This window comes from Ascaphus truei, chromosome 2, assembly GCF_040206685.1.
Source record: "Ascaphus truei isolate aAscTru1 chromosome 2, aAscTru1.hap1, whole genome shotgun sequence".
Taxonomy (NCBI): domain Eukaryota; kingdom Metazoa; phylum Chordata; class Amphibia; order Anura; family Ascaphidae; genus Ascaphus; species Ascaphus truei.
The window spans coordinates 146,586,524-146,658,612 of record NC_134484.1 but is presented as its reverse complement, the minus strand read 5'-3'; the positions used below and the strand labels follow the sequence as shown (position 1 = coordinate 146,658,612).

General features: G+C 42.8%; 1 protein-coding gene across 3 annotated transcripts; it reads right to left on the bottom strand.

Moving 5' to 3' along the window:
* Nucleotides 1-18,273: 18,273 nt before the first annotated feature.
* PRELID3A (PRELI domain containing 3A) lies at nucleotides 18,274-67,244 on the bottom strand. 3 transcript variants are annotated; one of them, XM_075585394.1, is made up of 7 exons: nucleotides 66,755-67,244; nucleotides 44,807-44,975; nucleotides 30,880-30,969; nucleotides 29,961-30,031; nucleotides 28,137-28,239; nucleotides 26,839-26,926; nucleotides 18,274-24,171 (listed from the first exon to the last, which is right to left on the bottom strand). In XM_075585394.1, exons 1-6 carry the CDS (start codon nucleotides 66,784-66,786, stop codon nucleotides 26,873-26,875), a joined length of 519 nt encoding a protein of 172 aa, XP_075441509.1. In that variant the 5' UTR covers nucleotides 66,787-67,244; the 3' UTR covers nucleotides 18,274-24,171; nucleotides 26,839-26,872. The 3 variants fall into 3 exon arrangements, with proteins under 3 accessions (XP_075441509.1, XP_075441510.1, XP_075441508.1); XM_075585395.1 differs by lacking the exon at nucleotides 26,839-26,926; XM_075585393.1 differs by lacking the exons at nucleotides 18,274-24,171; nucleotides 26,839-26,926 and adding an exon at nucleotides 27,359-27,709.
* Between the last annotated feature and the right edge of the window lie 4,845 nt (nucleotides 67,245-72,089).

Sequence of the window (72,089 nt, the reverse complement as noted above, 5' to 3'; positions counted from 1 at the left end):
ACATTCCTCCATTGGCTTTAGTCTGAATGTGGTTGTAAATACCGTTTAGCATTCAAAGCTGCAGGGTGTGTGTCACTACACCCTTCTACTAGGGGAAATAACAGAGGACGGACAGGAGGGAAGGGGTAGGTATTCCCTAAGTGGACAGGTAGGGAGGGAAGGGTGAGCCCTGATTATATCCCTACATCTGTTGCTCTCTGCTACTGCACAGGGAGCGCCATAGCGAAACATACATCTTGAAGTGGGTAGTGGGCTGACTGTATCGTCGATGCAAACACAGCCTTGCAACAGCCTGCACAGAGCACAGCTCAGTCTCCGGGACTCCCGTGTCCGGCGCTCCCTGTGCAGTAGCAGAGAGCAACAAATGTAAGGCTATAATCAAGGCTCACCCCTCCCTCCCTACCTGTCCGCTCATGGTTATCCTTTAACTATAATATCAAAATAGTATTGAACTGTGGCTACGCTGCTCCAGACTGAGACAGTGCCAGCAGTGTAATAATTAGGGAATACCTACCCCTCCCCTCCTGTCTGTCCACTGTTTTCCCCTAGCAGCAGAGTGAAATTACACACACCCTGCAGCTTTTTCACAGCCTAAAGCCAAGGGACCAATGCTATTGCCCACCAGTAGGGTTAACCCATGAGTACCCTGAAGTCCTCTACCGCAGGCTCACTGAGCTATTGCTACTCGCCTTAATTAACATTTTGCAGCATGTAAAACTTTTTGTACTACATCTTGCTGTATATGCTACAGATAACTCCACGTTAATGTACATTTTTAGATCACAGAGACGGGGGATTTTTTTCTATTTTAATGACGATCGAAATAATGTTCATTTCTGTTTTCATAGCCATGTATGTTTCCGTGTGCTCCACCTAGTAGTAAGCAGACACTCTTCTTTACAACACTTGAAGAACCTGAAAAGTATTTGGAAATGGATTAATAGGGCAAAACACGGATACTTTAATATCTGACTCAAATTCAGATTGTACAAGTTGGCACTTGTCTGTATTACTTTCCACCCTTTTTATCTTCTTAAATACACCAATATTTTCTCAGACATGTATGAAGTTAATAGATAATCTATTAAGACACACTTCGGGCGGTAATAAGCTATTTTTTGTATATAACTCTTTATTTATTATTCCTTAAAGGTTTTCCGTTTGTACAGTTTTATAGTATTCATATATAACAATAAATAACTTTTGACGTATAATAATAATAATATTGGTAAACAATATGGTTTCAAATGGAAACATTAAAATGAAGAAAGAAAAGAAAAAAAAGAGGGGGGTGTCACCACATTTTGCAAATAGATCAATTTTTATACACTACTTAAAAAAGTATTTCCTATTGTATTAAAATCACATACTTTGTGTTTAATATTCAGTTGGAACAATATATCTACCAATCCTCACGACTTTTGTCCTTATTCATAGTGAAATATATACAGTGTTCGACAAACCTATACATTTGTCGCCCCGGGCGAGTGGATTTAACCCCCAGGCGAGTAAATATTGGCCCAAGCAGCACACGTTTGGTACTAGGTGGCGAGTAGATTTTTTTTGTGTGGCGAGTAGATTTTTTGGCGATTTGTCAACCACTGTATATATATATATATATATATATATATATATATATATATATATATATATATATATATTTATACTAAAAGAGGATCCCAAATTTCCCGGAATCTAGTCATAGTATTATCAACATAGCTTGTTAGATTTTTCCATAAGCATAGCATGGGATATTTGTTCCCTTACCTTTCTATATGTGGGAGAGTTGGTCTGTCTCCAACATCTTCACCAGACATCTGGTAGCATTGAGCATATGTATAAATAATTTGGATTCACTTTTATTCAAACCTTCTAATGGTTTGTTTAGGAGTAGGAACCATGGATCTCTCTGTACCTTAACCCCAGTGGTATCAAGAATAAACTTAAATATCTTCTCCCACATGGGCTGAATGTTAGGGCAGTCCAGCCATACTGTATATGGGACAAGGATCCTCTCTGTCCACATTCTCTCCAGCATAATGGGGAAATATTTGGGTCAAATAAATTTAATTTTGTCTGTGTTTTGTATCATCTACAGAGCAGTTTATAAGAATTCATCTTTATTAAAATACACGTGGAGCCTTTGGCCACAGCTTTCCAGATGTCCTGCCAATCCTCCCACTCAAGTTCCTCATCCAACTCCGTCTCCCAGGCCAACATATCTTTTTCTTCTAGGCGGCCCAATGTAGCAAGATAATAATATAGCGATGATGTAATTTAGTTGTTTTTTTTTTTTTTTCAGAAGCTTGTCTACACATCCTCTCCTAGTGTGTGAGATCTGGAATATCGTCCCGGACAAATTTCTCCTCTACATAATGCCTGACTTGTAAATAACGATAAAAATCAGAGTTTGGTAAATCGTATTGTTCTTGCAAATTTTGAAAAGGATGTGTACCAAAGGAGGCACACTGAAGAATCCCCTTGTAGGCGCACCGCAGACCTTTATAGTATAGACGGTCAGGGGTGGATGTAGTGAGTAGTGTAAACTTTATTAAACAACTGTGTAAATGTGTAATAAAAAAGTGTATAGTGCAATACCATACACTAAGCTAAAAGATAGACAGTGGCGTCTATACAACTCCGCCAAGCCCCTCGCTGAGCTCTAGCGAGGGGCTTGGCGGAGTTGTATAGACGCCACTGTCTATCTTTTAGCTTAGTGTATGGTATTGCACTATACACTTTTTTATTACACATTTACACAGTTGTTTAATAAAGTTTACACTACTCACTACATCCACCCCTGACCGTCTATACTATAAAGGTCTGCGGTGCGCCTACAAGGGGATTCTTCAGTGTGCCTCCTTTGGTACACATCCTTTTCTATTTTCTACATCCCTAGGCAGCACGCTTTTACCAACCAGGGGTTAGAGCGAGGTCTTTCTCCACTATATCCTCTTGCAAATTTTGGAAAGATTTCAATTTGGATTGCGAGAATAAATCTATAACCTTTGTGATACCCCCGTTTCTCCAATTGTCTAGATAAGTTTCATGATATCCTGGGGGAAATGTATGATTATTCGCAAACGGGGCCATCAGAGATCTCTTCTCTGTAAGTTTCAATTTTGTCTTGGATGAGTCCCAGATGTCACAGGAATGTCTCAGAATTAGATTGTCTGCTCCTATCTTTGGCCAGTCTTTCTTATTTAGCAATATTAGATCTGCCAGCGGCAGTGGGGACGTTATCGTAGGTTATAATTCCACCCATCTTTTAGATGTTGGAGGGACATGCCATTGCGTCATCTGTCCCAATTGAGCAGCCTTCTAATAGTTGCGAAGTTTTGGCATAGCTAGACCTCCAAGTTTTTTTTGGATGGTACACTATATCTTTTTTTTATTCAGGTTTTTTTTTTTTATGCCATACAAACATGAAAGGTGGTTTACTCCTGGGGTGGGACCCGGACCAGAAGAGTGTGGAACAAATACAGAAAACGCGGCAATACATTAATTTTAATTGCCCAGATTCGGCCCAGCCACGACATTGGATACGTAAACAATTTGCGATTTCTCTCTCCACCTTTTTGACGAGAGGCGTATAATTGGCTTTATATAGTAAATTGATATCTTTCAGGAATTGGATACCCAGATGTTTAAATGCTTTTGGGTCCCATTTAAAATGGAAATTAAACTGCAGTAATTTAGTCATTTGATGGGAGAGATTGATACTATAGACCTCTGATTTTAAGTTGTTAATTTTAAATCCTGAGTAAATACCAAATTCAGACAATATACTGAAGAGATTGGGAAGGGACGTCGGGGGCTTGGAGATTGTTAATGATATCCTCGCCGAACAATGCTATTTAAATTTCCTCTTTTGCTATTTTGAACCCGAATATATCTATAGAGTTTCGACTGAAACAACTAAGTGGCTCTAAAGAAAGCGCAAAAAACAGGGGTGAAAGGGGGCAGCCCTGTCTGGTTCCGTTTTGTTATTGGGAATCGGTTTGAGAGTTGCCCATTAATTGCTACAGCTGCTGTCGGGGATTCATAGAGGGCCTTTACCCCTTTAGTAAAAACTGAACCAAATCCAAAGACCTCTAGTGTTTTGAAAATAAATTCCCAATCTAGCCTATCAAAGGTCTTTTTTGCATCTAGGCTTAAAACAACCAGTTGCGACTTTAGCTAATATTATGCATGTAGCCCAATCAACAATCTCCTGATATTATCAGATACTTGCCTACCCGTAATAAAGCCCACTTGGTCAGAATGAATTATTGTAGGCATGATTAATTTTAACCTATTGGCTAAGACCTTAGCATAAATATTTATATCTGAGTTGAGCAGAGAAATAGGGCGGTAGATATCACAATTTAAGGGATCTCTCCTTTCTTTGTGTATTACTACTATGCTAGCTTGGGACATTTCTTTTGAGGGGCTTGCTCCTTTTAGAAATGTGTTGAATCATTTTGTTAAGTGAGGAGCTAGAATTGTGCAAATTCTTTTATAATATTTATTTGTAAAGTCATCTGGCCCGGCTGTTTTCCCATTTTTCAGTGGGTTTTTTTCTAACTTCCACAACTTCCAGTCTTGTAATTGGGGGTTTGAGTTTGTTTTTATCTGCGATAGATAACCTTGGTGAAGCGCATCCTTGCAGAAAAGAAGAGAACAGAAAAGAAGAGATTTATTTATTTATTTTTAGCTTTTATATTCCTTTTTGGCAAATTATATCATTTTCCATAGTATTATTTAAACACAATTCTTATCTGAATTGGGCCATAACTTTCTTGTCCATTTTTATTACAAATTGAGAATATTTTGAATCTTTTATTTTCTGATTTAGTTTATTTGCTAAGAGACGGTCCACCTTGTTTCCGTTTTGATAATATTTTTGTTGTGTCCATCGCATTGGCTGTTTCTACTTTATCTAATGGTAAAAAATGTCGTTGTTCCTTAATTCGGGTCACATGCTTAAAATGTACATCAGAGGGATTTAGTTTATGGGAACTCTCTGCCTTTTCCAGTTCTTGGGTTAATCTAATTATATCTCTAGGTTTTTCCTTCTTTTTCCATGCTCCGAGCGCGATCTACTTGCCCCTAAAAACCGCCTTATGGGCGTCCCACGGTGTCATCTGAGATACTGACTCCGTATCATTGATTTCAAAGTAGACTTTAAGTGCTCCTATAACTTCCGCTACGGTCTCCTGGCTGCAGAGAAGGAATTCATTTAACCTCCAACTCATGTGTTTGTGTGTGGGGCCCCAGTTTTTATAGGTTTCTAAAATTGAGCTGTGATCCGACCAGGCAGTGAGGCATATTTTTGTGGCTGCTCGGCGACTACAAAGTGAGGAGTCAACCATAATATAGTCTATTCTGGAGAAGGACCAATGGACTTTAGAAAAGAAGGAATAATCCTTCACCACTGGATTGAGGGTTCTCCAAGAGTCCAGAAGAGCACAGTCTCTAAATAGATTCTTATTTGTTGAGTGTTATTTGGGCCTGTTTTGTCTATTTTAGGATTAAGAGATACGTTAAAGTTTTCTCCTATTATTAATTTGACTTTTGTTTTTAGTTTGTCTAATTTGCTCATTACGTCTTTGAAAAACATAAATTGGTCTGTGTTAGGGGCGTAAACATTCACTAAAGTGACCTGTACATGGTCAAGGAGGCCTATTACTATTACAAAACAACCCTCTCTGTCTGCTTGAATCGTGTACAGTTGGAAATTGATCTTTTTATGGAGTAGTATTGCCACCCCACATTTTTTTTGAGTTAGTGTTTCCTGTAACATAACCACCCCAACATCCATTCTCATCATTTCAGCTAGCACAAGTCTACGTTTTTGTGGGATATTTAATCCCCTAACATTTTGAAAAATTACTTTCAGCCCCATTTGATAGGGTAGGTCGGATGTATTAATGTGGTGTATAGTTTTTTTAGGAAATGAGAGGTAATGCAAAGGGTGACAAAAATATAAGGGGATTGGTAGGGGAGGACCCGCAGTTAAATAAATAAATAAATAATCATGGGGTAGTAGCCTCGTGAAGGGAATGGGAAAAGAGACTAAAATTAGGGGACATGAATTCAGCTGCAATGGACAGGGCAGCCTCATCATTCTACTCCCCACCATGTGTCTGGAGACCTTGGCTTCTGCGCAGACCCAGATCTGTCTCCGGCCACGGCCTTCCGGACAGAATTATTAGTGATCTGGATAAGCTCATTTTTCTTTTTCGGCGCACCATACCTGGGCATTAGAGCAGCAACAGAGGCCTTTTTTGGTCCATAGGGCCTATACTCAGTACTCAATACCTGCAGCTCATCCAGCAGCTGTGATAGGGAACACATCAAACACATTATTGTTATTTTAAGAAATATTTGAACAATTTAACTTTTTAACAATCAAACTTTCAAACATTTTAACCGTCCAGGAGTCCAAGACCCCTAAACTCAAAAAATAAAACTTAATCATTTGGCAGCCGATGGCATGTGGGGAGACCCCCACATGGAATATTATTAGACCACTGTAAATAAGTACGGATAGTCTCAAGGCATTCTACTCGGTTCTGGAGGTATCAAATTTGCTTGATTGAACTTCCGTTTATCTGTAGCCACTGTGGACCAGTCTGCCGGTGGGGGTCTAGTCTGCTCCGTTTTTTTGGGCGACGTCTACCTGCTTGATTCCGGGCTTTGTATTACCCAGGTGGAGCAGTAGAGCTCTACCTTCTTCACTAGTTGCTGCAGATTTAGTTTGTTCATTTTGTGTGATAATCACCCTACAAGGGAAACCCCATCTATATCTTATTTGGTATCTACGTAAGATAGAGGTAGTTTTCTGGAGGGTGGCTGGTGCTAAATCAGCAAAGATTTGTAGGATGTCATCCTGCATAGTCACTGGCGAGGACTCTTGCAGCTTTTAAGATGGCTTCTTTTAGTTTTGTATTAATGGAGTCTGACCACTACGTCTCTTGATTTGGATGGGTCGGCGTATCTTGACTGTAACGCCCTGTGTGCCCTGTTCATAGCCAAATGGTCTTTGTCCAAGTCTGATAAGAGCATCTGGAATAGGCTGGTTAACTATGGCTCTAATTTAACTGCATCAATTTCCTCCGAGATAGTTTGAATGCATAGATTATTGCGTCAGGATCTGTTTTCACTATCCTCAGCCTTTTCAAATAAAGTGTCTACTTGTCTACACAACAGCAGTATTTCTTGCTCAGCCTCTGTCTGGAATTGGTGTATTCCCTCTAGACTGCGTTCCACTGTATCAGTCCTTTCCCCCAGGGCTGTCCGCTCTGTTTTAAATTTGTCCATGGACCTATGCAGTTCAGTGTGAAAAGTCTCTCTTAATTCTGTCTATACGAGAAAGCATATCTTGCCTTGTCAGGGGTGTCTGCTGACCTTCTCTCCTGTCTGTCCCAGGATCTAGTTGGCCTCGTGGGGAGCCGCCATCTTGGGATGCGGACGTCACTACCAGCGTCTGCTTCTTAAAGAAGCTGGAGGCGTCCTGGGTGGCCGTGCGGCGCTCTTTCGAGGCCATCGCTCGAGCAGGAGATTTAGCAGCTGCCAGCCTGCCTTATTTTTTCTTTCAGGGAGGATTCATTGTGACCCCGGGCTCTGGTATGCGTGATCGCCGGCGGAGCTCCTCTAGACTGCTGCCATCTTGCTCGCGCTTCACCACGCCCCCTCCTCCCCGTAATAAGCTATTTATATGAGTCCCAATTTATAAAATGTCTTCAGCAATATTCTAAGCACTTGTTTCTAAAATAAAAGTAAGATTTTTAGATTTATCTGCATTCCTTTTTCAAGTTCAATGCAAGAAATGTTTTGCACCTATGAATCTAGATGGATGCGGGGTATTCATATCTTTCCATTTTTCCTTATACTACTTTTATGGATTTTGAGCACACTTTGTTGCCACGTCTATACAAGAAGATGGTAACAAACTCTCCTTTTGCCCAATAAGTCAAGATGGTCACGTTTTATGGCCCATGTAGCCCTGAAAGCACATTCACAAAAACATGTATGATTAATGTTTAATTTGGTTCGGCAAAAAATGAGCTTGGTTTGCAGAGGATGTAGTTACGGTAGTAACAGAAAAATGTATCATGTAAAATATCCTGTAATTAATCACTGGAAACATGTTGGGAGATCCTAAATAATTCTGTGATCCACATGTAGTGAAGCGTTGGCATGTAATCTGTGATTACACAGATTACATGTGGTTTGTGACTGGTGGTACTGAGGCATTGCAAGTGTTTTGGAAATGTTCTAAAGGTGCCCTATGGTTATTTGTTATAAAGATCGTATCCATAGCCAATGAGAAATGTGCACTACAAAAACAAATGCTAACAATTCAGTGCCAGAATATGGTGGTGGTAACAGGGTTTGAGGTCTAAAGTACGTGGACATCCTCTCTCATCTTACTTTGTAATAGGTCAAGTGAGCATTCCATTGGAAAAGAAAGTGCTGAGGGTTCATAGTCAATCAATATAGCACAAGATAAACTGTAAGAGGGGTAAGGTACACTGCAACTGGGTCTGTCAACAATATTATGATTGTTTATTTGTAAAGCGCCAACATATGTTGCAGTGGGGGAGCAGAGATTTGATCATTACATAAGCAGTTGCCTACAAATAAGGACAAACGGATGCAAAGAGGTAATTCGGGCTCTGTTCATGAGGTTACAATCTAGAGGGAATGAGGGACAGTGTTGAAACAAAAAGGTGAAGTGGTTGATCATTATGGGATAGAGTATAGATCAGGTTTGAGTATGGACAGCTGATCCCATTAATGTTTGAGAGTAGGGATAGTGTGGAAATAGGTCCAGCTGCACAGTTTGTCCCAATGGGGTTGGATGTTGGATGAACACCAGAAAGGCTTCCTTGAAAAGGGGAGTTTTCAGGGAGTTTTTAAACATCTGAAAGGTGGGGAGAGTCTGATGGTACGTGGTAGGGAATTCCCAAGAGGAGGCAACCCGGGAGGAAGTCTTATAGGCAGTAGTGGGAGGAGGTGATAAGACAGGAGGAAAGGTGGATGTTGTTGGCAGAACGTAGGCCGCATTTAGTTATATGGGGATGAGAGCTGAAATGTAAGTGGGGCAGCTGAGAACTTTAAGCTAGGGCTAGGGTTTTAAATTTAATTCTAGAGGATATGGGAAGCCAATGTAGGGATTTCCGTAGTGGAGCAGTGAGTGAGGTAGATGAGTCTGGCAGCAGCATTTTGGATGGATTCCAATTTGGTTGAACGGACAAGGGGAATGCCAACTATGAGACGGTTGCAGTTCTCAAGGTGGGACAAGATGAGTGAATTAGTCTTTTAGTTGCGTCATGCGTGAGGAAAGGGCATATCTTGGCAATATTTATATAAGTGGAGATGGCAGGAATTAAGGGACTGAATGTGAGGAATGAAGGACAGATCAGAATCAAAGATGACCCCTAGACAGTGGGCTTGAGGTGTTTTACAATAAAGGAGAGTTTGGGAGTAGGGGTGACAGGAGTAAGGGAATTCGTGCTGTTTTGAACATGTTAAGCTTCAGGTAATGGTAGGTCATCTGAAGGTGATTGCCGATAAATAGTTGGTGACACAGAACGGGAGAAAGGAGGGGAGGTCAGCAGAGGAGAGGTAGATCTGGGTATAATAAGCATAGAGAAAATACTTAAAGACAAAATATTGTATTCATTCACGAAGAGAAGAAGTGTAGAGTGAGAAGAGCGGAGGGCCAAGGGCAGAGCCTTGTGGGGCCCAAACAGAGAGAGGGAGTGAAGATGAGCTATCAGAGAAGGAAACACTGAAGGAGCAGTTGGATAGATAGGACATGAACCAGGAGAAGGCTGCGTTACGGAGACCAATGGAATGGAGTGTGTTCAGGAAAAGGGCGTGATCAACAGTGTTGAAGGCAGCAGAGATCCAGGAGAATTAGTAAGGAGAAGTGACCCTTAGACTTAGCTGTGAGTAGGTCATTGGCCACTTTCGTTAGTGCTGTCTTGGTGGAATATAAAGGGCAGAGACCCGATTGCAAAGAGTCAAGCACGGAGTTGGAGGAGAGAAAGGGAGTGAGGTGGTAGAATACAAGTTGCTCATGTAGCTTTAAGTTAGAGGAGATGAGAGGGAGGCTGGGTCGAGAGAGGGTTTCGTTAGACTGGGCGTGACGAGTGTGTCTTTAAAAGAAGATGGGAATGTGCCGGATGTGAGAGAGGTTAAAAAGATGGGTTAGAGGGGGCCTTAGTATGACAGAGAGGGAGCAGAGGAGATGTGAGGGAATTGGATCAAGGGGCCAGGTTGTAGGGCGAGATGATGATGAGCCCGGATATTTCTTAATACAGGGATCAAGTATATACACATTGCAAAATATATCATTATCTGTTGTCCGCATTTCGGTAAGCAGCATCTTGAGAAAGGTCCAGCAGCAGAGAGATTGGCAAAACCTTTCTCGCAAGTTGGCAAACGTGGCAAATGTTCGAATTTGTAGATCAAAATGCTGCCAAAAACATGTATCCATTTTCAATGTGTGACTGTTTACTGCTTGGCTACAAACTTTGTGAAAATATCTGTGCAACATTTTGTTTCTGAAACTCTTCATTTCAGATGAGTATATGGCTGTGTGAAGATGCTATACACACATGGACATTTACTAGTAAGACCTGAATGGGTAAACTAATTATTACCGGTCATCACTAACAGCTAGGAAACTATTTCATGTAATAAACTAGACATGGATCATAATATGTGTACAAAAGTGTATATAACACCATATAATTTAATGTAGGGCTTTTTATTTGGCATTTTTTTTAACCATTTGTTAACATCTTGTGTCCTTGAATGTCCCATTACGATGCCCCCAACAGAATAAATGGAAGTGAATCATGTTTTTCCTTTGTGATGTCTCCATGCATGTACATTATGTGGTGTATGATATTCCATGACTGTAATTTATATCTCAGAAAGGCTATTAAGTCTTCCTGCTTGTTTTCATAGTATGTGGTAATAAAATGCATTTTCTTGGCATTTAATTAATTAAATAAAATGTTGGGGGGGAAAAAATTTCTCTGTGCTTTTATTTTGAAATGCAAACAACACAGATGCACAAAATGCATTGTATCACATACTGATACAGCGGCCATTATTCAAACACATCTCGGCGCCAATTTTGAGTTCTCTGCTGTTCCCCACGCGGCATGAACGCGGCCAATCGCCCCAGGCACCCGCGCTTATCGCAGATGTTTTGTTTGAATTTCATGGATTCTGTTTCTTCGTTTGCAATAAAATGGATGAATTGTAATGTGCACAGTACTGTGCTACTGTGTCAATTTCATGTTTTTAATAGCCAGAACACTAAAATTCGTTTTTCTGCACTCGCCACGCTCGCATCTTAGTGCGGGGAGGCTGGAATTCATCCCGCGGTTTCAAATCGGGATTCCGATGTACATGGCGCGTGAAGTGTTCGAATAATGGCCGCTACATCAGTAAAACTATTTTCACAACCGTATTATGTGTAAAAGTGATAGTCACTATTGTACGGAAACTCCTATTGAGGACAAAGGAAGTTTTACATCTGATAGTGCCCTGATCAGCACAGTCTCGTCCTAATGAATAAGCCACATAAAGGTAATCATCACACCCATTTCTTCATATGGTTGAAGCTTCCTTGCTTTAACCCAAGTGCTTCCTTGACTGTTCTGTGCTTGCGGGGAAAAGTCTGCATTGACTACATGATAGCGATCGATAGTTGGTGCAAAGTTCTAGCAATCCTTTATTACAGCATACCATTTGATTTAACAAGTCAGCACAGTGTTCTATAGGTATATATTGGTACACACACAAAATGTTAATCAACTATATATCCTTTATGTATATATGCATCCAATGTTTTCAATAGAAGTTTACACGGACCTCATGGGAGTGCTACTTGAATGTAATGGTACTCCCCTGATTTTAGTTGGAGCTTTTAATGTAGATAATCTTCTGCTTGATAGAGGGTGAAAAGAGCTTCCTCAGCTTTAAACTCCTACAACTATTGGCTGGATCAAAAAGTATCTAAATGTAACAGATTCATGGCGAATCACACATGCTGATGCACATAACTTTACATGCATCTCCCAGGCGCACTGCTCTCGTCTAGAAGAGATTTATTTGTATTCTCCAATGTACTAATTCAGAAAACTGATAAACTGGTAAGTCCCTGAATGTTGCAAGTTTCCTCTTCAGATCAGCAATCTGTGACGCCAAAGAGACCACTTGGTCACTCTTCCGACAGCGGTATGATCCCTGGAACAGCTGTTCCAAGTGCCCATATATGTGGCAACATTTACACTGAGTGGCATTCTCAATCCTGCTCATTGTTGCAATGATGGAGTATAAAGTGCTAACAATTTACTGTACTGTATATCTTCTTTAACACCTTCCTTGTTTCAACTCCTTGTTCTAACTCCACACTTATGCCAAACTGCACTTAACCACACTGCTCAATATACGCCTAAAAAAGTTTCTTTTGAAAAGGTGTGCTATTGTGTTTTACACCAGGAAACGTAAATGACACATTTATCAGGTACTAAGTGGCACTCTGGGAAATTTGGTTAAAACGTTCCAGCATCTTAATTCCAGAGTTTATGGAAAATAATGGAGCTAGTAAATCATTCTCAAATTAAGAAATAACAACTAGTATTAACAATTGAATGATCGCGTGATATAGTCACAAGAGCATTCACAGAAGTACATTTGGGGTGCACATCACAATAAACATTTTTAATTTTCTAACATTGCTATAGTGAAAAACCAAGGTGAAAAAATAAAAATATTCATTTCATTCAATTGTTAATACTATTAACTTCTGTAAATAGGTAGCACTCATTTAGTGTTATTTAACACTTGTTATTCATAACTATTTTTGTGTATTCAATAGTGAGCGGTGTGCAATACTTTGTGTTCTTCAAGAAATAACAACTCCATCATCCTTTGCTGCTGTGTGTGTCAGACTCCAGTCAGGGATGTTAATTATCTCATGTCTGCTCTTCTAGGGCACGTTTGGCATACAGAATGCAGAGCACATACATAGCGCAATAGCAAATGCAAGATAAGATCAAGCAGATTTATATATAGACAAAGTAATAATGAAAGGCACACAGCTCATGAGACTGAGACAAAGAGAAGGGAACCCAAAAATGATACACAGAGCACAGGCCGTGCGGTCTGTACAAGTGTATTATCTAATATCAAGCAGTCTGTGATTGTAGCCAGATATAACACATTTCCTCTTGTGACAGACACAGTGGTGCATTGCACTACCAAGGTTTTGTTGTGCAGTATCTTGTAGTTTCAGGAACATATCTCATTCTGATCATTTCAATCATTTCAACCTGTAACGTCCAGTAAATCAGGACCAGTGCAACCACTAGGCGGCACATTTTGGGGGGTGGCGGAGGCAGCGTGAGGGAGGCCAGGGGCAGAGCTGACTGCTTACCTCCCATGCTGCTGTCTCACAGGGGGGTGATGGAGAGGGGGGTTTGATAGAGAGGTGGGTCAGAGAGAGATAGAAGGTGGTGAGAGAGAGAAGGGATGAGAGAGGGGTAAAAGAGGGAGATGGGGGAGAGAGGCAGGAGGTGACATGGGAGATAGACGGGTGAGAGGGGGGTGATGGAGAGGGGGGGTTTAATAGAGAGGTGGGTCATGGAGAGGGGGGGTTTAATAGAGAGAGGTGGGTCATAGAGAGAAGGTGGCGAGAGAGAGAAGGTGAGAGGGGTAAAAGAGGGAGGTGGGAGAAAGGGGTGATAGAGAGGGGAGTTTGATAGAGAGAGGGGATGAGATAAAGGGTGAGAGAGAGAGGAGGTGAGAGAGTGAGGTGAAAGGGGTGGGGAGGAGTGAGAGAGAGAGAGGTAGGGGTAGTGAAGAGAGCTGGAGAGGGAAGCATGTGGGGGAGAAGATGGAGAGACTGTGTCAGGCCGGGGTAAGTCCAAACAACATACAAAAGATGAAGGTTCGCCTAGCGTGTGAATACCCTTGTACCCGCCAATAATAGTACTGCAGGGAGCATACACATTTATAAAAACAAATTAAACTTTTCTTATTTTTTATTTCATAGACTCATATAAGTACAGCATTTCAAAATGTCATTTTCGACATCTTTTACATTTTGCAATAAAATTAATCAACACTAACCATCTATTGCTCAACTTGTCATGGCATGGCTGTTTGTGACCGAGCAATATCATTCTTTTCTTCTATTTCTTACTTGTTGTTAATCTCTTTTTTAGTTATTATTACAGCCAAAGGAGTCAAACAAAGATGTATAAATGAACATCATTAAACAATAAAACATATGTACAAACAAACAAACTGTCTGGGGCAAAGCGTGTATTATTTCTACCAAACCAGCAGGCCCAGCCACTGCCGTCTTAGACTGGATTCTTTGACTCAGGTGGTGAATTTAAAGGGTTTGATTATCTCTACCTGAACTGACAAAGGGAGCTAAGGAGTATAAGACGACCATTTATTTTAGAAACCTTTCTTTCCGTAACTAAAAGCCAGCATGAAAGGAGCAGCTCGATGAGTAAAGACACTGACTCTGGGAAGCAGAGGAGTCATAGACTGTAAGGTGTAGATACTCGTGCATGCAAAAATTCTATGGCGAGTGCAGCAAATACTGTCATTGCTATATAAGGAAAAACATTAGTAACACTGCTATCTGATCTCTCGCATGGCAGCATCGTAAAGAGAAATGTCATGATATTCACGGCCCTCCTATTTCATTAAGTCATAATTGCATGCCTTGCCACGATAGCTGGTAGGCAGTTTGAATTGTCAGATCAAATTGATGTATTATCGAAAGGCAATGCCTTTCAATCTAGCTGTATGAATACGTTATAACATTTTATACAAAAAAAGATTAATTTTGGGACAAAATTAGCAGTTTAGGAGATTCTGCATACTTCCATTTAGGGTACGCTAAAGAGACCAATCAATATCCTACGTGGTTTTTTTTGTTTTTTTTAATAAATCAGTTCTGTACTATGAGAAAATACATGCAGCATTTATTTCTTAAACAACTCTGAATTACATTTCTAATGTATTATAATGTAACAAGCCTTTTTTGTTTCCATAGCAACCATTTGCAAACTCACAGATCCTAAATCAATAATACTCCTCTGCAGTCATTTAGTGCACCCCAAGCCGAATCTTCGCCAATTGACACAGAATGGATCAATCGGCAATTTAGCTAATTACTTATCATTGTGTGGATTGTATTGATGCACATATTAAAGGGGATTTTTTTTCAATATATTTTTTTAAATGGCAGCTTGGCCTGCTACTTTAAATTGAGTCTCTCTGAATGTGGACCAAATTGTCATTATTTTTTCCTGATTAAAACCTGAGATTAGTTTCTCTATTTCCTCAATATTAGAGAAATCTCTCTTCCATGCCTCTGGAACTGTTTTATAAATGTTTTCATTTCCAACACTTTTACTTGTGTAAAAAATATTTGTGTGGATAATTTGGGAGCTTTTGCTAATGAATCAACAGGGGAGCGTTTCCAGAAAAAGTCATACTACTTTTTTATTTTAGACAATTTGCATTGTCTTACTTGAAAATATGCAAATACTGTAGATTATAATTGGGTATACTGAATGTATCTTTTATTTATTGAAAGGACATTATACTTTCACCACATGAGTCTCTTAGCCCTTTTAATCCCCCTTAATTGGTCAATTAGCCACCGAAAACCTGGAATGTTTCTTAACGGTAACTGGTATGATATGGTCGGTGATATAGACCTATTATATCATATACCAGAACACTGGCCCTTATGCTTTTTGGAATTCCAGTAAAAAACAGGGGGGCTCAACCCCCCCCCCCCCCCCCACGATCCCCAAAGGTCAGGTTTTCAGGATATCCCAGCTTCAGCACAGGTGGTTCAATCAGTCCCTGCTTCAGCACAGGTGGCTCAGAGGCTCAATCTTTGATTGAAACACCTGTGCTGAAGTAGGGATATCCTGAAAACCTGACCTGTTGGGGGGGGGGGGGGGGGGCTTGAGGACTGGAGTTGAGCACCCTTAGTGTAAGATATGGTTAAAACCGTTAAGTGAATGTGGCAATATCCGATCGCTTTCTCAAGTTGTGTGAAGCTCATGAAGTAGGGAAGAGAGACGTAGAGGCAGATCCACAGAGCTCCATTACATCTGGGCTACTGAAGTGATGTTACCTACATACTGTATGTGCTGTTCGTTAGTGTTCCTCAGTTTAACGGGTATCCACAAAGCTAATGTTATGCAAACTAGCATCGTTACGTTCGCTGTATTAACGGGGATTTTCATTTCACAGAGACTCAGTAACTAATACACTGCGCATGCGCATTGGTAAATCTGTAACACCTGTTCGAATTACAGCGTGTGTTACAGACGCGTTACCCAGGGGGCCGAGGGAGCCTGGCAGTTCTGCCACAAAGAGAGGGGATGATTTTCTGTAATCATTGTTCTTGTTATTTGACCTGCACATTTTCTCTCTCTTTATTGTTCTCGCTCAGTGAAGTAACTGTGTGGGAACAAAAGCTTTGTGTTCACTGCTTCTGCCTCTCGGTAATTATTGTCATAATAGGTAGACACATTATTGTACACCCCTCATTAATAGTCAATATTATATATTATATTAGGTCAGACAAACAGTTGATAGCTGATCACATGAACTTCATGACCCTTTATCAGATGGATCTCTTGATGTGTTTCAGACATTTTATATCATAAATAATATATATCTTTGTATGACGTGTAACTCTCTTTAATTAGTCCTATACTTGGTACAATCACTTGGGTAGCACTATAGACTTGCCCTTTTTGCTTGTACGCTATTCCCAGATATAACGCCATGATAACCATGGTCTGGATGTGACGCCAGGCTTTGGTGTGACCGAATTATCGTAACGTTATTTCCATAACATGAATGGAGGTTTTTTTAATGCAAATAGCTCATTAGCATAGGATTTGCCTATGAGTCAGCCAGACGTCCGTTACACGTTAGCGATCCGATATATAACGCGAGGGCATCACAACACTGTTCACCTTTGTGAATATGTGTTCCGACTATCGATACATTAAATGGGGATAACGTTACAATAAAACATTTAACGGACTTCTTAGGATCTACCCCCGAGTTGGTTTAATCAAAGTGAGAGTGAATAGGGAGACAGTGGAACCGTGTGTGGGAAGACTTTTATAGAAATAATGGTGCCATGTATCATAGGTTGCAAACCGGCATGATGATGATGATGATGATGATATGAATTTGGTGCTAGTTACACAGAACACATGGGCATTTACCTTTATAATTAACATACTTCTGTGTTTCTAAACCTAGAATTAGACGGCAGATGGTCTGCCCATTTTGCTGTTTGATTTAAAACCTCAGACCCCATGAGATCCTTTTATTTATTTCCTATTTAGGAAAGCCTTAAATGTATCCCAAGTAGTGTTGTACTGAGTCCTGAAAATTGCCGGGCACCGGCCAAAAAATAGAAATGTTACCGTACTGGGTACCCGGCCATGTAGCATAGACTTACCTGCAGCTGGCGGCGGAGGGTGAGGAAGTCTCCAGGGGAGGGTGATGAGGACCACGGCGACATCGTGGGAGCATCGGCAGACATTCTGGTGGTGCCAGCAGAGGACGTCCTTTTTGAGCAGAGGCGGAAGCTGCGGAAAACACATTACAGCTGATGCCGGTGGGAGCCGGGAAACATGTGACTGGAGCAGGAGCGTTACTATTGGACAGCCAGCTCCTCCCCGGCTGTCCAATAGTAACACTCCTGCTCCGGTCACATGGTTACCCGGCTCCCACCGGCATCAGCTGTGCTGTGTTCCGCTGCTCACACAGACTCAACAATGACGTCCTCTGCTGCTGCCACCGCCACCGGGATGTCTGCCACTGCTCCCACGATGTCGCCGTGGTCCTCATCACCCTCCGCAACCAACTGCAGGTAAGAGGGAGCAGAACGGAAATTACCCGGCGCCGGATCTGGATATCTGAAAAAGTGCCGGGTAAGCCGGGTAATTACCCGGTACTCGTTATATCACTAATCCCAAGCATTTTTTCTTTCCCTTACTAGATTAGCTTTTACCACCTCTGTTGGGAGGCTGTTCCATGACTCTACCAAACTTTCTGGGAAGATACATTACTGGATACACTATCCAATAAAGGAATGTGTGTGTCATTCTACTCCGCTTCCAGACATACTGAGAAACATAAAACACACAAACAGACCCACACCCACTAACTTGTATTTTTCATGTTTACCTTGCATTAAAAACAGAGACACACGCCCGAGAAAGATTGACTTTATTTTAAAATAAAGGATTTGTACGGTTTCTCAAATAGGGCCCCTTATAGTAAAATACAAGGGGCCGACAACAGATTAGTAACATTACAAAAATGTACTAGAAAATAGCATTTGCATACAGCTGAGGTAATTATCCACGCACCCCACAGCCAGAGAGGCTCGCAAAGCATTAGATCATTATTGCCACATATACAATTTGCTAGTTAGTCTAAACCGGACATGCACAATGCTGGAATTGTTAAGTGGCCTTTAGCAATGACCTACATACTGTACTGCAGGCAATGTTAAAAACCACGTACATGTCTGTTACTGATGTGCATATGTCAACATCAAATAATTGTAAAATACTGTCATTTTTGTGTTCAAATTCATAATGCCACATATGGCTTTAGAGAGTACTTTCTTATTAACAAGGGTATGTTAAAAATACATTAGCATAGAAAGGTTAAAAAAAAACATGCACTAATCTTTTAGAAATGTAGCAATTCTGATGCATTTTTCAATGGTTTAAAAAAAAAAAAATACAGAATGCTAAGCATTTATTTTAAGTCATTTCTTACCAAGCACATATTCCCAAACAGCCTTTCACTGTTTATTTCTACACTACGCCTCATTACAAGAACACTGAATTATATGCAAACCATACATAAACCAGGACCCACAATGGGATTAAACCAAAGACTGGTATATGTAGGAGGCCACTCCCCTATGTTATCACATAACAAAGCACTAAGGTACACTGTACGTAATCAAAGTATAGTATCAATAGAAATATAAAACAAAACGTATCTGTACCTATGTTTCGGACCACAGTCTGGGCCGTTGTCAGGGGCTGGAGTTTGAAACCTTGGAAGAGAAAGTGTCCGTAATTCACTCCTATCGATGATATACTTTGAATTTAATGATGTACAGAGCGCAGAAGTTTTGTTTGGTGATTATGTAAGTAAAAGCGAAACCAAATATCACAAAATCGAGTCTTGGTTCATTGAATTGCTTAAAGATGTATCTGTTTTTTTGTCCTTATCTGTGTTTGGAAAGTTCTGACATCACTGAGGCTCCTAGAAAGCCGCTGTCAGAAAACCCCCAATGGGAAGGCTTCCATTTCTTGGCGTTGCTTCCTTCATTAGCAGTCCCCACGTTTCTGCCCCTTGCCTCCCAATAAACAGGAAACTGGCAGGAGATGTAAAACAGCCCAATGTCTTTTTTGTTTTTTAAATTATTGAGCAGCCTTCTTATAGCTTCGGTGTAAAATACACACTTCTCTTAAAATACTCCCATGGCATTTTTGTTATTCTAAGCAAGGTATTGCCCATCATTACAGCTGTTTGCATGTCAGCCCCCCGTAACAGTGGAGTCTCACTTTGCAATGTGTACTAGAGTTGCAATGAAGCAAATGCAATGAGCCTTAAGTCCCCTTATCTACTGTACCTCGCCCAACGGCTGCTAACTAAAAATACGCTTTTGCTTTTAAGATTCAGTTCTGAAAAACACTGTATAAAAATAAATCCCAGAACATGCAAAACGCCACTGACTTCAGTGCGAGTTTTCCTGCGATAGCGTCCCAAACGGATTCATGAATAATCCCCATGGTCTCCTAAACCGAACAGTGCTCTATTGCAGGGGTGCTCAACCCCAGCCCTCAAGATCCCAGAGCAGGACAGGTGGCTCAAGCAGAGGCTCTAATTGAGCCACCTGTGCTGAAGCTGGGATATCCTTAAAACCTGACCTGTTGGGGGAGGGGACTGCAGTTGAACAACACTGCTCTAGGTGAGAAAATTATCTACATTTTCTGGCACACTGTCAAAAATGTTTATGGAGACCACACTAAGTTGCAGTGACGTTTCTCTCCCTGCTTCAGTTATTATGCTAACCACTATACAATGGATCTTCACCACTTCCCTAACTATTATTATCTCTGCTTCCCTACTTTTAAAGTTAAGGAAACGCATGTGCCGCTCACTATCAGTACAACAGTACTACGCGTTCAACTTGGAAAACGTTTATTCATTAGGTCAAAAAAGTATTATTATCCAGAGGATATTTTTTTAATTGTGCCTAATAAAAAAAATAAAACTCATCTCCAAAGTGTGTAAAAGTAAAAATTGGTAGCGCAGCACCACAAAAACGGGTGGCGAGGTGTGAGATAGAGGTGATTACATACAGCGGCAGGCAAAAAGAGTCCCTAACGCGTTTCACACTGAAAGTGCTTTGTATCCTTAGGCCGTGCCTATAGTGCCGTCGATGGCGACACGGCGGGTGACGTCACCCGCCGCCACCTGCAAAAGTTATGTTTCACCGGGCGGCGGGGTTGCGGGATTCTGGCAATTTGATTTGTTCAAGGGCCGTCACGTGACGCGACAGCCCTTGAAAAGTCTCATTTTGCCGGCTTCCAGTTGCTGCGACATCGCTCCGTCGCTGTCGCGCGCACCATAAGCGCACGCGGCGGCGGCAATGTATTTGTTTTCGGGCGACATCACGTCGCCGGCACTATAAGCGCGGCCTTACTCTGAACAGCAATAAAAAAAAAGTTTGGTTTAAGTCAACAAAAACAAGTTTTTGTTTTGAAATATGGGGTCCTGGAATGCTGAGTTCTGTGTCATTTTTTTGAAAGTACAAACAGAACTGTGCAACTTGTAATTTCTAATAACATGCGTGTAAAGTCAGAGGCACAAGCAAAGCACTGAAGATGTGTAAACATTACTTTCTGTGCCATGCTATACCAGTCTCATTTACTGGAATAAAACTCTACCCTGAGACTGTTACAAAATGTTACTTGAACAAGGAGTGCTACACAGGCAGCTGAGACGTGTTACATGTGTGATTCCCTTGCTTGATAACTGCAGCGTATATTTCATATAACCTGAGTGGATTGCCAACTACGGATGTCTCAGGCTCACCCCAAGGTTACTCAATGGGAAAGCACATTAGGATTTGATTTTAGTCTATTACTGGTGTAAGATTTTGTATTACATTTAAAATGCAAGAATTTGCAATTACATTGACCGTGTCATTCTGAAACAGTGACCGTAGATTTAATTGTAAATGCACATTTTTGTATTAATTCAACATGTCGTGTTGTAACCATTTTATATAAGATGTATTAGATTAACTACTGAGTGATTGATGAGTGACTGTGCAACAGCATGATCTAAATAGAGAATCATTGTGGAGGGGGGGAGAAAGCAGTTAAGAAACACTGGTTTATGCATCGATTTACAGTACAGCTCCTCTAAACAAAAACATGCAGTGAATATTAAAATGTCACATGTACAAAAATATAATATTTTATGCATTTGTACTGTACAATAAGAAAACGTTGTACCTGCAGGTGTGATCATGGAAGAAAGCAGTGCTGTAGTTAGTGCAACAATTGCAGAATTATTTTCTTAACTACTGAAATTCAATGGTAGCTTCTCTGCATACAACTGGAGCAGGGGCGGCCAACTCCAGTCCTCAATGGCCACCAACAGGCCAGGTATTAGGGATATCCCTGCTTCAGCACAGATGGCTCAACCAGAGGCTCATTCATTCTGATTGAGCTACCAGTGCTGAAGCAGGGATGTCCTCAAAACAGGACATTAAGGACTGGAGTTGGCCATCCCTGAACTCTCCCCCCAATTCCTATAAATTATATTTTTCTCTGTGCAGTTAAAACACCCCCAAAATGTTATTCTGTGATATTATTTTTTACCCATGTGTATTTGATTACTTCTACTACTGTTAAGGGCTGCATTGAGCCTATGTCCACTTGGTCAAAACATTTTCTGCCAAAATAATACAAAAAACAAAAATGCCAGACACCACTAAACTAGATATCAATTAAGTCCCAATCATCGGCAGCTATACTGATTTCTCAATAGAGAATAACTCCCCTTCCAGCAATACAGAAAAGTAAATATCTTGGCAAGCGGGGCTGAATTCCTTCCCAGTTTGCATAAAAAGAGTGGATAGGAATGCTGCATTTAATGGTACCGGTTTCTAGCAGAACATTTTTGTTTTTTTAAAGCCATGCACAGGACTTCAGCAACATTTAAGGTTCTGCAGCTGTTGGGTTAAGATAAATCATTCAGAACCAGCTACTTTATAGCAGCATGAGGCACCCTAATGCTACAGGGCTTCTAGCTTCCTCTATGGCACACAGTAATAAAACAAAACAAACTGAACCCCAATCCAGGCTCACCAAGTGCAGTGTGTGGCATTCAACAATAACATGAGGTAAATCGAAAATGCTATATTGTCTTGTAAACATATTTGTAAAAAAAAAAAAAGCCATTTCAATATCAGATATTTTAATTGCAGTGCAATGAAGTGAATAAAATATCAATCTATATGTCCTGGAAGCATTCAAAAGATTTCATAGTAGGACTTCAGTAATGGTTGGTTCCATAAAACCATCGAAAAGACACCATATATTAATGCATTCACTGAGTCTTAGTCGGAGCACATCAGTAATCCGCTGCTACTCTAAAAAGAACGTACCTTAAACCTTGTGTTGATACACTTCACGGAAACAGTGAAGCTAATCTTTGTGACCAACCAAAACCACATGTTTCTATTGTGTAAAGATGTAACAGAGCTGCTCTTTAACTAACGTAGTAAAAACCCGCATCTTTTTTTATCACTCCGGTCTGGAGTTGAATAAACACATTACGGCACACCTGGGCTTAGAATAAATGGTGCTACGTCTGTATACAACCTATAGGTCGTTCTTAGCTTTCAGTACAATTCCACTCCCCACTCACTTTCCATCCAGCTGCCACGTGTGGATTTTGGTTCTTTCTTTTGATATGTTAAGGCTGAAAGCTGCATATTTTGTTACTCTCTCTAGCCTACATAAATAAAATGATAAAACCTTTTTTTTAAATATCAAGGACATGACTGTTTTCTGCACATTGTGAAATCTACAGGTCTTGTTTTTGTGGGAAACATGACTATTTCTGAAAATGCAACCAATTACGCAAAAAGCAGTTATGGGACAAAAAATCTTTGTTCTCGAACTTTTTAAAGCAGATTTTCTCAAACTCTTCCTTCTTCTAGACACTTCAAAATGAATAACTATGTGGAGGATTCCCATAGAGGAGTACATCAACTGTGTTAATAAATACACGTTTTAGTTATCAAAATGAATGGCCCAGGGTCTGAAAAACAGCATGTCATAAATAAACCCTCAGCACTAATCTGCGGACAGTGACTGAAAAAGACATAACTACCTGAAGTTTTTTTCAAGGTTTTCCCACCACCAAAGTTTTGAGAAATAGTTTGAGAACCACTATCCTGAAGACCTACAGTTCCTACATCTGCTAAAGACATATTTTCTATTGCCTCTAAACTCAATCTATATATTCCCATGCAACACCATGGGAAGCAGTACTTGAAGGACAGGTGCTGCCAAGAGAGTTGACAGATGCTACTCCAACCAGTTCCTACTATAAAAACAGGACGGACAAAACACAAATGTCTCAAGTATCAGAACTATTTCAGTGCAGTTTGGATGTTAACCCCTTTGCTGCTCTGCAATACATTACAGGCTCCTCTCTGGCACCAAAAGGGTTAAGAACAAATCCCTGGAGCAAGTTACCATACGTTTATTGCAAATATTATCTGAGTATTTTTCAGAGGCTCACTACGTAAAAATATTTGTAGAAAAATATAAAAAAGTAGAGGTTAATCTGCGAAACCATAAAACCTTTTTTAAAAAAAAGAAACGTGGTTGAGTCCTTGTGCCAAAATGTTCTCCATGTTCGGGCTTGTACGTTTTTGGTAGCGACAGCTTCCTTAGCTGACTTCACGCTCTCCCGTGGTGACATTACCATGTCACCAATATCACTGTTAAGTTTGTCCATGACCATAGCGTCCTAACCCTGCAGGGAAGAGAGCAGCCATTAGCATGAGTCAAGATTTCAGCACCATGGATAGAAAACTCCTTACTCTGTCCTCTGTGAGGCCTGCTAAAATAATGTTGCATAGCCAAGAACATGCACAAGGTACATTTGTTGGATGAATGTATAGTACGGTAGGAAACCTGCAAAGTAGCAACTGAGAAGTAGATTTGATTTGGAACAACAGATTACAGATTAGCAACCCCAGGGCCTTTGAATGAAGAATAAAACCAAGTGGTCTTGGAAGCATTTATCTATGTAATTCACTTAACCGGTAAAGTCGACATTTGGAACAAATCGTTTGCTTTATCTCTACAAACTAAACCATTTATTGAAGGGCTGGAACATGAAGAAACACTGATTTATTTTTTTAAGTAAATGTTGTTATTTATAGGCATCAAATTAAAGACTATCTGAGAAAAGTGTGTTTACCTTCTAAAAAAATATATTAATGAAGAAGACTGCTACTGGATAATCGGATGCCTCAGTAACTCTTCCCTTTCTTGTATGATCAGGCAGTCCATGCGTTTCTGTTAGGATTTATTTTGGGATTATAAAATGGCTAAAGCAAAAACAAAAGTTCCACCGCTCACTATATAATAAAAAGTCAATTAAATCTTATCCAAACTATATTCCAAAACAAACACATATAATAATAATAATAATAATGTACACCAAACTGTGATTTAAAATTAAAATTCAGTCCAAGACAGAATGTCAATAAGACAAGAAAAGCAAAGGAGGCAGAAACATTAAATTTTGAGCAAAAAGTATTTGCGAGGCATCTGAACAAGGGGTTTGTACCCGGAAATGACATGTTTCTGCTTCCTTAGTTTTCAGTATCACTTTGTCATGTTGGTTATTGACCAGAGCGAAGCGCCGGCGGCAAAATAGCCACGGCAAAATGTCCGATCCCACCACAGAACGGTGCATTATTGGTGACAGTATAATGAAGTAGAGAGAACATGTGACAGTCATCCTCAAATGGTTAGTACAAAAACTACTCACAGCATCATGGTGAAAAGATGTCAAGCGGTTTATTGCTGGAGGTGACAGAAACAATCATCGTTTCAGGCCCTAACTGGACCTTTCATCAGGTACACGTGACATACAAACACATTTAATTTGGCCAAAATCTGATCCACCGGAAGTACAATGGAAAACATCATAACCTTAATAAAATACAGACAGCTCGTTCATATATCAAAATCAAATACATATGTGTTACACAGTAATAATAATATCACAAGAGCATATAACCAAGCTGTGTTTGTGTTAAATAGGCCCCTGGTAGTGTCGTCCGTAAAACGCAAGCAGAGGCCAATCAGAGGATGTGAGGTGCTGCACTGATTGTTTTAAGCTTAACCACTGGTCAATAAGCAACATAACAAAGTGATAGTGAAAACTAAGGTCATTTTCCTACAAGGCTTTTCCTCGCTTTTTTTGCTTTCTGACCGTATAATGATACCTTTAACCCTTTCTATATTTAAAGTAGCTTTGATTTGTTTTTATATGAGTCGGGGTATATTATCCATTCGGTTTGCCCATTTCTCACTGGCTCAGCTCACCACTGATATTAGCATAATTATATCATCTTCAGCCCTTTGCAAACACAGGTCTTTGCTTTAGATGTGACAGCTACATAGACATATATCCAAGAACTGATTCAATACAACCAGCATTAAAACCTTTTTTTCCAGTTTCAACATGCTTTTATAATCTTGTGCACAGCTCATATAGGGCATCAGATTATTTCGTCTTTTACCCTTTCAAAGCCAGAGGATCCCATAAAAGGGGATTTTATTATATAAAAGTTGGCACATATTGTCCCTTTCTGATACATATACTTGTGAATATTGGTGCATCTCATGTATATCTAAAAAAAGAGAACTGCAGAACTCGCAGTTCCAGGGATTCCCGGACGCCTAAGATTTTTTACTTGTTTTTCTAGCCAATATCATTAAAAAAACAAAAAACTCACAGATGTTACCATTATCTTATTGTTTTGCAACTTAAAAGATGATTCAGCTTGTTGAACTGAGCCAACTACATTGGCGCGTTGTTTACAAAATGGTTTTTCTGAGCTGATTGGGAGTGTAGCTTTAAAAGTGCATCAACTAATGTGTTTCAATGCCGATTAAGAATATTTTTGTGGTATGAATGCACCATTTGAAAAATATTCAAGAAGAAATGCCATAGTCGCATGCAATGTGTTCCAATTAACGTTAAACAGTGAATCAAGGCAGCAGTTCTTAAAAGGATATATATATATATATATATATATATATATATATATATATATATATATATATATATATATATATATAATACTGAGTTAAGTTATGGTGAGTAAAAAAAGTGACAAAAACCCTCCACAGGAAAGCAAATATGCAAATATGCAAATATAGCTATATTTGCATACAGCTATATTTGCATATATATATATATATATATATATATACAAACACACACACACACACACAAATCTCCTTTCTGGTTATGGACTCCACAGAGTGTGTACAGGCATTGTTAATTATCATCTCCTCTTGTAAGTTGTACATGCTTTATTTTTTAACACAGCACACTGCATGCGCTCTTCCACAACAGAAGCAGATATAATGCAGAAAAGTACTGTAATTGGATACTTGCCACTAGTTAGTACAAACAGCAGAGGCAGACACTGTTAGCTTACAGTGCTTTGAGAATTTTGTATGATCCATTCAATTGCATCCCACCCCTAAAACAACATAGAAAATGTTTTAACATATGGGGAGAGGGGGAAGTGACGCACAGCGACACATACTGTAGTTTGATGCATCTCATTATAATCTGCCCGTCATGTGACGCCTCCCAAAAAGTGGCACTATGATCAATTTGCATTTCTATTTTCTACTCCCAGAGGAAAATATTGTTGTTGAATGTTAACTGCTTGTGAGGGCTCTCTGAAAACGTAAAATATCATTCAAATGCTCCTGCGCTCAGGGAAGATGAAAGCCATTCAGTTAAAGACTTGGTTGCATATGATTTAGTTTAGTATCAAATAAACTTGTTTGAAAGCTTGTTGTTTCATGCTGTTAAAAATCTTTAGTAATTAGTTGTAACACAACCACACACTATGTAGCTAGAGATCTCTCTTCAGGAATATTTTGCTACATTTCTAATGTTTCTCCTGTGATGTTATTTTTTTTTTTTAACAGTGTGGCCTAAATTGCGTGAAAACAAATTGTATTACAACCACAGAACATACAAAACACGTGAACCTTTATTCAGAGACACGGATTCCAACAATCTGCATTGACAGGTACATGGCAATGAATAGAGAATAGTATCCTGTGGCACTCGAAAACTCTGTGACAAAAGTCAAATAGACATTTCAAGTCTTTTTAATGATGCAGATATAATCCGGGAGCGATTTCTGCTGGGATTCTCGCTTTCCTGCGAGAGCACCAACCACCAGTATGAAAGGAGTGGAGTGCGCCCGACATCTTTGCATCCGTTGATGTACATGGGGATGCCCTTGCTGTTGGAACAGTGAATACTGGGTGTCTATTTTGTCCTTAGGATTTTACAGTGGGCAAAGTTCCTCAATTACATTTCACGATATTATTCAAAACCTGTTCAACAACAAGTTCCTCAGACCTAATTTGAAAGGTCTGTACAGGATAGTATGTTTGCTTTTAAAACAAATTCAACTTTATTTAAAAAGGAAGTAGATCTGTATTTAAGGTTTGTAAATATAAAAGTGGATCTCTCTGACCTGTAATGCCAACAAACTGAAATCTGCTCAGAGTAACTGTTTTTGTGGTTTTTAAGCCTGTGTCCCTGGGGAAACAGGGCATGAAGAATCAATCTCCTCCATCTTACAGAGTATAAATATATTATTCTGTGAGTGCCATACTCAGGGCTTATAAGGGTTAATGTGAGCACACTTTCATGGAAACACATACCTTCCTGGCATTTGAAGAGATTGTGTTAGCCATTAATCCTTCCAAATAACTGCTTAGGCTGACTCCTTTCACAGTAATTATGGCTTCTTGGGTCAGCACTGTCCTGCAACATGAAAAAAAACAATATTTGCAGATGAGTACAAATATTGCACTTTAACTTCTTCAATGCCCGAATGACCTGTGTCACAATGCGATGTAATGCACTACAACCCACTCCTGCTCATAAGGCGTTAAATATACCTACAATACAACCACACAATGCACCTCTAGGGATCCAAATTCTAGAACAGGGGTGGCCAACCTGACTCAGCGACAAAATGTACCAGTGTCACTGTCAAAGGACAACAAGAAAAAACAAATACCTGTATACACTGACGCAGAGCATAACCTGACTGTGTCCGTGTGTAGTGCCGTCTGACTACATACTCTGTGTTAGTGTATAGTGCAGAGTATAACCTGACGGTACTATACACTGACAAAGGGTAGAACCTGGGGGGGAGGTGACACATAGGGGGTGGGTGGAAGAGGGTGACAAATAGGGAGGAGGAAAAGAGGGGTGACACATAGGAATGGGGAAGAGTTGGCAGTGAGGGACGGGGGGGCAGTTGGCATGATGGAGGGGAGGCTGTTGGGGTGACAGGGGGGCAGTTGGGGTGACAGGGGGGCAGTGGTGGACAAGATGGTGAGGGGGCAGTTGGGGTATTGTATGTCTTTATTTATATAGCGCCATTAATGTACATAGCGCTTTACAGCAGTAATACACGTGACAATCATATAAATAACAAATAATACAAATAACAGATCATGGGAATAAGTGCTTCAGACATAAAGTAACAATTAGGAAGAAGAGTCCCTGCTCCGAAGAGCTTACAATCTAATTGGGGTGACAGGGGGACAAAGTGATGACAGGAGGGAAAGGGAAGACAGTGGGGGACAAGAAGGGCAGAGGGGTGATTATCCCTACCTTGCTCTCCAGCCTCCACAGTCAGCCCCATGTGGAGCTCCCAGCAGGTAGGGTGTATAATCACTGTAATGAATGCTGCTTGGGAGCCCACCAGGGGTTGCGGGTCCGTAGGAGATAGTTAGAGGGCGCTCTGGCTTCTCTTCAATGTCTCTATGGTCTCTCTGCACTCTTTGCACTCAGAGCCCCGGACCTCTCACTTTTTTATTTTCAGGGGCCGCACATAAAGCACTGAAGGGCCACGGGTTGGCCACCCCTGTTTAGAACATCAACAGCTTCCTGGGTGTTATGAAAAGTAAAACGTGTATAATATCCATCATTTACTTTTGTTGAAGTGGCAGATTCCCGTTTAAGGCCCTGTTACACGCCATGTGATTTGGGCAAGTAAGTCACTTTACTTCCTGGTACATCAGGCACTTACAGAAGCTGAATGCTGTAACAATAGACAACTTGTTATATTGTAGTTGTTGCGTTTCCACTGACTGCAGGACAGCTTTAACGGCAAACATCCTATGAGCCCAGGGAGCAAGATCTTTGCCGATCGATCACAGGAGAATATATTGATCGGCATCTTAGGTAATTACTTTTCCTTAAAGGTAATCAAATTCAGCATATATTAAAACCCCCCAAAAATGTGCCGCCACGAATGAACCTTTAAAATAGATTACAAATGCTTTGGGCATAGATTAATTGTGTTACAATATGTTGTCATCGTTACATACAAGTAACTATTACTTAGTTTAATGCGTGTAGAGTTCTTTTACTATGGTTTTAATACTATGGTTAGGCCTACACCCTGGGTTGTTATTTATGATGCTTGTTATTGAAAGAAAACAAAATGAACACTCTGCTAACTGACTTACTCTTCTGGATTTTCGGGATGAGGCGTGTAAACCAACCTTTCATCAACTGACACCAAATTTGTAAGAGTAATCTAAAAGAGAAAGAGAAATATGTGTGTTTGATAAAAATGAAGATGCAAATTGTGATACCCCTATTTTACCAAAGTATTTAACCTCTCACCATAGCACTAGATGAGGTCAGAATAAAATTGAGATAAAACTGGACAAAAAAATGCAGACAGGCTAAGAAAACATGTAGAAATCAGTTACCGACTGAGACAGGGACTTAACCCCTGTCTACATAGGGCTCCAAATAGAAGGCCTGTATCTGGCTGATGAGTCCAGCAGGGAGCTGATTAATTGCAGCTACAGACTATTAACCAGTCTTCATGTGGCTCCTCAGTCAGGTAGAAAAGCTTCCCGCTTAAACTGCAGGGGATCTCTCTAGCACTAAGGAGGTGCGTGCTGCCAGAGAGAGATCCCAAGGAACCAGACGCTCTATTCCAAGACACAGCCGTCCCTGGAACCTGCCGGAGGGTGCACCCCCCAGACACCAACCAAGACCCAGACTAATGTACAGAGTCCCTGATACAAGTACCTCTTTGGACTTTGGGTCAGAGGTTAGTAAGAGGCCTATCCTCCCAGCCCTGCAGATAGGGACTGGGAAGTATGAGTTAGCCTTGACAAAGAGATAGGCTGTTTGTTTATTTGTATGCTGCCATAAAGCTCTGTTGTTTTGAAGCTACGGGCTAAATAAAAGTCAATGTTTATTTCCCCCAAATCTGTCTCCCTGGCTATACCTCTGCACTCGTCTCCTTCACCAGCACATTTAATCAGAAAACATACATTTTCCAAAATGTAAAAGTACACAGTATAGTTCGCAAATAAACAGTGAAATGCCATCTGTTGAACATATCCATAAAATCTACATAATACTCACATTTGTTGAACACAGTACCATTTTCTTTTCCACTGGGTCAACTACAGAATGTTCTTTAATGTACGTCAAAGTTCTATTAGTTCCAAGAATCTAACAGAGATTAAACAAGACAATCAGTAAATCTGTATTAGATATACAGACATATACATACATACTGTACATATATACATACATACATACATACATATGTGTGTGTGTGTATATATATATGTGGATACATGCATACATATATTCGTAATACAAAACAAGGATAGACAGCACTCAGAATGGGAGAGAAAAACTGTAAGGCAGGTGACACAGGAACAAGGAGGAACCCTATTTCCTCCAAAATAATAGAGAAAGGGGGGGTACTCAAAAGATAAATTCAATAATGGGATATGCCAAATCAATTTAATATGTGAATATGACAAGTGAAGCAAAAGTAAACAACTTGGATAGTGCAGCAAACACACAAAAAGAGCCCAAATAGCTAATAAGAAGCTCTAGGTACACAAGGGGAGGGAGATGACACTGGGAAAGGGAAGGTAGACTTGAGAAACCACGCAGTGGGGGATGGGAAAGTGAAGAAAACAGGGAAAATAGGGGAGCAACGAGCCCAAATAGCTAATAAGAAGCTCTAGGTACACAAGGGGAGGGGGATGACACAGGAAAAGGGAAGGTGGACTTGAGAAACCACACAGGGGGGGAGGAGAAAGTGAATAAAACAGGGAAAATAAGGGAGCAACATTTCGGGGCGATTGCCCCTTCCTCACGCCCATTCCCAGAGGTCACAAATGACCAGAAGTACAGTACTTCCCTTAAAACCCTGTGTAAAAAAGGACAAACTCCCTACAGACAACTGATGCCACAATCTCAATATGAGCTCTATTGCAGCAAATCACATAAAGTCTTATAAGAGCAATAATCTCAGTGGGGACCCTGCTGAGGTAATCCACCTGTACGCCCGACTGGGCAACAATTGAGAAAGTCAATATAATGACAACAAATGTCCAATACGTCCAGCAACAGCAAAAAGGTATTGAGGAAAAAGAGGTATAAAGCAACAATAAACTTGCAGTGTAATACTTTATCCGTAGACCGAATGTCTCAGAAGATCCTCAATTCACTTCCCCCCCTAACAGCTGTACTAGGGATGTCGTAAGAGTGTGCTGACAGGATCCCCAGAAATACGCGTCCATGTCGACGTCATCAATGGGCGGAGATGGTGATAGTGGTCACTGATTGGACTGTTGTAGGTGCGTCAAGCTACGAGGACCCTCCTAACCAGGAAGTCGCCACTATTGGTTCACCCAATACATCAGGGAGGCGTCTGTTAGCGCAAGCGCATCAAAATAACCCAGCAGACTAAGAGCGTCCCTGTTACCATGGCGACGTCGGGACGCTTTCATGGTTTCTCCAGTACATCTGGATGGACTCAATCTCAAAACAGGTTTATGAATAACAATTTTTAAAAACCAGGGTCTGAGAACAGCCGGCACCTATGGGGGACCATAAATCTCGCTCAGCACTATCCAGCTCAAAAACAACAGCTCCAATCGAGCTCTTTATTAATGGCCCTATAGGACGACCTGGTGGTTTCATCACATTTTTATGGATCTTCGGTAAGGTATACAGTACCGGCATAATTGGATCTTTTTTAATGAGAAAATCCCTTTGTTTTTTGGAGATGACTCCTTTCTCAAGTGCATTAGTGACAGTAAACAAGATTTTTTTTTTTAGCAACATCGGCCGTGGGGTTATATGGAGCAATCCTATAACTACAGAGAAAAACCGCAAGGGAGGAAAGTGGAGCACTGCGCTGGGATATGAAAATCAGGAACCGGCACACCATTAAAATAAACTAATTTATTAAGTGACTGCGTGAGACACCAAACAGGACAACTACCCACTCTGACGCATTTCGGGCTAAGCCCTTTGTCAAAGAGGATATACTTTTTGACAAAGAGCTTAGCCCGAAACGCGTCAGAGTGGGTAGTTGTCCTGTTTGGTGTCTCACGCAGTCACTTGATAAATTAGTTTATTTTAATGGTGTGCCGGTTCCTGATTTCCATATCCCAGCGCAGTGCTCCATTTTCCTCCCTTGAGGTTTTTCTCTGATGTTGATCTTCTATCAAGTTGGATGCACGCTTTGACGGAGTTCCTGTATGTGAATACTGATGGTTACCTAAGAGTACCCCCATTTCTACTAACAGTGAGTGTACTGTGGAAGTATTCTGCTACTTATTAACAGTGTTGCCTATATGCTCTGTGGTCATATCTGAGTGTGGTTGGTTAAAAGGGGGTGCTCTACCTGTTGGTGTCTGTGCCTCCCAGTACCCTATAAATCCCACTCTATGATTTAAGCCGGTTATGTTGGCGGCCACTTGTTCATGAGTCATAGGTTGTTTATTACATTTTATGTCAATATACTATATCAATATATTGGAGCAGATATACAAGGATTTTTATTCCAAGGATTAAGACTTATACTGCTCAGTCTTTATGGGACTTATCGGATGTTATGTTCTATGACTGTGAATTGTTCCTGTTGCACCGAGGCTGGACTGCATGTCCTTTTCGTGCAATCCTATAACTAGATGTATCGGAAAGCTATCTGAGTATTTCTGTCCTATAGTCAGCCCTATTCACAATCACTATTGCGCCTCCCTTATCAGCGGGTTTGATAATGATGTTGGGGTCTGTATTAGTACATTAAGCGGACGGCTCAAGAACATAATCCTGCACCACTGGCATCTATTAAGGACAGATCCCCTTTTGGCTCCTGTCCTCTCACTAAAATCACTCTTTTCCTACAAACAGGGTAAAAATATACACAACCAACTAATTAAGTCTGATATAGGAGGTACTACTCAAAGACAAATCTTCCTAGGGACCCCTAAGTTAGGATGTTACAAGTGTTATAGTTGTAGCCAATGCGACAGCATTCAAGAGGGTGATATATTTTCCCATCCACACACAGGGAAGAAATTTACCATACAGAACTTCTACCCTTGTTTATCAAGAAATGTCGTTAATTTGATCAAATACCCTTGTAGTCTGCGATATGTTGGTGAGACTACACAAACAGTAAAGGACAGGATTCGACAACACAAGGCTGCTATCTGCAGGTGTGATTAGGAGGCCCCAGTGGTAGATAACTTCACACACGCTGGACATAACGGTTTCAGTTATTGATGTGGTGACAAGGAGCCAGCGGGGCGGCGACATCAACAGGATGCTTCTACAGGAAGAGTCGAAGTGGATCAGGCATCTTGGCACCATGACTCCCGGGGGCATTAATAAAGAGCTCGATTTGAGCTGTTGTTTTTGAACAGTATTCTGCTGAGCAAGATTTATGGTCCCCCATAGGTGCAGGCTGTTCTCAGACCCTGTTTTTTTTTAAATTGTTATTCATAAACCTGTTTTGAGATTGTGCATTCCCTTTGTCTGCAGACCTAACCGCTTGCCAAGTTGACTAAGGTGCCCCTAGTCTGAAGTATGTGACCCATCATATCGTCATAATCTAGGATTGTTGTGATCCATCCTTCATACTTCATGTATCGACCCACCTCTATCCCTAGACATATGGTGGACATCTTATCATGTTACTGTATAGCGTTTGCTACACTATCTGTCTGGTGGTGCTGACCTGCTTAATACTGCTACTAGGAGTGTTCTTTCATTGGCTCACTAGGACCCCTCCAAATAGCCTTTACTAATACTATTGTTGTTGGTTTGGTACACGTATCTATTATATCCATGGGTAGGTATACGTTTGTAAAGTTCACTATTTAGTACATAAGGATGAACCATGTATCTCTGTTTTAAAATGTATTTATTTTTTTATATATATTCATCTTGAGTGCTTGGTTGATGTGTTTACATTGGAGCTCCAGAAAGATGTTCTGGGTTCCCATTGGCAAACATTATGTCTCCATGATGACGGGGATGCTTCCTATCAACAGTGCTGTGGTGGTGAGCATGCGCAGACGGTTCACCCAGATGAACCGGAGCAAACATGAAAGCGACCCGACGTCGCCGTGTTAACGGGGACGCTCAGCCTCCGATTATACTGATGCACTGAAATGCGTGCGCGCGCATCTGTGATGTCACAGTTGTGACATCGCAGAGCAACATGTGCCCAAGCACATTCTTCTGCGCGCGCGACTGCAGGCTGAAATCTGTTTTTTTTTTGTTTCAATTTTTTTTATTAGACAGTTATGACATTACAGGGTATAGATAATACAAACAGTAAGCCCGTCTAATACACATTTTTTTTTTTTTCCTTAACTGGGGAGAGAAGAGGAAAGGCTCAACGTCTCCCTGACCATATGTGGTCCAACGGGGCGGCGCGAGCATGGAAACAGAGAGGGGATAGAGAAGAGAGGGGGGGTGGGGTGGGGGTGGGGAGGGTGTAATGGGGAAAGGTCTTATTCCCTAGCTTCTTGGCAGTTCTGGTTTGGATCTTGGTGTCCATTGGGTCTCTGATCTGTTAAGGGGTGTTTCGTCTTAGGAGCGCCATGTGGGTGTACCATGGATCCCAAATATTAGTGAATGAGGTAGAAGACCTCTTAAGGAAAGCAGACAATCTCTCCATGTCCATTACTTCTTGCACCCTTTTTATTATTGTTTGTTTTGAGGGGGGAGACACTTTCTTCCAGGCGGCTGCCACCGCACACCTAGCCGCCGTGAGGATGAAGGAGACTAATTTTCCTGTTGGTCGGTCCAGATAGTCTAGGGGCCTGGCCAACAGGTAGGTCAGCGGTTCAACAGGTATTTTGAGGTCTGTGACCTCCTCTATTAATTTTTGTGTTGTTTCCCAGTATTTCTGAATTTCCGGACATGTCCACCAAATGTGGGCCATGTCCCCCTTTTGACCGCAGCCTCTCCAACATAGATCGGATGCCAGGGGGTAGATTTGATTTAGTCTGACTGGGGTAAGATACCAGCGGAACATTATTTTGTAAATATTTTCTCTGATTGTGGTACATATAGAAGTTCCTGAGGCATTTTCCCAAATACTTTCCCAATCCTCTCGGTCTATAACTATGCCCAATTCTGCTGCCCAATGCAGCATATAGTCATGTGTGGGGGCTTCTGTGCCCCTCTCTAGCTCCGCACATATTTGTGTTATTAGACCTTTCTGGTGAGCTGTTTCTCTGCAGAGCCGCTCAAAACCTGTGAGAGGGGGAAATTTCAATGTTGGGGATATTGTTTGGATAAAGTGTCGAATTTGTAAGTACTTGAACACGTTCAGTCCTATTATTCCATATTTGGTTTGTATGTTTTGATAGCTCAGGAACTCCCCGAGGCTCAAGAGGTCGGCAATCACCCTGATGTTTTTGGTTTGAAATTGGTCAAATTGTCTGGGCTCACAGCCAGGTGGGAATTTCGGATTTTTGTGAATCGGTGTAAGTTGGGATTGTGGTGTTGTGAGCTTGTACTTGAGTTTGCTTTTCGTCCAGGTCTCCCATGTGTGTCTCATTGGGCCTAGTTTGAATTTTCTATTCTGCATGTCCTCCTTGTTCAGGGACCAAAGGCAAGCCGGCAGTGAAGGCGTTCCGGCATATTGTGTTTCTATATCCAGCCAACAATATTGGTTTGGGTTTGCGTTCCAGACTACCACCTGTCGCAGTTGGGCAGCTAGGTAGTATTTTGTGATGTCTGGGACTCCCAGTCCTCCTCTCCCCCTTGAGGCCAAGAGAACTGTTCTAGGGACTCTAGGTTTTTTACCTTGCCAAATAAAGTGGAAGATTAGTTTTTGGATATTTTTCAGTTCCGAGCCAGGGATGTGGACCGGGAGAGTCTGGAAGTAATATAATAACCTAGGGAGTATGTTCATTTTAACCGAGACCATTCTCCCGATCCATGATATTTGATAACCTCCCCATTTTTCTAAATCTTGTTTAATTTTATGGAATAAGGTCGGATAGTTATGTTGGTATAGGGATTGGTAGGTCCTCGATATCTTAACCCCCAAGTATTTGATACAAGAGGAGCTCCAACGGTAATTGAAGTTTAGTTTGAGGAGTTTCACCTCTGGCTCTGGCAGACTTAGGTTCAGGGCTTCTGACTTATCATTGTTTATTTTATATCCTGAGATTTTTCCAAAATCCCGGAGTTCTTTTTGAAGGTTGGGTAGGGAGATTTGGGGTTTGGAAAGGGTTAGTATGACATCATCCGCGAATAGGGAGATTTTATGCTGCCTGTTTCCAATTTCTATTCCTTGGATGTCCGTATTGAGTCGTATTGCTGATGCTAGTGGTTCTATCGTTAGCGCAAAGAGGAGAGGAGATAGAGGGCATCCCTGTCGAGTCCCATTTGTTATCTCGAATCTGTGGTTATTGCCCCCTGGTAGTTTCACTGTGGCTGACGGGTTTTGATATAGTCTACGGACCCCCTCTAAGTATGCGTCTTTAAAGCCAAATTTGCGCATAGTCTGGTCCAAAAATTGCCAGTTTATTCTATCGAACGCCTTCTCTGCGTCCAGGCTTAACAGGAGTGCTTTGGTGCCTGTGAGGTGAACATGGTCAATGATATTAATTATTTTTCGGGTATTGTCTGAGGCTTGTCTCCCCGCGACAAATCCTACTTGGTCGATATTAATTAACCTCGGTAATATTGGGTTTAGCCTATTTGCCAAAATTTTGCTATATAGTTTGAGATCACTATTGAGGAGGGAGATTGGACGGTAGCTTCCACATTGCATCGGGTCTCTGCCATCCTTATGTATTATAGCCAAATTGGCTAGAGACATTGTTGGGGGGATTTGATTCCCTTCCATAAAATAATTGAATATTTTTAGTAGATGCGTGGATAGGGTTGGCAAGAACCTTTTATAGTAAATATTTGTGAAACCGTCAGGGCCAGGAGACTTAGTAAGCTTTAGTGATTTGACCGCCTCTTCCAGTTCCTCTTTTGAGATCTCAGCATTGAGGACTGTGTTTTCCTCCTCCGTCAGTGAGGGGAGTTGGCATTTATTTAAATATTGAGTTATAGATTCTGACGCTATCGGTACAGGTCGGCCGTTTTTAGCTCTTAAATTATATAGTTCTGTGTAATATCTTGTGAATTCCGCTGCAATCTTGCTTTCACTATATTGAATCTCACCAGACCTACTCTTGATCGCCGTTATTTGGGATCTTTTTTGTATCCCTCTTAATTTACTAGCTAAGAGTCTGTCAGCTTTGTTGCCTTTGTCATAGTATAGTTGTTTGGTCCATTTGAGGGCCTTTTCAACGTCCTCCAGCTGGGTTTGTCTAAGCTTTGTTCTAGCATCTATTAATGACTTGTATATTTTTTTTGAGGGATGTGCTTTATGAGCTAGCTCTATTGCTTTTATGTTTTCTGCGAGTTCTTTGATTAGCGCTTGGCGGGCTTTTTTCCTGTGGGATGCGATGGAAATAAATTTCCCTCTGATCGTTGCCTTATGGGCTTCCCATAGGATTGCTGGAGAGGAGACTGTTCCCATATTGAGGGAGAAATAGTCCTTAAGTGAGGATCTGACTTCTCTCTCGATCTCTGGGTGATTTAGTAGTGAGTCGTTCAGTCTCCAGGTGTACGTTGTTGTTTTTTCAAAGGGGACTGACAGAGTCAAGGTGACCGGGGCATGGTCTGACCATGTGATTGAGCCAATGTCTGATTCTATGGCTGCCGCCATCACATTTTTGGTGGTCAAGATGTGGTCTATTCGAGAGTAAGTCTGGTGAGGTGCTGAGTAGAATGTGTAGTCTCTCTGGCCCTGATGTTGGGTTCTCCAGACATCCACCAGTGAGAATTCGCTCATGATTTCCCTGAACCTTTTCCCCTTGATCTGGGAGTGGGTTTTGCGGGGGGGGCCCATGTTGGTTGATCTGTCCTCGGTAGGGTTTAAGACCATATTGAAGTCTCCTCCCACTATCATCGATGACAGATATCCCGGGTCAACACCCTCGAGAACAGCTTGTAAAAACTCTGTTTGGTTCTCGTTTGGGGCGTATACATTGATCAGGACGATTGCCGAGCCCGCTAGGGAGCCATATACCATTAGGAATCTACCCTCTGGGTCCATTGTTGTTCTGACATGATTAAATGGGGTGCCTTGTCTGATAAGGATAGCCACACCCCTCTTCTTACTACTAAATGATGCAAAAAAGCAGGTCGGGAATATTTTTTTGAATAAATTTGGGGGGTCCTGTGATGTGAAGTGGGTCTCCTGTAGGAATATGATGTCTCCCCCTGTTTTTTTCATATCGTTGAGTGCAAGTCTCCGTTTTCTATTATTTTGGAGCCCTTTAACATTCAGTGAGCAGATTTTTATTGGGGCTGTGGATGTCATTGTGATTTTGTTGTGGCTTGAGGACTCAGGATCTCCCCCTTCCCACTGGAGGGGATCTTGCTTTTATGTCCTAGGTATGTATTACTTCGGAAGCTGCTTTGTTTATGGGGTAGGGATGTGTCTTGTCTATATTTTCTTTGGTAGTTGTTTGTGTGGTGCCAAGGAAGGGGGGGGGGGGGAATGAGGGGGAGGGAGGGTGGTTAAAGATCCGCTGGGACAGAGTCAGCGGATAGAGAGCAGATAGGATTAGGGCCTTTTCAGGTCCTAATATTGTGTTGCCAGGCCTAGTGAAGGCCGGCATTTGGGCAGGTGTGCCCATCTAGGGAGGTTCCGGCACCAGTGACCGGCGTGCAACCGAGGGGTCCAGACCCTAGGTTGCTAGTGTGTTGCGCTTTCCCTTTTTCTGTCGTCATGTTTCGGTTTTAGGCTGCGTCGTGTTTTACTTGTATGGGGGGGGGGGGGGGGGTGGGTAGTGAAAGGGAAAGAAAAAAAAGAAAAAGGGGGGGAGGGTGAGCACCCAAAGAGACGTTCAGGTTATGAGTGTTGGAGTCGCTGACGTTGGTTGTATGGCTCGGGTTATTTTGCCATTTTGGTGAGGTATATAAGGGTGCGTATTTCTCTGTTGGTTACTTAAGGCCGGTTGGCAGCGTTCTACTGGGGCGGTGGGGGGCGGGGAGCACAGGGGTGGGTGGTGAGGGTAGGATGGGGGGGGGGGAGTTGAGGGTGGGGGGCGTCCTAACTTTCTTTCTTCTCTATGTTGGTAGTTATGGGTTAGGTCTGCCTTTTATTGGATCTGTATGTGTTGTGTGTAGTTTCCTAAACACAGCCCATACTAGTACACAGTCAGTTTTCTGGTTTAACATACACAGACGGATGTGCCTGGTAGGTAACATAGGAAACCTGCGTTGATCTACATCTCGTTATTGTCATGACATGCAATACATTTGGTCTGCTTGTTTAAACATTGCGATATAACCCTGGTATATAATGTTTCAAATCTACCTTAACATAGATAACAATATGGGTCTGACACGGAATACAACTTCGTCGCGCGAGCGCCTCCTGATCTTAGATCCTGGGGTATGTTATAGCAAGCCTGGGTTAACCTGTTTTATTGGGACTGTATGCATTGTGTGTAGTATCATATACGTTGTCTATTATTAGTACACAATCAGCTTTCTGGTTAACATATACAGAGAAATGTTCCTGTTAGGTTACATAGTAAGCCTGCCTTAACCTACACATCGTTATTGTCATGGCATGTAATACATCGGCGCTGTTTCTACATAGTTACGTGATCCTGGCATTTAATATATCAAATCTACCTTGACATACACAACAGTACAGGTCTGACAAGGGGCGTATCACAATCGCACTGATACCCCCTGCGTTATGATGCCGAGGTGTACCATTGCAAGCCTGGATTTACCTATACTGTGATGTGGTCCAGGCATGCAGCATGGTAGACCTGTTTCGTCATGCGCAGTAGGTAACCTGTCAAAGGCTTACAACGACGCATACAGCAGTATCTGTATGAGAACCTGATAATTTCGCCCTGGCATATACATCTGAGTATTCTTGTCTAGTATCCTGGCACATTTACGGTACAGTCTTGGGCAGTAGTCTGTCTCGGCTACAGCATGAGGGAGGGGGGGGGGGGGGGGAGAGAGGATAGGGAGGGAAGGGAGTGTGGGGGGGGGAAAGGTGGGGGGGGGAAGGTGGGGAGGGGGGGAAAGGTGGGGGGGAGGGGAGGTGGGGGGGGAGGGATTGAGGAGGGACTCCTATTCTTAGATTTTGCTATCGGCTTGGAACATTGAACATATACGCCCCTAGGAATCTCATTGTTCTTTTTAGTCAGAATTATTTTAAAGTTTTATGTCTGCAGCCCATGGTTTGAATGGGTCGCAGACCAGGGTATCTTTGTATTGTCCAAGTTCTTTTCATGTCGATATGGGTCTCATGGGGCCCTTGGGGGGGGGGGGAGGGTCGGGTGTCAAGGCATGGGGAGGCCTTCTGTGGCCGGGAGGGGGGGGATGGGGGGGGAGCAGGCCCGTGTTCTCCCGACAGTGGCGTGACTCTCTGATCGCCGCAGTGTTATACAGGCAGTAGTACTCACGGTTACCGTTGGGGTCACGGTGGGGTGATAGGGGGGAGACAAAAGAAAGCGGAGGGGGTGATCCGACCGGATGTCCTGGGTTCCCGTCTGAGTGCTCGCTTCCTCCGCTCCCGTGAGGGCCGGTCGGTTGTCGGGGCCTCCGGGAGGGGAGGGGCAAAAGGATCCTGCGTTCCCCTCGCGACGGCGGGTCTTGGCTCCACACTGTCTCAGCTAAGCTTCAGCGTCGGGGCTGTCGGTGTGCACGTCCGTCCTCATTGCTGCGGCCGTTCCGGTGTGCTGTAAGAGGCTTTGCCGCCTCCAGGTACTCGCCACGTTCACTCTCTGGTCGGCCGCCTGCCGCGTCTCGACGTCATCCGCTCCGCTGGTATCGGCAGCCGTCTTTGATGCGGAGGATCAGGTTTGCAGACGGGTCTGTGGGTTCTTTGGGGGGTGAAGGAGGGGGTAGGGGGGAGAGGTAGAGGGGTGGCGGGCGGGGGGGGGGGGAGGTGTGGGTGGGGAGGGGAGAGAGGGGAGAGGGGGGGGGGAGAGAGGGGAGGGGGGGGGGAGAGAGGGGAGGGGGGGGGGGAGAGAGGGGAGGGGGGGGGGAGAGGGGAGGGGGGGGGGAAGGGGGTTTCTGATGTGTTTGAGTGTTTAGCTAATTTCTGGTAGACGCTTTGTGATGGCCTTGTTTGGTGAGTTTTCAGGGTCTTCACTTGACTCTGCCTTGTCTTTGTCCTGCCAGCCTTTCGGATGTTCTTGCTGGCGGGTCTCGTGTGTCCGGTTCTTGGACTCTGGAGGGGTTCTTATCCCACTCTGCTGGCGGGTTCAGTCCAACCGTTTTGGCAAAGCGCGCCATATCCTCTGGGTGTCTGATGGTATGGTATTTCCCGTTTTTCTGCACCAGCAGTTTAAACGGGAAGCCCCAGTTATATTTGATTTCTTTTTCACGCAGGAGTTTGGTTAGAGGTTGCATCTCTTTTCTCCTGAGCACCGTGCGTTTAGACAGGTCGTTATATATTTGAAGATGGTCGCCTTTGTGGGTGATAGGTTCTTGCGCGCGGCATGCTGCCATGATTTGCTCTTTTATTGTATAATGGTGGATTCTTGCAATCACGTCTCTAGCTCTGTTGGGGTCATCTGACCTTGGTCCCAAGGCTCGATGTGCTCTGTCCATTTCACACTCACTTGGAGTAAGGTCAGGGCAGACGGATTGGAAAAGGGCCAGGATGTAAGGTTTAATCTGGGCTGGGAGGACCGATTCTGGGATCCCTCTGATCCTGATGTTTTGTCTTCGATCTCGGTTTTCCTGGTCCTCTATCTGGTCTTTAAGATTACTCACTTCGGCCCCCAGCCGGTAGATTTCGTTCGCGGCGTCTTCTTGGGCCTGTGTTGCGTCAGCCATTTTTATTTCCAGCTCCGCGGTGCGCTCTGAGAGGCCCGAGATCTCCTGTTTCAGTTCAGAGACCGCAGCTTTAAGGTCCGCTTTGAGTGAAGCATGTAGCTTGTTCAGCATTGATGTTATTAGCTCTTGCATGTAATCCCGCGTTAGGGCTTCGTCTTGCGGTGGTGGTGTGTCGGTGCGGTCACGCTCCATTGCCGCTTGCTTGGCCCCGCGTGGTGTGGGGCCGCCGCCATCTTGGCTTCTTGTGGCAGCCTCCGAGCTCCTCTGAGAAGGGGAGAGAAAACGGGCAATTCCTGGGCCCGATTGGGCTTTTTGTTTGCCTGCCATTGCCTTCTCGAGGGTTTCCTCTAGGTTTTGAGCTGTTTTGTGGTGATTTTTTTGGGGTGGGAAAGCGCTGCTTTTGTAGTTTTATGCTTGGGTCTAGGGAGCTCCTCTGCTACCCGACCGTTCTCATCAGCATCCTGGACACGCCCCCTGAAATCTGTTTTTTGATTTGACGGCTGCGTCACATGACGTGGCCGTCGCAACCAGAAAACAAATTTGGAAAACGCTCCAACTGTTGCCCGCATTGCAGTAGGAAGTGGCGCGGCAGTCACGTTTTGTATAAGCATTTTGAGAGGATGCATAGTATTTGTTTTGGTGCTGCGCAGCGTTTTCTTGTATAATCACGGCTTAAGTCTGCCTGGTTATTTTGATGCGCTTGTGCTAACAGACGCCTCCCTGATCTACTGGGTGAACCAATAATGACTTCCTGGTTAGGAGGGTTCTCGTCGCATGACACACCTACAACAGTACTTTCAGTGACCGATGTGACCGTCTCCTCCCACTGATGACGTCAGCACGGACGCATATTTCTGAGGATCCTGTCAGCACTCTCTTACGACATCCCTAGTACAGCTGTTAGAGGGGGAAGTGAATTGAGGATCTTCTGAGACATTCGGTCTACGGATAAAGTATTACACTGCAAGTTTATTGTTGCTTTATACCTGTTTTTCCTCAATACCTTTTTGCTGTTGCTGGACGTATTGGATATTTGTTGTCATTATATTGACTTTCTCAATTGTTGCCCAGTCGGGCGTACAGGTGGATTACCTCAGCAGGGTCCCCACTGAGATTATTGCTCTTATAAGACTTTATGTGCTTATGTGGCATCAGTTGTCTATAGGGAGTTTGTCCTTTTTTACACAGGGTTTAAAGGGAAGTATTGCACCTCTGGTCATTTGTGACCTCTGGGAATGGGCCTGGGGAATGGGGCAATCGCCCTGAAACGTCGCTCCCCTATTTTCCCTGTTTTCTTCACTTTCCCATCCCCCACTGTGTGGTTTCTCAAGTCTACCTTCCCTTTCCCAGTGTCATCTCCCTCCCCTTGTGTAGCTAGAGCTTCTTATTAGCTATTTGGGCTGTTTGTGTGTGTTTGCTGCACTATCCAAGTTGTTTACTTTTGCTTCCCTTGACATACTCCCGTATTAAATTGATTTGGCATATCCCATTATTGAATGTATCCTTTGAGTGCTGGGATCTCCCCCCTTTTTTTTCTATACATATATTTTTACATTGCTAAATGTGGAATAAATCTATTTATTTATTGAACTATTGTTTCCCAAAGAGTGTTCACTTTCTTAGCTAGCACTAATGAATCAATGTACCAAGGAAAAAAAAAAAGTTTGATTTGCTACACAGTGGTTTGCCAGCGAGGTATACACCGTTTCAGATTTAGATAACTTTTTGCACATCCAAAAACTGACAAAGGATGACAGACAATGATAAACAATTTAATACATTGCATTATAATGGTACGTCTAAAATCCAAAGCTGACACACTTCGGGTGTTCACACTATAACAGGAGTTAACTATAGTTGCTGATGTGTAAGCAATTCCAGGGCATAGTTAATAGATCTCAAAGAGCTTCTGCAAATATTTACAGCAAATTTCAAAATGGAGGTCTACCGATGTTAAACAAATGCATCTAATGCTAACATTATAGGGACAAAAACTATATTTATTTGTTATCTTATATTTTTACATTGATCAATAATAGCCCCAGATTGGATAAACATAGAACCCTCAAGATATGTGTCAGAAATAACGAGCCTATAGAGAAGTAAATGGAAATCAAACACAGTGAAGACTTACCGCCCTCACAAGGCTCGGCAATCCCCACTCTGTGCTGAGGAGTCGGTGACTGTGCAACCTGCCTTGGCTGTCAAGACTACGGTCAACCACGTCTACTCCTACGACACAAGGATTCATGGGGTTGGGGTATTTTCTCATAGCTGCCTTTATTACTGTGTCCCACGGGTGGCTAACAAAACACAGAGAAAGAAGAATGTTTTTTTTTTTTTAAATGTATAATTATAATGTGTTTTTACACCAATGGTACAGAAACATAACTGGTCTCAAAATCCAAATGGACAATTCTCTCTTTTTTTTTGTTTTTCTTTTATTTGCAGGTCTACCCAGTTAGAAAATAATGGATTAAAGCAGCAATCCACACTGGTAATTTATTTTGTCTTGCCTTTTATTTGTTCTGGAGGCTTCCCCAGAACTGGACCAAGTTACCCTGAGCTCCAGGGGTTCCCAGGCTCCCGAGATATTTAGCTTTTATATTTTTGCAGGTGAATCTAAAATAAATTATCTTGATGACACTGCATCTTTGTATTGGTTGCCAGAGTGAAGCTGACCCCTGTGATCACATAAGAATGTCCTAGCGGGGAGCAGGGGTAGGTGGGGGGGATTGCTGCTATAAGAAAACGCAGAGTATTATGAAAAACCACAAAACACATCATTAACATTTGATTGTTCCATGGCCATTTAACAGTGGACTGGTTAAACATTATGAAGATTGCTTGAGACATCCCTCGGGTCTTGAAAAGTCACTTCTGCTTTAGACATCTCAATATAAGAATGAGACTTCTGCAATCTGTCAAAACAATCTACAGTATACAACTGATCTTATGTGTACTTTGTAAGCAAGATCTTAAGTGCATGTTTTAGCCATATTCTTTTACATGTCAACAACATCATTTCTGAACAGTATTTACCAGGCTGGTACAAAATGTAAATATGAATCAAGGACCCAAAGTTGCCTCTGCCACCTTAAGCCCAAAAGTACATGTCTAATCTGTCCCTACTATCTCCTCTCGAGGGGACGTCTTCCAAAAAAGCAGATAACCACCGGAGCCAGACGTTAATTAATGTGCTTGTGGAATTATTCAATATTGCGGTAAGCTTCACCATCGGCAAAACATCTCACTTTATCTGTAAAATGGGGATCACCCTGTTCTCAATGGAGAGTAATTGTGCATCTAGCTGCTGTTAATAAATGTGTTATAAGTTTAATTTGTAATCACCGGGTCTACACTCCTACTCGTTACTCTCCATTCTATATGCCTTTGTGGCTCTGTTCTCTCTTGATTCTATTCCTATCTGTCTGACTGCTCTTTTAGTGCTTGATGGCACCTCCTCTTTTCCACTGACACTTAATGTTGGTGTTCGCCAGGGCTGTTGTAGGTCCTCTTTTTCTTTCCTCTTTACACCATTTCCCTGGTCAAACTAATACAATTGTTTGGTATTCAGTACAACCTCTAAGCCAGCGGTGCGCAAACATCGGAAGTTTTGTCTGGGGGACGCGGGCCGTTGCAGAGGCCCCGTGCTCTTCCCCAGGCATTTATTGCTGGGGGATCGCGCGAGGCCTCTGCAACAAGGAAACCTACCTTGTTTCAGACGCGTCTCCATGGCAACGCGGCGTCAAATGATGTAACGTCACGCGACACCTGAGCGTCATTTGACGCATGTGGAAGGTAGGGGAGCGGGGCGGGAGACCGGGGGAGGCCTGGCATGGGGGCCGGGCTTAAAAAGTTTGCGCTCCCCTGCACTAAGCTAATGACACCCACATCAACCTGTCTTCTACTGAACTCTCTCATCCTATCCAGACTCAGCTAATTGTCTTTCTGCTATTCCCTCTTGGATGTCCCACCCTCAAGCTCAACATATCCAAAACAGAAGTAATTATTTCCCCTCATCAGTCCTAACCTAATGCCTGGCTTCTTACTGACAACAAGTAGCAGCACTATCTTTCAAGTACCACAAGCAAGGTGCCCATGTGTCATACTTTGCTCCTTCCTCTCCTTCATACCACACATCTAGTACTTCACGAATTCCTGTTGCATCCACCTACAAAACATTGTTACAATATATATTTTTCTTACCATGCAATACACCAAAATCGTAATTCACCAAAATCGTAGTTCATGCACTGACTAGACTACTGTAATCTGGTTCTACTGGGTCTCCCCCTCTCTGACTGCCCCACCACCTCCAGTCCATCCGAAATGCTGCTACCAGGCTCATCTACACCACCAACTATTCTACGTCTGCTGCTTCACGGTGCCAATCCATACACTGGCTACCCATACAAAGCAGGTTTAATTCAAGGTTCTCTTTTTCCCCTACAAAGCTCTCCATTACATAGACCCTCCCTACATTTCCAACCTAATCCCCAGGTACTCTCTCAAACACAGTCTCTGCTCAGCTCATGTCCTGCAGTATGACGCTTCCCCTCCCTCATTACTTCCTCTCACTACCGCCTCCAAGACTTCTCCATGACTACATCTCAACTGAGGAACTCCTAACCACCCACCATCAGACTCTCCCCCACCATTAGACTCTCCCCGCCCCTACCATCAGACTCTCCCCCACACCATCAGACTCTCCCCCACACCATCAGACTCTCCCCCACACCATCAGACTCTCCCCCACACAAAAATCAGACTCTTCCCCACCATTCACATTTTCAACATTTCCATCAAAGCCCACCTATTTAAAGAGGCCTCCCCTCACAAACCTACAGTTAATACCGTGCTACTGTAAGTGACCTTATACCTCCACCTATCCCTGTGCCCTCACTCTTCCGTTCCTTTCGTTTGGAAACTCCTCGGAGCAGAGACATGATTACTTATCGTTTAAGTTATGTATTTTGTGTTGTTTTCATGCCCCACGTTGTACTGTGCTGTGAAATATGTTGGTGCCATGAAAATAAATCCCTAGTTGTATGTTTCTTTATCCCCATATATTTTATGTGCCAGCAGGAGCAACAACCTTTGCCACAAATATCATCGAGAAAAATCATGCAACTAAAACCTCAAATGTAACTAGTTATTAGATGAGATGTATAATATTCATGAGCCAGGTTGGAGTACGGATATTGTCTTCGTCTCTGGCCAAAAGATTTTTCCTACAGACCTCCTGCTGGCACTTAAAATATATGATGATGAAAATACACGAAACGAGTGATATATTTGCAGGTAGAGATCACCAATTTGTTGTATTTTGAAATTGTATTCCCCTGGGAGGCCTGTCCTCCCCCTATTTTTGTTTTGAGCAGTTTTATTTAATTAAGTAAGAAAAATAACTGCTTTGGAGCACGCCCACTTAAAATAAGCTGTTCTGGGGGAGCGCACGCAGAGTCGACGGGCAAGGGAACTTTCTAGCCTGCTCTGTGGACTCTGCTATAGTCGTGGACATATGAGCCATCCAATCACCACCAAAAAGAACTTCCCCAGGTGGCAGAACCCTCAGCGATAAAATACAAGAAAAGATGGGGGAGCACAGTTATAGGAAACGGGCAGTTAATAATATGTCCTATTGGACTGGTGATCAATGTGGTAAGTGACACATCTATTGAGGTGACAGTCTATGGAGCAGACTCCATATACAGAGGGCATACATACATTGATGTGTGTATGTAGGTGGAAAGATAAGAGAATAAATAACTTACACGGCCTTGTGTAAGTTCTATCACATCAAGGTTTCTTTGGATTGCTTGTCTTCTTTGGAGGATGTGTTCTTCTGCGGTCGAGACTTCTCTCCTCGGTGTGCTTTCAGCTTTCTTCGTTTGTTGGATATATCCCTCCAGGGGGTTTTCCTCTCGTGGAAATGAAAAGGAGGTTAGATCAATACAAATATACAACAGCTGCGATATAGGGAAGGGTAATATAGCAATAAACCATTGAAATGCAATGGTATAATCAAGCACTCACACGGGCCAATGTGAGTGTTCTCCTATCTTGGTATCTTATTGTTGCCCGTTACTACAGGGCTTCAGATGTTGATGTCTGTAGATAACTTTCAAATGGTTACAGGTAGTGGTGTATGAGGTGAAAAGAGAATAAAAAGCGATATAACACAATACTCACACGGGCCAGTGTGAGTGCACACTAGTAGTGGTTTCTTTACACTTCTGGTCTTTCTCGTGGTATTCCCCTAAAACTAATGGGGGGGTGAAGGCAGACTATAGGACACTATGGTCTATGGGATTAAAACTTTATTAGAACAAAAAAGCAAAAAGCAAAAAACAATCTATAGAGATAAAAAACAGATATAAAACAAAGAAACCAAAGGCTTCTATATGGAAATAAAAGCAAGGGGAGTGGTAAGGTGGTAAGTGGTAGGAGGTCTCCCCTTCCGCGTCCGGATGGAGAGCTACGACTGCACCTCTGTCTCCTCTGAATAAGCTGTGATAATGTCCCGAATGAAGAGCAGAGCAACGTGTTTCGTCCAGAACAGGACTTCCTCAGGCTCGGTCTATCCACTCCCCTTGCTTTTATTTCCACCTCATACACCACTACCTGTAACCATTTGAAAGTTATCTACAGACATCAACATCTGAAGCCCTGTAGTAACGGGCAACAATAAGATACCAAGATAGGAGAACACTCACATTGGCCCGTGTGAGTGCTTGATTATACCATTGCATTTCAATGGTTTATTGCTATATTACCCTTCCCTATATCGCAGCTGTTGTATATTTGTATTGATCTAACCTCCTTTTCATTTCCACGAGAGGAAAACCCCCTGGAGGGATATATCCAACAAACGAAGAAAGCTGAAAACACACTGAGGAGAGAAGTCTCGACCGCAGAAGAACACATCCTCCAAAGAAGACAAGCAATCCAAAGAAACCTTGATGTGATAGAACTTACACAAGGCCGTGTAAGTTATTTATTCTCTTATCTTTCCACCCACATACACACATCAATGTATGTATGCCCTCTGTATATGGAGTCTGCTCCATAGACTGTCACCTCAATAGATGTGTCACTTACCACATTGATCACCAGTCCAATAGGACATATTATTAACTGCCCGTTTCCTATAACTGTGCTCCCCCATCTTTTCTTGTATTTTATTGCCAACGAGGGTCCCGGATAGATCCTGCTGGGGTTCCGAGTCACAGGAGGACATCACAAGAATACTATTCTCAGGCTGTATTACATCCCCTTTTTTACATCTTACATACGCCATATAGAGATAGCGCCCGGGTATTTTTTCGAACAAAGAACCCTCAGCGATGCCTCTCAGGAAGAAGAGGAAGCCACAGCCTCCCCTGGTGTCCTGTTTTCCCCCAAAAACGGGCTCCCCTGCAGTAGCCGAAAAACACGCACCCACAGGAACATCAGCAGCCTGAAATGCCTCAACAACAAGATGAAAACGTTAACCAACCGACAGGAACAGGACATAGAGGACACTCAAATCACCCCAAAGGCTCTTAAAGAATTGTTTAAGGAGATGCAGGGTGTTTTCCAAGTGGCCCTGGTCAAAGCTGTTGCAGAACTCAGGTCCGATCTTTCTACCCTGACAGAACAGACAATGCAGCTGGAGAATAACCTCGAACAATCTCTGCAGAGCCAGGGTTCAATGGAAGACAAGTTATTCAGACTTAACGATGAAATCAGGAGCTTGGATAACGTTGACGATTTGGAAAATCGGGAAAGAAGACAGTACCTCAGGGTAAGGAATATCCCGGAAGAAATTGATCTGGATGACTTACCCTATTTAATTAAGCAATTTACCCATATAGGATAGTAAAGCATAGGGGAATGGGGAGCAGTCCCCTAACTGGTGCTACAAAAAACATCACTGTGTGGTATACAATGTATAAGGTAAATCCGGGATCCATATAGTATAAAGCACAATTCTATCCAGGTGCACAATAAAGTGTGTTAATAAAGACAATCTCACTCCTATTGTAGCCTGTTGCAGAGTACATGCAACTACACACGCGGGGTCTCTTGACAAGGCTTATTTATTAAGCCTTAAAAAATATACAGCACACAAAACAAAATAACTTCTCTTCAGCAGACAAAACAAAATTCCTTGTCTTCAGCATGCCAAACAAAATAGCTTCTCTTCAGCATGGCAAACACAACAGTTCATAAAACATGTACTTTGCAAAACAGACCTTAAATCAAGCTGTTCTCTCTCCAGAGTTTCAGGGTATTTCCCTGCTTCAGACAGCATACAAAAAGACAGACCTTATAGCAGTAATCTACTTCAGTATTTCACTCCTGTCTCCTGACCAGCTAGGCTGCATGTGTGCACATCCTGGGGTTTTTAACACACCTTGATTAGGCAGCTGGGATTCAACTAATTGCCATGAGCTTCCCAGCTGAAGTTAACCTCATCACTGCTGCACTGCAGACTAAACATATGTCTGCCGGGCATATAGCTGGTGGCTTTTAATAACCCTGTCACATAGCCCCATAAGATAAGACCAATAAGGGGGGGGGCTAACTGTGCTAACAAGGGTAAGTGAAGGGAGACCAAACACTCACCCTAGATGAAAGCACATGCCTCTGCCCGGTGGTCTGGACGGCTGGACGATGTAGGAAGCACACTGGCAACCGGAAGAAGTTCTGTAGAAATAAATAAACTCACAGTAATAGAGTCAGCTGGATCCCGTAAAAGCGTGCTTCAGTCCAGGTACGTATAGCAAAAATCGGAGAAAAGGCTGATCACAGCAAGGGATAGGGCTGGAGGCAGGTGACCAAGAAAAATATTTATTAATGAAACAGCATGAAAGCAGACAGATGCAGGGTCCTCTGACGCGTTTCTCACCCGACAGGTGCTTTATCAAAGACTCTATTTCACTCCTTCAAAATGGATCGTAGTAAGTCATCAGGATCAGGTAACGACACTGATGCATCTGCACTCCATCCCACATATCACGATAAGCAGAGTGTGAGTTTTAATTTGTAATCTATGACTAATCAACCATCCCTAAAAGTAGTCTCTTTAAATGTAAAGGGACTAAACTCGAATAATAAAAGGAGACTAGCTCTGAGAGAATTTAAGAAGATGCAGGCGGACATTTTATTCCTTCAGGAAACTCACTTTAACAGCCAGGACCCTCTCAACACTTTTCGGGTTACCTACCCGTTAGCTTACTATTCTTCTTTTTCCAAGAAGAAAAGACGAGTAGCTATTTTATTAAAATGACGTTCCATTTCAATTGGAAGAAGTTAAAAGCGATAAAGAGGGTATATTTCTAATGGTGAGGGGTCTCTTGTCGTGGCTAGACTAACCTTAGTTGATATATATGCTCCAAACGACCACTGAATTTGTGAAATCAGTCTTAGAAGATATTGGGGAGCCCCCCCCCCCCCCCAGCGGATATAATATTTGGGGTGGATTTTAATATGACCCTGAATCCCGAATTAGACACCAAGACAAAAGATAGCCAACGATGTATTTAAGAAATCAAAAAGTTTTAGGAAACAAATAAAATAATTCACATTTGAGGATGCTTGGCGCATGAAGAATAAAAAACAAAGAGATTACACATTTTATTCTTTCCCTCACGAGATTTATACAAGAATTGATTATATATTTGTCTCTGCAAATATTTTGGATCGGGTTGCTCAGACAAATATAGGCCCTATAACATGGTCGGACCACGCTCCAGTTGAAATGTTCCTGAAACCCCCTTTTATTAGGCCCAGGGTTTTCCAGTGGCGCCTAAACGAGTCACTTTTGAATCAGACGGGGATCGAAGGGATTATTTTAAGTTAAATAAAGGCTCGGTCGAAAGCCCGACCACTCTGGGAGGCCCATAAAGCCTCCATTAGAGGTCAATCTATCTCAATAGCTTCATATAGGAAAAGAGCTAAAAAATGTAATCAGGGTAAATTTACGGCAAAAATTATTGAACTAGAACAGGCACATCTATCACGCCCATCCAGGAAGATTTATAAGGTTCTTTGCCAGACCAGAGAGGAACTACATTACATAAATTAAGATTGGAAGACACAGAGAAAGTATTAAAGTGGACTCGTCAGACCTATTATGATAAGGGTAATAAAGAAGACAAGCTACTCACAAGTAAGTTAAGGGGAGTTAAATCTAAAACGCGAGTCTCTGGGATAAGACGCGGTAACGGGAAGTCACTCATAACCGCATCTAAATTGCCGTGGAATTTTCTAAATATTACAAAATCTTCATAATTTGGACTCATTGTCAGGAATCCACTCCTGGCTTTGGCTGGAGCCCATCCATCCGGAGCTTTGCAGGTTCCAGACAATCTATTCCCTGCTTCTGCAATCACCTGCCTCCTGCTGCCGAGTGGGCAGCTCTGGCCTGATTGGCCCCCTGTGCTATTTAGTGCCTGCCCCGCCCTCAGGAAGTGGCTGGACATAGACTTTACAATCCTAGTTGCAAGTAACTGTGCTTGTCACAGACTCTCTCTGTTTGGCCTGCTAGGCCTCCTTGTGCCTTGTATCCTGCGCCCGGTCCCCTGCTGCCTAGGGCTTCTTGCATAGTAGCCTCTACGCTGCTTCCTTGTTCCTGGCAGACTTCGCCTTCGCCGCGTGGATGCGGCTACGCTGGTTTCCCCAGCGTTTCCTGTGGCGTGTCTGCACCTCATGGTTCCTGCTTCCTACAAGTGGAGTTCACTCCTGGCCTTTTCCTGATGCACTGCAGCACCTTCGCTGAAGCATCTCCGCTGCAGTGGCTTCTCTCAAGGTTCTAGCCTCCTGTGCTGAAGTACCTTCACCCAAGATTTCCTGTTGATGACCTCGGCTTGTTTCCTCGACCACCACTCCTGTGCCGCCTGCCTTGACCACTGCCTGGATAACGTTAACCCTACCTTCTCCAATCCTGACCTGGCTATGTCTGATTATGGAATTCGCACTCCGGACCTGACTCTGTGGCCTAAGGTCGGTGTTTATATATACCCACCTCAGCCCCGCGGTCTGGTACCAGTTTGTGGCAAGCACGTACGTTACAGTATATCCAGCACCACAAACTCGGACCCCGCTGAGGTGGGGTTAGGCCGGTTCCCCTCTGAAAACCGGTCCCAGTCTGTAAACCAGCCCCTGTCTAAAGATCAGAATATATTTGAGAGACTGCCTCCGCCTGAAACCCAGTCTGAGAAACAGCTCCGTAAAAAAATCCTGATTAAGGCCCAGCGCCTTAGAGAGCTAAAACAGACTATGATTTCCTATGTTCCTGCCCCTGGCTCCCCTGTGACCTGGGAAAACGTGAATCCTGTGAAACTGGCGCAGACTCAAAATATGTTTCATGAATTATCCCTGTCTTTGGACCAGCACATAAGAGAGCAGGATCCTATCCTCGCCTGCGAGGCTGTTATGGGACTGCTTCCCTGCGCTACCAGTCCTGTTGCTAAACCCTTGGGGTTTCCTCCTTCTCATGGAAATTACCAAGCTGATTTTGTTCCTCTTAAGCCTAAGGGAGAAGCTGCCACAGTCCCTAGCCCTGATTTAACCTCCCTGTCTGAAAGCCGGTCCCTGTCTGAAAACCAGTCCCGGTCTAAAAGCCTAACCCTGTCTGGAATACTGGCCCAGTCTGAAAGATTCTCCCTAACCTTGGACCGGCTCATGAAAAAGAATGACCAGTCCCTGGACTCCCTCTCTGCTACGAGGCAGCCCCTCTTAAAATCTGGCACAGTGTCAAAACTCACTATCAATTATGCTCAGTTCCCTCGAGATGTATCCTTATTTTTGATAACCCTGATTTTGGTCCGGGTTGGTGTACAGGTACTTTTGGTATGTGGAAGGCTAAAAATGTTAGTGATGTGGGGGATATGCTATTCAATGGTAAATTGCTAAATTTCAACGATTTTTGTCAGAAATACTCTTTCACGTGTGCTGAGGTGTTCAGATTTTTACAAATTTGCTATTAACTTAGGCAGTTGTCCCCGGGTGGTTACATAGTTACATAGGAGATGAGGTTGAAAAAAGACGTACGTCCATCAAGTTCAATCTATGCTAAATTTAGACAACAGATACTTTGGTTCTTTCCCAGAGTGCTCTGTATTCGAAGGGCTATGTAGAAAAAGAAATTATCAGTGGGGTCTTGTCTCTATTTTGTACCAGGTTCTTATCTCTCGGGAATTCAACACTCCCTGCCCCCACCGTTATATGGTGCAATGAACCCATGATTTCCAGGTAGAGATCTCATGGGCAGATTGACAAGATATTTGGGTTAATGCAACAAACACGTCATTATGCACAATATCTAAAGAGAATATCTATAAAGTTATTTTTAGATGGTACCTGACTCCTCAGAGGTTAAGGCAGATTTACCCAGGGGTCACGCATCTTTGCTTTAGAGGGTGTGGTGGTGTTGGGGACATGGCCCATATCTGGTGGTTTTGCCCCAAAATTCAGAGATTTTGGGGAACAGTGCAGAATCTGGTACGTGAAATAATTGGGATAAGAATCCCTCTAGACCCGTGTGAGGCTCAGGGAGCAATGCCGCCGTCGGTGTGCTCCCCACTCACTCTCACTGCCGCATGCTCCGCCGCTGGCTTCCGTCTCCCACGCTGCCCGACCGCCGCATTTACGCTCCCGCACGCCAGCGCCACCTAAGTAGTGCCGCCCCAGGCGCGCACCTGGTCACGCGCACGGAGGCGCACTACAGCTCTTAGCCCTGCCTTCCTACTCAGGTACTCCCTGCACCTGCTCTCTGCCCTATGGCAGTCCTCGCTGGACTCACACCCCTTGCTGCTGCTTTCCCATTGGACTTCCTTTTCCGACTTATGCTCAGCTTTGCAACTTACTCTTTGGCTGAGCATAGTACCAGTTGCGTTTACCTATCCTTGCCTCCAGTCTTGCCTTGCTTATCCTTCCTGTGTACCGACCCGGCTTTCCTCAACCATCCGCTATTCTCCTGCCCAGACCTGGGCACCGAACTACGACTACAATACCTTCTCCAATCCTGACCTCAACGACTCTCCTCTCTCCAAACCCGACCTCGGCTACCGCCAGCAACGATCCGTACCTCTTCTGCACCGACCTCTGGCAAGTATATTGACTCTCCGTACCTCTCCACTCCCGACCCGGCTGCCTCGACAAACCCTACAATCCAGACGCGCCCTCGTGGCTGTAGGTGGCGTTTTATCCAATTCCCACCTTAGCACCGCGAGTCCGCCTTGTTTGTGGTGAGCACACCGTGACAACCCGCTTATAATGGTTTTGGGAAAGTCTCTAGATAACTTAAATTACAATTTATCTAAATTAGTACTGTATTACATATCCTGACCGTGTCAGACGTGCTATCGCAGGGGCCTTGAAAAAGTCCCAAGAGAGATTATTTTGAGAGTAATAGAGGTGCAATCTATGGAAAAACTAACAGCCTATGTGAGACATAACACAAGAACATTTCAAAAAGTATGGGAGGCCTGGAACTCTAGGGGGTATATGTGATCTCTGAATCAATGTGGATTGAGGATTGTATTTTTTTTTCTCAGAGTGCTAGTCATTCTGAATAATATGCGGTGATGTGGTCATGGCATCGTTATATTTTATGATACCTGTGTTAAAATTGTGGTACTCCCCCCCCCCTTTTATTTTCTGTATCCCTTTTTCTTTGTTTTTCTAAAAACTCAAATAAAAAATAAGTTACCAAATAAAAATAAGCTGTTCTTATATTAATTTTAGTATCCTTAACATGATTACAATTATATTGTGAAAATCTGTGAACCCTTATTGTAAGGAACCCCAACCCTCTCTAATAGCGCGTCTGAGATCAGATGCATTGTAAGGAACCCCAATCCTCTCTAAGCGCGTCTGAGATCAGAAGCATTGTAAGGAACCCCAACCCTCTCTAATAGCGCGTCTGAGATCAGATGCATTGTAAGGAACCCCAATCCTCTCTAAGTGCGTCTGAGATCAGATGCATTGTAAGGAACCCCAACCCTCTCTAATAGCGCGTCTGAGATCAGATGCATTGTAAGGAACCCCAATCCTCTCTAAGCGCGTCTGAGATCAGAAGCATTGTAAGGAACCCCAACCCTCTCTAATAGTGCGTCTGAGATCAGATGCATTGTATGGAACCCCAACCCTCTCTAATAGCGCGTCTGAGATCAGATGCATTGTATGGAACCCCAACCCTCTCTAATAGCGCGTCTGAGATCAGATGCATTGTATGGAACCCCCAATCCGCTCTAATAGCGCGCCTGAGATCAGATGCATTGTAAGGAACCCCCAATCCTCTCCAATAGCGCGTCTGAGATCAGATGCATTGTAAATTCTTCTGTCTTTGGTAAGATTTTCTAAAGACCTGAAAATTGCAGGGAACCCTTTAGGAAAGGCCGGGGAACCCAAGGATTCCTAGAAACCCCCATTGAAAAACACTAGGATAGAGTGTGAAAATGTTCTTTGTCTCTATAATAATAAAACTAATTGATGTCAGAATTAGTAGTACAGACCATGAGCAGACAGCAGTTCATATCTCCTTATGTCCTCATTGCAAAACAGTTTGAATGGGCAATGAATACTCAGTCACTGCTGTCTGCCAAGGCAACAGCAGGAAAGACATAATAGAGCCATTCAAACATTCTAGCTAAATTCACCTCTTAACTGCCATAGGGGTAAAGCAATGGTCGCAGGCTGAAATGACAGCAAGTCCGTTCAATAAGGAATGTCACATAATAGCCATTACTTAAATAATACCTATTTTTATATAGCCATGTATTCTTTTTGGATATTAATCTGCCCTGCCTAACACATAAGCCCTAGTACCAGCGCAGGCAGTGTTAGGATCAATCCGGGTTTTCCCCTGCAGTAAGCAGCTCCCTTGAGTGACAGGGGGGGGGGCGGGCTAAGGCCTGTGTTATGCCCAATCAGGGGCTCAGACCATGGACCCTCACCCGGGGTACAAAAGGGTCTGCACAGCCAAATTTAGTCAGTTCTCTCCAGTGTGAGAGAGTGCTGGGAGTGTTGAGTCAGGGCTCTGACCACCTACCTTCCCCTCCCTTAGGGGAGTGGGACTATACCTCCTACTCCACCAGGGAGTAGGGGAAAGCTAGGATAGACCCTTGGGCCCCAGCCTGGGGGTTGATTCCAGGGACCATCCAGAGGAGAGACAAGATAAGTGAACCCAGTTATATTGCTGTATACATTGTTGTGAAGAAAATAAAGTGTTCCAGTTATTATATACTCCTGCCTGAGACTGCAATTAATCAGGGGGAGCCGTAGAAGAGAGTTCTCCTGCAGGGATTGTCCCCAGTACTCCTGAACCCTGCTGGAGATGGAGGCGCTGCACCAGTGAGAAAAAAACAACCATCACCCCAAAAGCCTGTTCTGTCTTCCCCACTAACACCGGCGGAAACTCAGCGCTTCTGTGAGCCAGCAGGTAACCAGCAATACACACCGGGTAATAGTGAGATCTCTCAGAGGGTGGGGGAAAACCTGTTACACTTATTTCAGTGATAACAAGTATATGTGGTGTAGAGAAAGGCCCAAAGCATGTCTAATTCTGGCATGAATACTCAGAGGGGATCACACGCACACACGCACACGCACACACACACACACACACACACACACACACACACACACACACACACACACACACACACACACACACACACACACACACACACACACACACACACACACACGTTGCAATTGCAATGACATGCAAAATAAAACAAAAGAACTTCTGATGCAAGCTCTTTTGTAATTCAGGGCACAGCAGGCTCAGGGTACAGACAATCCTACTCCTTTACTAAGTGGCTGTAAATACTATGTGGCAGAGATTTATATAATTAAAAGACAAAAAGGCACACCAGAACTATTTTTTGTGCATTTCCATGTTTAAAGTTCAATGGTTTTAAGTTATAACAGTGCCCCAGAATATATGTATACATATATTTTTATACTTTTGTACATATATAAATGAATGTGAACTGAAACGTCAATCTTTTTTCATTAAATATTTTGTTTGATATATATATGTATATATATATCAATCTATATCAAACACATGAATACAACGCCAGTTGGTAGATACTGGTGCAAATACACCCTTCCTCCTCCTCCCCCTCCCTCCCCCCGTCCTGTGGAGTGTCCTCTTTTTTGAATGTTCAAATATGGTAATATGGTAACCATACTTTGTGACGGTAGGGGGTAGCCGGCCTTCATAGTAAAGCTGAAGCCCAGCTGGCTGCCCCTAAAAACCGTATGTCAAGGGCTGAGAGTCTCAGCTCTTGAGTCTAGTAATGCACCCTGTTATGTTTCCCTGTACCTCTGTTCCCATTATACTGTCCCCTGCAGGCTTATAAGCTGGGGATACCATGTGTGGTTAGGGTCCCCCATAGGAAATAGCTGCAGGACGGGGACTTTTGGGAGCGTGAGGTTAAGGGTAAATATTGGGGGGCAACTAGAGTTAAAAACTGTATAAAATGTTGCTGACCGGAGTTACCTGTAGTACTGATATTTTACCCACAAATTGCGTATGATTTGCGAGTACCAGTCTGTAGATAAAGACATGGTGTGTTGTGGATGTCCCAATGTAATGTATAGCTTAAACCTGTCAGCAAGTGATCAAAGCACAAATGAGTGAATATAATGAAGTGATAAAACAATAAAAATGACGGTGTTAAAGTGTGTCAAAAGAATGAATGCACTCACTGGTTGAGATGGTACAAACAGTAAGCTGGTATATCATAGATCCTCAAATCAAAAGGAAATAAGAGAAAACATAGCATAATAACATTTTAATAAGATCTGGGAAACACAGTAGGTGCCAAACTCACATGCTCCAAGTCTTGTAAGGCAGTAAGTGTATTTAGGCACACTAAGACCTTGCTGGACAGATGCACACTCCAATCTGGGGGTGCCGGTGACCTCTCCTCGCGAGGAGGACCTACAGGAACTCCGTCAGCCGCAGACTGTCATTTGTTGGCGCCGGAGACTTCCGCACGTGCACGCGCACGTCTGTGGTGTCCTGCTGGAGTCAAGGGGATTCATACAGTCTCCGCTGTGGATCAAAAACCATACGCGTTTCGCCTTTCAGAGGCACCCCCAGATTGGAGTGTGCATCTGTCCAGCAAGGTCTTAGTGTGCATAAATATACTTACTGCCTTACATGACTGGGAGCATGTGAATTTGGCACCTACTGTGTTTCCCAGATCTTATTAAAATGTTGTTATGCTATGTTTTCTCTTATTTCCTTTTGATTTGAGGATCTATGATATACCAGCTTACTGTTGGTACCATCTCAACCAGTGAGTGCATTCATTCTTTTGACACACTTTAACACCGTCATTTTTATTGTTTTATCACTTCATTATATTCACTCATTTGCGCTTTGATCACTTGCTCACTTCTTTGCACGGTTTTAGAGACTGCGCTGAGGAGATATTATTTTATTTGGCATTATTATTATTGATTTCATTTGCGCTTCTACTGTGTTCACCATAGCTTAAACCTGACCTGTTTGGGGTTTTACATGTTCCCTGTTCCCAATAAACATGAAACTTCGGGAATGAGAGTTTTAGGTGCGATATTTGGTCGAAATGTATTCCTCTTGTTTGCAGGAGTTCGGGGGAACAAGGTACCGGGGATCCCGTAATTGGCCCCGACGTGCAGGCATGTTTTGCGGGTAAAGCGAGGTGAATTGCACCAGCGCTCCCCAGTGTCCCCCAGAATTCTGGTTTTCGAGCCCAATTATCCCAGACCAATTTCCCACATAGGTATAAGGTTTCCTAAAAGTTATAGTTTATTAAAACAGTGTTTTAATGTGTAATACATTCTGTATTAATGTCTATTCAGTCAGCCGGGGCATCTACATAGGTGCCAGGATGTCTGCATAGACATCGGAGTTCAAAGAAAGGAGGATATCTAGAGGTGAGAAAAACGTTTGGTGAGCGGGAAAAAGCGATATGCCAGGTCCGGAGAACAAAGGACACCCCGTTGGGATACCTTTTGGACTGCCAGACCTGGTGGAGCCTGCCCAGTGGGTGGCAATGGGTTGGCTGTGGGAAGATGCTGCTCGTAGGCACATTTCCCATTGGCCAATTCATATTTCGCACTCGCCTGGCTTTTCGAGACGGCTTGGCACGCCCCCTCCTCTGACAAAGCAGCCAGGCGAGTCCCCATTTCGATTGGCTGCTGGGGAAATTTCCAACGCTCTGATTGGTCGCCACGCCTACTTCCATGTTAGAGATTGCACAGCGGAAGGTATGTAAGGAGACGGCCGAGGCAGAAAACCAGACCATCTGGTGACTTGAGTCGGTGATGCAACTGCAGGCTTTTCAAAGTTGCTCTGTTGCGAATAGCAGAGCAATCGGCTTCATTTGGGAGCTAGGAAAGTCTGCCTAGCTGAGGCTAACTCTGACGCTAAGTCCAAGTTCTCAAAATAGAACGTAGAGGTCACGGTCAGGTATTCTACCCGGAACATAGTACCAGGAAGCCCGGGACTACATCCCGGTCAGGGTAAGCCTTCCGAAGCAGGCATCCTACACCTATTTGAGGCTAGATTTCACCCCCAGTAAGTGTGTATTTTACCTGTATCTTTGTATTTCATTGTGTGTATGCGGGTTTACCCAAATAAACTTCATTTTATTCCACTACCTTGTTTTGCCTAGTGAATAAACCCGGTTAAAACGTGTTAAAAGACCTGGTCTCCCGTGACATGCCTTGCCCTAGAAACCCTAACCATAACTCCTTACCCTAAAAACCTTAACCCCTTACCCTAAAAACCCTGACCTTAACTACTTACCTGAAAAACCTTAACCCGTTAACACCTTACCCTAAACATTAACCTGTTAACCCCTAACCCTAATAACCCTAACCTTAACCTCTAATCCTAAAGCTAATCACCTACCTTGGGACGAAACAGAGAGCGGCTAAAAGGTGTCCCTCGGCGGCGGCAGTGAAACGGCCACATCTAAAAGTCCCATTCTGCCAAAAATATATGTTCATTGAATTTCATTACAATATGCACCAAGTTAAAATAATGTTACCACAACCTGAACATGAAAACCCATGTTTCAGACCACCATTAGCTAGCAAAAGTATAAGAAATGTACATTATGCAGTTAGACAATGTGTTTCTATCAACAGAGTAACTTCTTTTCAACATCTCAACCCCGTTTTTTTAAACCTTCTGGTAAAAAATCTATCAATTATTAAAGACCGAAATGGAAATTGACAACAGAAAAATCATCCAACACACACAGAGAAATTGTGCCCCAATTACCACAACAAAATGAATTCAGGAAAGGTACATCCCATCTCTAGATCAGGTTTTTCAGTCTTGTTCATGAAAACAATATAGAAACCTGACCCGGGTCAGGAGCAGAAGGACAATCAATTTCAAATCAATAGATTAGAGAAGCATAAAATGAATCAGCAACCTAAGTCCTGCTATCAATGACCTTTTTCATTAGGCTGAGTTTCATGGAAGAACAGTCAGTGAAAGTAGATAAGTCACACACAGGCACTCTCCATCAAGAAGCCTTCAAGAAAATCTAGGCAAGAGAAAAAATGATACAAGAAAAAGAAAAAAAACCTGGTGGAATAGGCATCCGGTGAAATTTGTATTGTTGATTATTTTTTCCTTCAAATGGATCATTTTTAATATATACAAATATTTCAAATTGACTTAAGAACCTCATATGTCACCCGTTCTCTGGTTTGCTGTTCTTCGTGTCCCTTAGGCCGAGTCCATAGAAGGACAGGCCGCGCTGAGCTGTGCGGACGCTCCGCGCTGAGCCCCTGCATCCTCAATGAGGATGCCTTGAGAGGGGGCTCACGCAAGCGTCCGCAGGCGTGCGGAGGCGCTGGATTTTTCAGCCGACAGCCAAGCTGTTTTTCAGCGCGCTGTCGGCTGAAAACATCCAATCAGCACGGAGCAGCGTCAACGTCACGGCGCTGTGACGTCGGCACGGAGCAGCGACGTCACTGCCCCGCCTCCCTCAGTCTCCCCCCGCCTCCGATCGCGCCCACTGACCCGCCTGCATGGGCATGAAATCGCGCAGATTTCAGCAGGCGAGCCTCAGCGTCAGCGCAGCTCCGAACTCCTCACCCCTCTATGGCCCCAGCCTTAGATGGCTGGGAATATACACGAGGACACATTTTTGCAAAATAGCAAAAATAGAATAACACACCAGTCTTTATAAAGACAAATTGCGAAGTCAATGTTTCGGACAGAACATACAACAGGATCAGTGATAGTATATATATAGTGCTCACAAAGCTCGTCCTTCCAGGGTCACTTCATGACGTTATTGATAAGGGCTAAAACGACACCCTTACTGTAATATCTGAAGGGGACCATAGAAGCTATATACGTAGGTGAAAAAGTACCAAATGTGCAGAAGATAAATAATTAAAATTAAGAACAGCTGTGTTAATCTGCATTCTAATAATGAAACCAGCTCTGTTCATATTGCGTTGAACTTAGATAAAGTTGCCCATACTTGTATCCAGGGTGCAGATTGTAATACAATGTACAGTAGTAGCATCCACTTGGATCTAGAGCAGTGTTTTTCAACCAGGGTTCTGCGAGCATCATTAAAGGTTTCCCTGCAATTTTCAGGTAATTTGAAAATGGTACCAAATACAGAAGTATTTACAATGCATCTGATCTCACACGCGCTATTAGAGAGGGTTGTGGTTCCTTACAATGCATATGATATCAGACGCGCTATTAGAGAGGGTTGGGGTTCCTTTCAGTGCATCTGATATCAGACGCGCTATTACAGAGGGTTTGGGTTCCTTACAATGCACCTGATCTCAGACGCGCTATAAGAGAGGGTGGGGGTGCCACAGAATTTCACATAGGTTCCTTAACCAAAAAAAAGTTGGAAACCACTTATCTAAAGTAAAGTAACAATGTAAAACACATTCAAAACCAAGCATATGTAAACATCTGACAGAATAAACACAGCACAATAAAAAGTATACAGAAATGTATGTAAGAACGAATGGATGCATATCTGTTTACCTATGGAGTGACTTGCATTGATCCTGGGGCAACCTATATAACTTCCATACACCAGAAGTGGAGTACAGTATATAGAGGGTACCAATATAATTATAGCTGCCTGTTGAGCTGCTTGCGTATATCATGGAGCAGCAATTTACAGCGGAGTAACATTTGTAGTAACAAGCTTTACTCGTATAAAAGAAGGGGAGTACTGGCAGAGTAATGCATGTCCATCATTTATCCCGGAGCAGCATTTGCAGCAAGACACCCTTACTACCATCCATATGATGGAAAGGAGGTATCTGTAGAGATGTTAGCAACTAACCTATGTAGTTGTTGTAATGAAGTAGAGTTTACAATGGTGCAGGATTTACACCGGCTGCCATTATCTGCATAAATAGTACCTGTCCGGCGCCAGTGGAAGAGCTCTTAGCGCGAAGGCTCTGGCACGGTGATACCAGAGGATCATTACATTTCCTGCAATGCTAAAGGCAATGGCACTGTGTTCTGGACCAAGCACACTCTTTAGATGCGTAGGGACAGACAGGTTAACTCAATCCCATATATCAAGCAAGGGAACCTTCTTACTTTCTGAAGTGTTTATTTGGGGCAACAACATACAAATAACAAGGGGGGAAAAGTACTGAGGGAACACTGGGACATAAGAGCAATGGAGGGGAAGGGGAGCTATGGGGGAAGTGGGCTAAATGCAGGATATAGGGATTGGTAAAAATCAGTAACTTGACCAGGATAGGAGAGATGACTGCTCAAGATGGCAGAATGCTGGTCTGGGCTGATGGGAAATCTACTGGGACAATACCCCCTGGCAAGGGGAGGGGGAGCAGTCCATCCTGGTAAAAAGGCAGGGAGGTTGCCAAGGCAACTGGTTGAAGCCAAGAAACCCACAAGGGATCGCAACATAGTTGCAACAGCTAGGCTGAGGAGTGCTGGCAGCCTGAAGACAGCAGAAAATACACAATCCTGTTCCAGGACTCACTGAATTATTAACCCTTGCATCCACCCATGTGCACCATTATATCCATATGGCGCACCATTATATCCACAAGGCCCTCCTGTCCAGCAACGTTTGCAGGGCATGGAGCAATGGCACACGAATAAATAGATCTTGGTTACATGTTTGCAGCAGCAGGACTGCAATGAATGTGCACCCAGCAGTTTTGCTTATTCTTATTGTGCATCTCCCCTCTCCAAAACGAGACACATGGTTACAGCCCGGTTTCACTAAGCAGTGTTTTTAGGCCTGACTGTGGTATCAGATTTCTGACAAAGAAGAATATTGAAAGGACACCACCTGCCCATACCCTGGGGGCTCGTTCCCACAGAGAATTAGCTCATTCATATATTCATAAGCTCAATACCTGCTCTAGGGCAGTGTGTTTCCATATTAAACATAGCAACCAACTGCACTATCTCTGAAATCTTTATAACGGTGATAAAGTAAAGGAAACCTCTTTGTTAAACTTCCCTTTCATTGATTATACAGATTATGTGAATGATTACTTAAGAAAGTCTTCATTAAACTCCTGCCATTCACATCTTTGTTTCAGTTCTTCTCCCAGCCTCCTAGGGTAAAAAAGCTGCAAAAGCAATACTGAATACAACTACTTACTTTCAGCAGTCTAAAGGCAGATTTTGTTTGTACAAACACAGATCTCCTGGCTATACACACAGTTGCTGGCCCCTATCAGCCCATCCTAAAACCCTTCCTAATAGGAAAAAAAAAAATAAGAGAATTGTGATGTTGCTCAGATTTTACTTTGTGTACCAAGAATCAAACTGATGGAGACTAAAAGGATGCAGAGATACTCCGTATTGCTATACACTTTGGAACTGGTCACATTTCTTCTAAGCAAACACCCCATTTTGCTTTAAACAACAATCCTCTCAAAAATTGCTTTGGGATTTATTTTTTATAACCCTAAGTGAACAGTTCTACTTAAAACTCTGGTGATCTCCACGTCCTAATACTGTAGATACAAAATGTAAATTTGAAGATAATTTAAAAGAAATCCAAGATAGCCTTTGGGGTCACCAATAGAGAGTGACGTGTCATATCTCGGTGAGGTTGCGACTTTCAATTGGCTGAGTCAGTAACGTTGACTCCGGCAGCCAAATAGTTTCTCTCTGGCAAGTATTAAACTTCAGGGGAGTCATATATACCAAGCAGTCTTCTGCCATAAGGCCTCTTCCCACGATGGGAGACCCCTTGCACCGCATTCAAGAAGGTATCTTGTGACAGTTAATGGGCTGTAAGGTGTCTTCCAGCACCAAAATGTGGCAGAAGACTGCTTGTTTTAGATGGGCCGCAAAGTCTTAGGAAAATGGATATAGAATACAGCAAAGGTATTTAAAAGCTTAAACTTGACACAGGGTTACTAAAATCACTCACTATAATGCATCTAAAGATAGCATGTGCCTGAATGTAGAAGGATATATTTCTCTATGATTAACTTCCACAAGGTTTAAGCCAGTTACAGGAAAGAGATGCACGTTTGTTTTTGCATTAAGTTATTTTATTATCTGAAACTGCACAGCTTGAAAACATGGACAAGTATAGGTTCTCCATCACATTGCTTTTGTATTCAGTAGGGACAGTTATACAAATTAATGTATGACTGCTGCTGCAGCCCTGGCAGAAATGTGGATAATAGGCAGTAAGGGTAAAATAATGATGTTTCCTGTTTAAGATGCTTAATCAATTATATCTCCAACCACTGGTCTCTTCTTATTCACAATTTTTCGCCTATACCGCATATAGATGAATATTGGAGATACTGTACATATTCCTTGTGCAGGCAAATGCCAATCCTATTGTCTCGCACAGAGCAGCTGGATGAAGACAATACAATGAACCAGAAACTGTCACATGTCCACCCCACACTCTGTGATCCCGAGCTACTGCATTTATCACCACCTCTTCATCATCCCCAGTGCTGACACTAGCAAAATCAGCTCAATGACCCTGATGGGGGAGGAAACCTCTAACACACACACACAGTCCGTGCAATACACTGGGTTGTCTTCCTTCACTTCTAACCCCCTCACCTGAATACATGTTCCGAGCTCCAGATCCTCATGTCTCCCCCGCAGTGCCAGAGTCTCTTGGTGCTGAAAGCAGGGGCTGGCAGTGCAGCATACAGTATACAGTACAGTATGTGTGGCTGCGGCTTGTAGATCTCGATCCCGGGTTGTGTACTAAAATGTAACCCTAAATCAGCGTGTAGCACACTGCTCCATTGTGACTGCACAGATCTCCTACTGGTTTATAACCGCGTGTATATATGTACATATAGATCAGAGTGCATGTATACCTATATACATGTTTGCAGATCACAGTGCATCCCTGCACATATTAATGAGACCCAGGTATGTCCATCCGTGCATGAACCATGCATGTGTATGTGCTTGTGATGTCAGTGGGGATGTGCTGTGCGGGGATGCTGCACGGCTCGCGCTCCGGTCCTCCTCCGGTGGCTCCAGGTCGGCGTTCTATCTATCTCAGGCTCCCAGCAGCAGGGTACCAGCACGGCGCTCGCTCTCCTCCCTCCTACGTGCGTGCTGCGTCACCTGCAGGTCATGGGCAGTGCCAAGAAAGCACGTCACTGAACGCCAGGGCCTCAGGAAAATAACTGGTGCAGCATGAGAACACCCCGACCATACATAGCATGGGATTGTATAACATGGAATAACTATCATAATACGACAAGGGATAAGGATCATAATATGACATGGAATAGCAAGGCATAATATGGCATGGAATGACTATCAGGATATGACAAGGAATAAGAAACATAATATTGCATGGAATAGCACAATACAAGGCATAATATGGCATGGAATAGCAAGGCATAAAGATCATCACATGACATAGAATGACTATCAGAATATGACAAGGAATAAGAAACATAATATTGTATGGAATAGCAAGACATATGCATGGAATAAGTACCATAACAAAGGTGTAGCAAGACATAGAAGAAGCATCATGACATGGCATAGCAAGATATTGAATAAGGATCATAAAATAGCTTGGAAGAAGTATCACAACTTGATATGCAATAGCAAGGCATGGAATAAGCATAATAACACGGAGTGGAATAAGCAACTTATGATGCTGAACCCGTTTTCAGGGTTTAGGAGCACTCACGTTATAGCAGTCCTGCCACTGGTACATACAGGATTAAATAGCCAGGAAGGGAACTTGTGTGTAGTAAAGGAAGAAGAATCCAGACACGCCAATGGTTTTTGGTGAATAATAAAGTCGCTTATTCGAGCAGGATCGACGTTTCGGTCCATTCTGGGACCTTTGATCCTGCTGGAATAAACACCGTTTTTCCTCACCAAAGACCATTGGGGTGCCTGGATCCTTCCCATCATAACATACAATAGCATGAAATCTGTAACAATATGACATGGAATATCAATGGCATTAAATAGTAACATGTTTTTAAATGGAGTAGCATGATGAGTAATAGCAAATGAGATTCAAAATGTGACATGGAACAACATAATATGGAATGGCATTGTATAAAATGCAGAGCAGTGTTTGGGTTGGAAACATGGAATTATTTAAAACAACTTAGCATGAAATATCAAACTGCAGAGGTCAAAGTGGCAAAAAAAAAGTATTGTACTGTGTGTCTGATATATATATATACAGTGTTCGACAAACCTATACATTTGCTCGCCCCGGGCGAGTGGATTTAACCCCCGGGCGAGTAAATATTGGCCCAAGCAGCACACGTTTGGTACTAGGTGGCAAGTAGATTTTTTGTGTGGCGAGTAGATTTTTTGGTGATTTGTCAACCACTGTATATATATATATATATATATATATATATTATTAAGGTTATGGTGGGTAAAAAAGTGACACTGTGTGCTCATTTGCATGTCATTTCCCAGAACCCCTTGCTGCAGTGGAAGTGCTGTGTGCTGGGTGATAATGGTGAAAGGCGGGGTTGCAGACCTGTCTAAGACATGCAAATGAGCATACAGTAATATTTACAGTTGCTATATCCGAGGTGGGCAACCCTGTTGCCAATCACCACAAGTGGCGAATTGGCCATGAAAGTGTGGCGAATTTGAGTTTGCCAGCTCCCACAGTAAAATAAACTTTTTCCTGACAGCGTGTGCTGGTTTCTACTTTCTGCTTTCTGAATGAGTCATTGACGCAACACAGCCATCCAATACTCCCCTCTGCCTTCAGTTGGAGTCTAGACACGACCTTGAACTGGTATTTTTATTAAATTTTCCAATTTCTCCCGAGAGATGGATAAGTGGGTGATTCGAAAACGAAGTGAACCAGCAGCAGGTGATAGTGCTGAGGTGAGTGGATTGTAGGGCACGGACCTGATGTGGGGCCTTCCCCCATCCCCTGAACAGGAGCACGTGGCAGCCGACATTGGGCCGGAGACCCTGGGATCAGGTGCGGGACTGCTCCTTTTGCAGCGAGGAGATAATGCCCAATGCCTATGGCTGGGGCCATGGTGCCTTCGCCAATGCGGAGGCTCGCGCGGCCATGACGTCACCCACTTGAAGCGAGTGCGTTTTTCGGACATGGTACGCGCGCCATCCGTGGGCGTGTTTAGGGGCGTGCCAGTGACATCACGGAGGTGGTTCGCCCTCATTGGGCGAACCACTCACGTGACTGGCCTGTCGCACCAAGAAATCAATTTGAACTGATTTCTTGCGCAACGCGCGCCCCCTCCTGCTTTCACGCGCATGTGCCACCACGCCGCATGGACGCAAACACTGCCTTAAGGCAGTCTGTTCGCTCAGCGTGCGGACACGTCCTCACAGTCTGCGGTACCATGGTCCCAGCCTAAGAGACATCTTATGGGTAGTTACTGGGTAGGGACTGAGACACATCACAGTGGCACATTATGCCCTAGGGAGGCCAGTATCGGTGCTTAATATAGGATCATATCATTGTGAATGCCACCCTTACACATGTATATCATAATATAAGAACACTTATGTAACTTAAAATAATGTTTTACTCCTTATAGAAAAATAGAAAATACATTTAATAAAATACGAAAAAAATAAAAAAACACGGGATAAGTAGAAGCTTTCAATAATTCTTCCCAAAAATGGGCTAAGGTCTAAAATTCTTGGGGGATAGGCTAAGACTAACAAAATAAACCAATTAATTTTATCATTACTACGGGGAAGTGCTCCTTTCAAAGATTATAATAACAAAATAAAAAACTAAACGAAATACAGTGGCAAAAAAAAAAAAAGATTGTTAACCCCTATATGATTTTCACATATTTCAAACCTAAAATGTTATTAGATCTTATTCTAAGTCCTAAACAATAGATAAAGATACCATGATCAAACAAATGACACAAAAACATGATACTTTGTCAACATTTATTTATGCACAAATCATTCAACATTCAATATCCATGTGTGAAAAAGTATGGGAAGCTTTAGATTCAGTACCTGGTGGCACCACATTGAGTATCAATGACTTCAACTAAGCATTTCCTGTAACTGCTGGTCAGTCTCTTACATCAGTTTTGAGGAATTTTGGCCCATTCCTCCTTACAGAACTGCTTAAACTCAGTGACATTTGAGGGCTTCCTTGCATGGACAGCTCGCTTCAGATCCTGCTGCAACATTTAGATGGGGTTTAGATCCTGACTTTGACAAACACAGAATTTCTTCTGAAGCCATTCTTTTGTAGATCTGGGGCCTCATGCAGTAAGCGCCGATAAGGCTTTTATCGGCATTTTCCCGCCAAATTTGCATTTGCTATTCAGTAAGCGCCGATAAGTGGGCAAAATCGGCATTTTGTCTTCCCGATAAGAATTTATCGGCAGGCGGCTGCCGATAACCCACTTATCGGCACTTTTCGCCACTTTTTCAAATCGGCTGTATTCTAGTAGCCCCGATCAGCTTAGCGGTGCTGATCGGCACTCAAAAATGGAGATTTCATCGGCAATTTGTCCCGCCAACTAAAGTTGGCAAGTTGGAGGGGAGAAGGATCGGCAAGGTTGCCTGGACGGCACTTAGAAAAAATAGCTCATCTCTACATCAATGGAGTCAATGGAGCGGGGACTTATAACTTTATAGGAGTGTTTACGTTCTATTGCTCATAATAAAAATGTGCTTGGCATTACAGTGTCGATGTGATTCACTTCATTGTGTCACCGCTTACGTTTATTATTGGCAGAACATTGTACTTGTCTATGTTATGATGTTTTGCGTGTCACATTAGTCTTAATGTTATGATGTGTCAAGGGAAACTCCTATAGTAAACTCTTAAAGAAAGAGGTCACATAATATGAAACATGTTACTTAAGTGTGCTTCAATTTATTATATTATGTAACAGATTTCACACATCTAACAGATCCAGAGTATAGTAATGTTGGTATACATTATAGAATGCTTTGAATGTGTAACGCATGGTCAAATGTAAATGTAGCGTGTTTTTTTCATGTTTACATGTAGTTTGTGACCTCCCTCTTTTTATGACATCCGCAATTGGACACTCAATAACATTGCATGTTTACATTGTACACTATGCATTATAATCAGTTCATGCTAAGTTATACACAGATCTATAATAGTTACTCATTTTTAGACGATTGAAACATAATCAATAGCAAGTATCCTGATGGCATTAAATTATGCATATGCACATTAGAATTAGTTCATGTGAACATGTGACAATAACATGCGAAATTAGACATGTTGCAACGTAGTTTTTCTACGTCAATGTCATGGTTGTATCCTAATGAGATGACTGAGTGTTGCGTTCAGAAGTGGTACATGCATTGCACATTCCATAAATACTTGCGAATAAATTGTTGTACAAAGCTTAACGGTACATCATTGTCAAATATCATGATTGCCTGGTGAACACACATAAATAATCAGTTTAATTCGTACTGTATACCCGTTTGGAGTTAACAACTTGGATATGTTAATGTAACACCTTGCACTTCATCAAGTCACGTGACATCATCACATAGGTATTTAAAGGAGGGCAATTACCTGCGCATTGACAGCTACAGACCTGAAGATGATACGATTGTTCATGAGACGGAGGAAGATTCTATTGGAGGAGAGGCTAGCTGAGGGATAGGATGTCACAGGGCAAGGAAGGGACAGGGACGCGGAGAGGGAGAGGGCCTGGAGATGAAAGAAGAGAGAGGAGAGAAGTTGTGCCTCGTCCACGTTTGTACAGGGAGAGAACCCTGTTAGATGGGATGAGTGAGGAGGAGTTCATAAGTCGGTATCGTTTGAGTTCAGCAGCAATCTTATCTCTTTATGAAGAGATATGGGTAGATTTAGATTTTGTGACAGCCAGAGGTCGTGCAGTCCCTGGGCTTGTTAAAATGCTGTGCTCATTACATTATCTTGCTTCCG

Excerpts from the sequence above, each read along its gene's own strand:
- PRELID3A (XM_075585393.1), bottom strand. The coding sequence starts at position 66,786 with ATGAGGATCTGGAGCTCGGAACATGTATTCAG. Across the intron at positions 30,032-30,879 it reads TGGTACTGTGTTCAACAAAT|ATTACTCTTACAAATTTGGT; the intron begins GTGAGTATTATG and ends TTTCTCTTTTAG. Across the intron at positions 28,240-29,960 it reads CATCCCGAAAATCCAGAAGA|GACAGTGCTGACCCAAGAAG; the intron begins GTAAGTCAGTTA and ends TTCATGTTGCAG.